We start from the raw sequence: 66,152 nt of genomic DNA, 5'->3' as shown, positions 1-66,152 counted from the left end.
AGTGTTTAAGAAAGAAATATTAGTCGATTAGTCCCTTTTTCAGACATGCGCTTCAGTAGTATTATTGTATATCTCCAGATAGATGTTTACATTCTAGTTCTCATTATTTGTGGATAATTAAAAAAGCAACATAAAAAATATATATTCTACCATGACGAAAGAATACAGAGTATACAATAACTCGCAATTGTTCGAAGAGAGATTTCAAATCACAATAACATACCTGATATAAACAGACTAGTGTGAGGTGGTAATGCTTTAATCTCAACATTGTGCCCTTGTTCGTGAGCCCTTATTCTATTCAGCAAACAGCCCAAACCCGAAACTCCACAAAATATCCGATTACACTGACCCAGCGGGATTCTCCCTACACGTCAGTTCTCCTTGCGATGCTGACGCCCTTGTATGTCTCCCAGACCATAGAGAATAAATTTAAAAGGAATCCAGCTCAAGTCTAGAACGATTTGGCAAGTCTAGATTGCCTCACTTCCCTCACTATCCCAGAAAGTAAGCACTGTTCTGGACTCCCTTACATTATATTTTGTAGATACAGAATTTTAACTACGAAAATTGTACTGACACCGGTACTGTAAGAACGTGGAAATGTCGTCCATTGTTCGGTGTCAATACATCGATGACAAGTGAGGATATCATATAGTAATCGTTGATGCCGTGCTACACTATAATAAAAATTATTATCACGTTGATTAGTATGTACATTAATACAGTAAACATGTACATGATCATGCACTTCGTAATATCAAATACTAATATTTTATTGTGTGATGAATTTAACTGGATCAGTGGTAAAATGTGATATTAATATTCCATCAATTTCTTTCCTGGTTGGTCTGTCCATGTCTACAAAATCAAAAAAATCAAAAATAAAAAGGAGCACAGAGCAAATCTTAATTTCAGGCAAGAGCTATGTAAATCAAGACTTTCCCAATCATTGTAGACTTGTGTTCGTCTCCTTTTTACTTTATTCTCTTGGGTCTCCGTCACAGCTCATACCACACAATAACAAAACTAGTTTGTCCCCCGCCGAGCTCCTGGATTTTGGTTATATCATCTAACATGGCCAACTGTGCTCTTAAATGCTGTACACCATAGAGCCATTAGATTTTATTAGGGACTCGGCAAATACGCCCCTAACGTCGCTATAAATGGGGACATGGGATGGATACCGCCTGTTGTCAGACAGTGGAAAAGTGTAGCAAGACAATGGTGTCGCCTTAAGAATATGTCTAGTAGGTTAAACAAACATGTGTTTAACTGGGCTGATAGATACGCTGTAAATGGTTGTAAAAAATGAAATGGTAGGGTAAGAAAGAAGTTTAATAATATGGATTTAGGACATCTATTAAACGCTACAGGTTTTATTGATAAATTTTCTGTTTGTACACAGGTGGAACAATGGTGTAAAAATGAATATGTTACCCGTTGGAGCGATATGTTAAGAAAGGAAGAGGGGCGAAATGGGCTAAATAAATTGAGAATGTATCGATGTTACAAACAAGTATTTGGGACAGAATACTATGTTTCAAATAAGATGCCCAGAAACTATAGATCGGCACTAGCCAAGTTTAGATGTGGTGTGGCTCCTATTCGAGTGGAAACCGGTCGATACAAAGGTGTACCTGTCAATAATAGAAGATGTTTTCACTGTAATGACAGCGTAGAAGACGAGGTCCATGTTTTGTTTCACTGCGCATTATATGATGATATCAGGGCAACTCTTTTTAATGAATGTATTGCTAAATCTTATAATGTTTTAGATATGCCTGATGTCGACAAACTTTGTTTTATTTTCAGTGACTCCAGTGTGTGTTTTATACTTGCCAAAGTCTGCTTTTTAATTCTTAATCGTAGAAAACATCTTTTATATGGATAACTTTTTACTATATCATCTTTATATCATTTATGTATAAATTCTGTGATAATTCGTCTCTAATAATTCTATTGAATGGTTCTGTAAATTTTATCTGTGTCAAGTTGTATAAAGCTGTTTTATGGATGTACAGGAGTGAGACGTTAATAAACTATTGTCTGTCTGTCTGTCTGTCTGTCTTAAGTAAACAAGAACATAATCAGTGAGGGGTCCTTTATAATCCTTATTTGACTGCTTATAAAAATCTGATACATGTATCTCTCTTCACAGCTGGTTAATATATATTTTCTGCTGAATATTCGAAACAGAGTGAGTTGGTACTACATATGTATATGGTTCTATTTTAAATGACTGCAGCGCTCCATTATGAAAACAAATTGTGTGTGCTGTTTAACGCCGTTCTCAGCAGTATTCCAGTGATATATGACGGCGGTCTATTGTATAAAAAATAAATGCAACTTGAATCTTGAATCTTAAAAGTTGTAACTTTTCCGCAAATAAGTATCACATGCAGCATACAGTGAATCACCTGATATAAACTGTATACAACATAAAGTATACAGTGTGTCGCGAGCCTTGCGCTGGTCAGGAGCACACATTTCCTACCCCTCACCCTTCGGCAAACACCTCATGGGGGCATAACGAGGTCACAGGGCAGGCATGCATGCTTCAGTTCAAGAGTAAGATCTTCCTGACGACCACTGCACTAGAGGCATGTGGATTGTGGATGAGGTACTACGTGTTTGGAACTTGGAGTTAAACCCTAAGCACCTATAAAGAAGAGCTCGAAATAAGACGTTATGGACTCGCGGACTTGTGTTTTCAATTCAACACGGACATGTATCAGGTTGAACTTCTACGACAGATATGACTTAGTTACGGCTTCCTAACTGTAACATCAACTGAACTTTACGCCTTTTATACACATTTGTGATGGGGTGACAATGCAACAACAGGACATATTTTGACTTTGAAAATGTCGCGTTATGGCATCGTCGCCCTTTGGTAAAATGAAAAAAAGATTATTCAAAGAGCGACAATGCGACAACGCGACAATGCGACAAATGGCCAAAAAGTCACGTTGTCGAATTGTCGCGCTTTGGTTAATTTTGACACGGTTTTTTTTGTTTGTCAGGGCATCAATGCGACAATATGACAACGCGACAAAGTCCCATCCAAGATTCCATAGTGATCCGTTCAAATAAGACTGAGTTATTCAATAGATGTCTTACATGCAAATTGACAAATAAAGTGTATAAATCCGCTATTCCAGGCTCTGATTTCATAGCTCTTCAAGAAGGGTTATCAATAATGGGATGGGTGATGAGTTCAACTGCATGCCGAGTCTATACGCTGTGATTAACAATGATGCTGAGTCAATACATTTTGTCAAATGTTTGACATGTATTACCTGTCGGAAAATATTATTGATACTCGCCCATGTTTTTGACGGACAAAATAACTTACATGCTTGGTAATAGCGAGGACGGGCGTCATTGTGTGTTTCCGTGCTTTGTTCAGGTGAACAATTGACGTGTCCTTGCATGTTTTTGTGATGGGTGCCACCTGTGTGGCAGAATACGCTCATCTTTACGCGAACACCCGTTGGATGTCCTGAACCACTTTGGATTTTTATCCCACATCAGTCTGATACGCCGTGATAGACCTGAAATACTGTTCAAAGTGGTGTTTAATGCGCTCACCGTATTGTGTTACTTCAACTGTCCAAATTATGTGTAGTGATGTTATGTAATAAGAAAGCATCTTCATTGATCCAGTTGATTTGATCAGAATATACTTGCGTCAGTGTATTTTATTCACGCCCAAAACCGTATTTGTTAAACATATATGATAACACTTGACTTACCACTAGCTTTAATACGCCATCCCGGAATAAAATAGTTCACCTAAAAGAGAGGTCACGTACGTGTGCTCAAATTGCTTTTCAGGAACATCCGGGTGTTTACAAGAAATGTATTCCAAAAAATATCCTCATTAGATGAGAAGGTCTGTTAAGAACTACCTCAGTAAGTCAATCACAGTGACAGAGAGTCGTAATTCATTTATATCAAGTACAAGACGTCAAAATGCAAGCCTTTGTCATCACTGATCAATTGGCCGATCATCAGGTGATTGTTAAGATGTGTCAAATAGATACTAAGGTAAAATTATAGATTGCTATAGACTGTCACTACGATAGTTTGGATGTGCTTTGCTCCGGGTCTATATGAGTTAGCTTGATTAGCTGGTTTATTAGCCTGTTTCCAGGGAGTAGGAACCTGTCCGTTTAGTTAGATGAGATTGTATAGTTTGAGAAGTGTCTGGAGTAGTTTTAGCGGGAGATTTTTAATTATTTGGTAAGAAGTTAGGTCAAATCCTGGGGCTGTGCCCTTTTTCCTGTTTTGGATTACGTAGAAGAGCTCCTCCATTGTGAAGGGTTGGTTTATTTCTAGATTGTTATGGTTTGGTTCTTTTGTACATTGGCACTTTGTACATTGCTTAACCTGCTTTATATAGGGTTTGACTTCTAAGTTGGTGTGGGCTCCGAAGGATATGTGTTTGGGGGCTTCAGGGAATTTAGCGGTCTTTTTTAAGTTGATTATGACAATGGAGGTTGGGACCATTTTTCCGTTTCTATTTGAGGTTATTCTACGCGTGCTGGTGATTAGGGGTTGAGGGTTTTGGTCTTGGTTTATGTTAGCTTCTAGAGAGTATTATTGTAAGTCCTCAGTTGTTTGCCTTGGGTTAACCCTAATTACGCCTCGTGTATATTTTGCCAATTAGGTGTTTGTTTGATTACCGTGACGTGGAATATTTGAGTTATTTTATTTGCTGCGTTGTAAGATTCTCGGTTAGGGAAGATGATCTGGTATCCTTTGTTGGCTTTTTTAATATTGTTGTAATTTATTTTTTCTCTTTTAAACCAAAGTCCTATTTTATCTGCCGAAAGTTCTAGTGAGAGAGTGGTGCCTGAGTCTGCTGAGAAGAAGTAGAGGGCGAAGGTGGTGAGGAAGGCGGCCGGGGAGGGTGTGGGCGATGGAGGTGGAGTGGATGTGGCGAGTTTGCGTTTTTTGGTGTTTTGAGGTGGCGAGTTAGCTGGTTTGGTGGGGGTGGTGTGTGTCGTGTTTTCGCCATACTCGGTCGGGACGATGTTTTCGAGTGACCTCACGGAAGTGTTGTGCGCTTCCGCAGGCGTGGGTGAGTAAGGAGCTGGAATGTCTGCGAGTGTGGCGTTGCGGGTGTCAGTCATGTTGTTTTGGTGTTGTGTTGGAGAGTTGGAGAGCGTGTGTTGTGGTGAGTGGTGGTGGAGGGGGAGTGGTGTTTTGGGGAGGTGAGTTGGTTTGTTGTTTTTACTGGGTGAGTTGTGTTTAGGAGGCGGAGGAGGTTGCGGTGGTTATTTGTTGTTGGTTTTAGTAGGAGGGTTTGTGAAATGGATTAATTATTAAAGATTTATTTTGTTGCTGGAAGGCTGGGATTAGGTAACAAGTGGAAAGCGGGGATTAGGAGATATTTAGTCGAAGGAGCGGAGGTATGTGAGTGGTGGGCGTGGGTGGTGAGTAGGAAAGAGCGTGCGTTGTGTTAAGGAGAAGGGGGGATTAGGTGTATTTTTGTTTTTAGGAGTTGGGTCAAAGGGTGTGTTTGAGTGGTGGGCGTGGGTAGTGAGTAGCAATGAGTGCGAGCTGTGTTAGGGAGACGGGGGAGGATAAGGTGTTAGTTATTTATAAGAGTTGAGTGTTGTTGTTTTTAAGGATTTGGGGGTTTTGTGATTAATTCGGCGAGAGTGATGTATGTGAATAAGGATGAAAGGATAACGTGATAATTACCGATGATGGAGTTTCCTTGGCTGGCTATCAGGCAATGCTCTGTGCTGGCTTGGGAAGTGTTGCTCGCTTGGAGTACAAACTGCAACTGATTGTCTGGCCAAGACTCGATTATTTACAGACCGCTGTCCCATAGCTGGAATATTGCTAGGTTCGGCGTTAAACAACAAACAAACAAACGATGAGAGTGATTTTAAGAGTATGTGAATAAGGCGGAAAGGATAACGTGATAATTACCGATGATGGATTTCTCCTTGGCTGGCTATCAGGCAATGCTCTGTGCTGGCTTGGGAGGTGTTGCTCGCTTGGAATACAAACTGCAACTGTGGTCATGTTAGTACTTACTTACTTACTTACTTACTTTGGAGATTTAACGTGCGCTTTCCGACTGATGCGTATTTCGCACACGGGCCCGGCCAGGCCATTTAATGTGTTTCCGATTTAATGTGTTTCCGAAAGGGGCGAAAGTGGTCTGTGCGACCCAAGAGGGAGGGTTTAGGGGTTGCTTATATAGAATTTGGGAATTTTGAGATTTGGAATAGATGCCCATGGGATTGGGGGGGGGGGGGGGGGGGGGGAGAACTAAGGGAGCTGGGTATGGTGGATGTTTGTTTGTTTATGTGATTTTGATTTGGTAGGTTATTGTGTTTTTAGATGCGTTTTATTAGTTCCGTTTTTATTAAGAATACGCCTAAGGCCTTGAAGTTTTCTAGTTTATTTTGTGGGTTTAGTATTGCTAGAGTCTTGTTTAGATTGAGGGTGGTTTGTAATGCGGTTCGATGTGTTAGGTAGTGTGTGCAGTGGATGAGTGCGTGTTCTGGGGTTTCTGGTTGTTTGCAGTGTGGGCAGTTACCTGTAGTGTGTTTTTTAATTTTTTTTAGGTGGTTATTTAGGTTGGTGTGTCCTGTTTGGAGTTTAGTGATTACTCTGTCGATTATTTTGGATGGATGGAGAATTTTTGGTTTGGTTAGTGGTTTGCTGAGCACTTTTTTGATTTGGCTATTTGAGTTTAGATATAGGTTATGCCATTTTTTGTGATTTTTTGCTTGTTTACACTTTTAATTTCTGACTTTGAGATGGGTAAGTTTAAGCTTATTTCTGGGATTTTGAGGGATAGTTTAGCTGCTTTATCTGCATTACCGTATATTCCTACGTGGGCGGGTATCCACAAGAAGGTTATTTGTTTGCCAGCCTTAGTTAGGTCGTTGGAGCTTTTAAGGTCATGTTAGTCAGTTTCAAGTATCTATATACTAAACCTAGCCATCTCAACTGTAAATCGTCTCATCTCAGTTTCTCAGTGTAATAATTGTTTCTTCCTATTGTTATTTTTGTAATTTCTAAAAATTGTCTTCTCATCATACAGGCATCTTTCATTACACTTTCATTTATTTTTTTAAAATTTTCCTTTAAGTCCCCTAATCCCCTAAAGCTCTACCCCTTTCATTTCTACTACCTCTACTCCAGACCTTAATCTCTCCTTTAGGTGAGTTCATAATGCCAGACAGGTAAATGCCGCGTGTTGTTTTAACTAATTGTAGGGGAAATGGCTTGTAGGGGAAATGGGATGTAGGGGTTTTGGGAGATAACCAGTACATCAGTTAGTTTGGCTATGGCCGCATTTATGTCGTTATTGAGTAACAACTTGAATTCTTCTAACATTTCAACAGAGGTATCTGTACCAAGAGCATATTAATATAAACTGTGTTGCTGTTCCTCGAGTAATTTTTACGAAATTGTTGCATATAGTGGCATTTCAAACTTGTGAGGGGCATTATACTCAGTGTATATAACTTTTCTCAAGACACTGATCATATGACTCAGGTGGGCACTTTACCTCAAAGACCTGTGAAGATCCGGGGTAGAATAGGTCTTCAGCAACCCATGCTTGCCGTAAAAGGCGACTAGGCTTGTCGTAAGAGGCGACTAACGGGAACGGGTGGTCAGGCTCGCTGACTTGGTTGATGCATGTTATTGTATCCCAATTACGTGGATCGATGCTCATGATGCCAATCAAACTCGACTATTTGCAGACCGCCGTCATATAGCTGGAATATTGCTGAGTGCGGCGTTAAACAACAACCAACAAACCAACCAACCAACTTTACCTCAAAACTGATAATACTGGGAAAGAATTCCGTATCTGCTATAAAGTAATCCACTGTACCGGGTTTGTCAAAAGCAGTTTGAATACTTAAATAAATGTCTTACATAACTTTTGTGTATAGTGTCATTAGATTGTCGTGGACATGAGAATTCATCAATATCGGAATAATGACCAACAGGGATATAATCAGATTCGTCATTGATAATATAGTCAGGTTCACTCGCCGTTATGGCATTAAAGTCACCAAATAATTGGAACTTGCTTGATTCTCGGTAATCGTAAATTATCTGAAGAGTTCCTTTTCAAGAATGTCTACCCTGTTGTCATCTTTTGTGGAGTAGTCACGTGACTTGTCAGGGAAGATGTATGCAAAACCCACATATACTTGTTGAAGGGTACAGCGACTTGTAACTTTAAATAAGATTCAGTTATCCAAATTGCTGTAGAGTCTCTAGAAGCAAGAAGTATCTACCAACATTGTGCCGTCTCTTGGTATTGCATTGAAGTTATCAAAATGAAGGAAGTTAGTGTCCAGGAGGCCCGTTGCGCAATAGGGAGATTGTTTCAATAAAACCGGAAATGCCATGTGATATACGAAATTTAATAAAACATCATCTATCAATTTAGACGTAAGCCCACACACATTCCACCAGTATATATATCCTTAAAAAAGAAAGAAACGCAAAGCCAGATTTGTGTAAGGTAGATAGGAAAAGTCCAAGGTGAAGGTCAGCTACCAGCAATAACGCGTATGCCCCCCGTTGGAATTGATCGCGGCCTGACATCTCCTGCCCATGGAAGAGACAAGTAAGCGAATCACATCCTTGGGAATGGTAGCCCACTCGGCCTGCAACGCAAAAGACAGCTGCTTGAACGTCTGGTGTTGTGGTTGACGTCGGCGTAGCCGTCTATCGAATTTATCGCACAGGTGCTCTATCGGGTTCACATCCGGGGATCTGGAGGGCCAGGGAAGAAAACGTCGACGTTGTTGTTGCCTGGACAGGCTCCTGTGATCCGTGCTATATGCGGTCGAGCGTTGTCCTGCTGGAATACACCGTTGCAATTGGCTGCAATCGGGAGGACGTATGGCAGGTGAATTTTGTTAATGTATCGTTGAGCCGTAAAATTGCCCTGGATATGCACCAAACGTACTGAAATGTGAGAGATAGCCGTCCACATCATAACGCTACCCCCACCAAACCTGTCCACTTCCTGTACACAGTTTCCGGAGTAACGTTCTCTCCGACGTCTGCAGACCCATGCTCTTACATCCCGTCGACGCAGGAGAAATCTTGATTCGTAGCTCAAACCAGACATCTCTCCATCGCAATTGAGGCCATACCCTGTGTTCACGACACCAATGCAGTGGTTGTTGACGATGTTGTCGACTCAATATGACGCATCGATCCGCAGACGTCTTGCTCGTAGACCTGCTGCTCCTGAACGGTTTCGTACGGTCTGGTCGGGGATTCTGCGCAGTCGGGGTATTTGGCATGCGGGTGAGGTGGCTGTGGTCGTCCTTTCCGATGTAGCGATCTTGGTCGGGGTTGGTTACTCTTGGTCGTCCCGACCTTGGACGATCACGTGTTGACCCATAGCCTTGTGATGGTGCTACATTGAAAACCCTGGCTACAGCTGATCGCGATTCCCCTGCCTATGACGTTGTTTCTTTGCACTTCTGTTAATCTTGGCATGTTGTTAAACTGTCACTGTACAATTGACGCAGGTGCCAGGCAATCAAAAACCCTGCACTTTAATACCGTATATAGTACTACTGCACGTGCAGTACGTGCAGCTCCATGGCCTTTTTGTTAATGCACTGGGTGCGGTTTTTTTCCGAATCGTACGTGTCTCCCGAATAATGGTTTGCATGTCCTTGTTGTGATCATTTGGATCCGGGAAATGTGTCCTTGACACTATAACACATTAAACCTTTCATTTGGCACCAGGTCCTCTTGGTCCGCTAATTTTGCTTTATGGCCAAAAATATCCGTATTTTGTTTTAAGAGTATACTTGTGTATCGTTTTGTATTTGATGTGGTTAACTTGATATTTTAGAAATTATAGTTGAAATTGATACATTCGGGCAACTGCCATCTTGTTGATCCGAGCTAGGGCAAGACGTGCCAACATGAGGTGTACTCGTACATTGTACCAACATCTGGCAGCTCACCGCCAGAGGGCCTATTTCCGTTCGACCAGTGGAGACGTCGGCCAACTTGACATATGTCATTAGCCCCCTCATCAATAACATCACCGTTAATTACAACTTTGTTGTAGGCGGTCTCGTTTTTGTCCCCTGCCTGTTTCATAAATGGGAACAACTGCTGACGAATCCACGTCACTCTCTCAGTAGAACCCTCGGATATTCTGTGATCAGTGTCACCCTTTAAGAGACGCTTAGCTATGTCCACAACGGAAAGTTTATCCTCATAGAATGAGAAACGCACAATCACTGGCCAACTACCGGATTTCGAATGCAAACGAAGTGCTCTGTCAATGGGAAAGGTTTTCGCATTTTGTCAAATTCAGTTTCTTAGATAAAAAAACGTTCCGACTTTTCTTCCGCGTTATTATGCGTTACGCGACATAAATATGCATATAAAATATCATGATGAACACACACTGAACAAATGCATAAGTAATTAATAAGCTTATTGATTTCAGTGTGGATCGCGCCAGGCTACGATCACCTGAGTCCACGTTTCCTCAAAGGAGTACATGTCAACCGTTAGATCAAACTTAGATAAACTGCTTGTGGTTGAAAAAAAATTGCCAGCTGACGACGGGTAGAAATAGCTATGCATAATTCAAGGCCGGTGAAACACAAGAAGGTAGCACATTTACCCAGGGCATGTGCACGTTGCCGTGTGCCTGGTGTATAACAAAAGACTATGAACTGAAACATCGCATGCCATTGGGCGTGGAACAACGAGCGTTGTTCAGTGTTGTTACTTCAATCAAGGCAATTCCATACAAGCTTCTCGGTGTTTTATCAAAAATCTAGACAAGACTTTGAAAACGGACAGTGAAAAGTATGGTATTCGAAAGGTCGTTTTTTGTAGTGCTGAGCTGTTTATTGGCCTGCCTTACATTATCGTATGTATTGATAATGAGACCACGAAGTAATGACAACCTAGAAACAACAAGAGAATATGGCGACGGAATGAGGTCAAGATCATATGACGCTGATGGCTTATGTTTACATGGGAGTATTTGTAAACGAAAGTCTGGTAGCTTGTTTTATGAATACCGTAGAGAAAAGACTTTCGAAAGACGATTACGACATGCGCCGAAAGACGTGACACGGGCTGTTCCGAACCTTGTTCATTTTACGTGGTTCAAAGGGGAAAAGGCTTTCTTCCGGTTTCATCAGCTCCTTTCAATAATGGCGGCCATACGAGCCATGAACCCAGCTGTGTATTTCTGGTATGACTATATGCCTTTTGGGCAAAACTGGGACAAACTTACCAAACTTTCGCAAAACATATATTTCATCCACAGAAATTATACCAAAACGAACACTCAACAACCTTTCATTGATCTGGAGTCCAATGCCCGAAATGAAGCTCTGCTAGAGTTTGGTGGCCTAGCTGTTGAATATGATATCTTCATTTTGAAACGTTTGGATCAGTTCTTTGATTTTGAAACAACAATGGGCACTTTCCCATCGAGTGATATCACTAGTGGTATCATTATTGCAAAACCTTGGTCAACCGTTATGAGGAAGTGGTACCTGGTTCAGACCGATTCACACGCAAATCATGGAACCCCTTCGGAAACTTTGACCAAACTGGCACTAACTGAAGGAAATGGGATACACGTTGAGACGAGAATGGTCCTACCTGACCATAACAACATGGCGTATCTGTACACGGAGGGACTATATTTTGACTGGCGGAAGGACACGTTGTGTGTGAAGCTCTGGATTGAGGAGCATGGCAGGGAACACAGCGTAGAGGACATTAAAACATGGAACACGACCGTTGGTGATATATTTCGTTATATCTACTTTGTATAGCGCGTTAATACACCGTCATGAAAATGCGTGCTGTCTTAAAATGGTTTTGCTGGAATTAAATGATACCTCTAAGGGTGATACGTTAGGGGGAGGGGGGGATCAATGGCAATTTAAAGATTGAGTGTATTTTTATTCTGTTCAGCTAAGGCAAAACCAGATTGGTTAAATTAAAACTATGAGGCTAATTATTGTTTCAAGGAAAAGACCTTGTATCAATGTATTTTTTGCGGCAGACTGTTTCTTTTGTTCAACGGTCTCAAGCATTATTAATTCTTTTTCAAATCATTTTCTGGAAAAATGTCTTTTTAAAGAATATCTAATAGTCGGTCCCTAACTGCCTGTAAATCGGCTTTAAATTGTATTGATCAATGGCAATTTAAAGATTGAGTGTATTTTTATTCTGTTCAGCTAAGGCAAAACCAGATTGGTTAAATTAAAACTATGAGGCTAAATATTGTTTCAAGGAAAAGACCTTGTTTTAATGTATTTTTTGCGGCAGACTGTTTCTTTTGTTCAACGGTCTCAAGCATTATTAATTCTTTTTCAAATCATTTTCTGGAAAAATGTCTTTTTAAAGAATATCTAATAGTCGGTCCCTAACTGCCTGTAAATCGGCTTTAAATTGTATTGATCAATGGCAATTTAAAGATTGAGTGTATTTTTATTCTGTTCAGCTAAGGCAAAACCAGATTGGTTAAATTAAAACTATGAGGCTAAATATTGTTTCAAGGAAAAGACCTTGTATCAATGTATTTTTTGCGGCAGACTGTTTCTTTTGTTCAACGGTCTCAAGCATTATTAATTCTTTTTCAAATCATTTTCTGGAAAAATGTCTTTTTAAAGAATATCTAATAGTCGGTCCCTAACTGCCTGTAAATCGGCTTTAAATTGTATTGATCAATGGCAATTTAAAGATTGAGTGTATTTTTATTCTGTTCAGCTAAGGCAAAACCAGATTGGTTAAATTAAAACTATGAGGCTAAATATTGTTTCAAGGAAAAGACCTTGTATCAATGTATTTTTTGCGGCAGACTGTTTCTTTTGTTCAACGGTCTCAAGCATTATTAATTCTTTTTCAAATCATTTTCTGGAAAAATGTCTTTTTAATGTATATCTAATAGTCGGTCCCTAACTGCCTGTAAATCGGCTTTAAATTGTATTGATCAATGGCAATTTAAAGATTGAGTGTATTTTTATTCTGTTCAGCTAAGGCAAAACCAGATTGGTTAAATTAAAACTATGAGGCTAAATATTGTTTCAAGGAAAAGACCTTGTATCAATGGATTTTTTGCGGCAGACTGTTTCTTTTGTTCAACGGTCTCAAGCATTATTAATTCTTTTTCAAATCATTTTCTGGAAAAATGTCTTTTTAAAGAATATCCAATAGTCGGTCCCTAACTGCCTGTAAATCGGCTTTAAATTGTATTGATCAATGGCAATTTAAAGATTGAGTGTATTTTTATTCTGTTCAGCTAAGGCAAAACCAGATTGGTTAAATTAAAACTATGAGGCTAAATATTGTTTCAAGGAAAAGACCTTGTATCAATGTATTTTTTGCGGCAGACTGTTTCTTTTGTTCAACGGTCTCAAGCATTATTAATTCTTTTTCAAATCATTTTCTGGAAAAATGTCTTTTTAAAGAATATCTAATAGTCGGTCCCTAACTGCCTGTAAATCGGCTTTAAATTGTATTGATCAATGGCAATTTAAAGATTGAGTGTATTTTTATTCTGTTCAGCTAAGGCAAAACCAGATTGGTTAAATTAAAACTATGAGGCTAAATATTGTTTCAAGGAAAAGACCTTGTATCAATGTATTTTTTGCGGCAGACTGTTTCTTTTGTTCAACGGTCTCAAGCATTGTTAATTCTTTTTCAAATCATTTTCTGGAAAAATGTCTTTTTAAAGAATATCCAATAGTCGGTCCCTAACTGCCTGTAAATCGGCTTTAAATTGTATTGATCAATGGCAATTTAAAGATTGAGTGTATTTTTATTCTGTTCAGCTAAGGCAAAACCAGATTGGTTAAATTAAAACTATGAGGCTAAATATTGTTTCAAGGAAAAGACCTTGTATCAATGTATTTTTTGCGGCAGACTGTTTCTTTTGTTCAACGGTCTCAAGCATTATTAATTCTTTTTCAAATCATTTTCTGGAAAAAATGTCTTTTTAAAGAATATCTAATAGTCGGTCCCTAACTGCCTGTAAATCGGCTTTAAATTGTATTGATCAATGGCAATTTAAAGATTGAGTGTATTTTTATTCTGTTCAGCTAAGGCAAAACCAGATTGGTTAAATTAAAACTATGAGGCTAAATATTGTTTCAAGGAAAAGACCTTGTATCAATGTATTTTTTGCGGCAGACTGTTTCTTTTGTTCAACGGTCTCAAGCATTATTAATTCTTTTTCAAATCATTTTCTGGAAAAATGTCTTTTTAAAGAATATCTAATAGTCGGTCCCTAACTGCCTGTAAATCGGTGCAAGATTGTACTGATCAATGGCAATTTAAAGATTGAGTGTATTTTTATTCTGTTCATTTAGATATGAATCAACAACCGAAGGACAAACTATGAACCCACGTAGCACAGTTCATCCTTGTAATTATATTACACAACAAAACATTTTTTTCTCAATAATAGTCTAATGACAAGTATAAGATAGTCACGCGATAAATCGCAAAGAACAATGAAGAACGAAGCGTGGTTTATTTCACGATAACACATTGTTCTATCATGAAGTCATTTCAGGAGATTCGAACATGCGCTCGCAACTTGATGACGTCGTATGTTTACGACCTTATATGTGAGAGGGGAGTGTCTAGTGAGTTGTTCCCCATAGATGTAGCAGGGCAACGCAGATAAACGCAATGGCCAAACGATCGTATCCAAAAGTGGGAGAAATATCACATTCGGTATCTGGAGAAAAGACACAGGTAATCGACGTGAGGATTGTGAGAATATGCGGGAAATACCCACCCGTGCCGAGGTCGGATTCTATTGAGGGAGCCATCATTATTTAAATTGGGGTTAATATAATTCTTAAAGCTTGTGTATATATCAGAAGCCAATGGGTTTGAAACTAACATGATTTTGCTCAACGTTCGGTTCTATGACTGACTGCTGAACAATAGTGTCAGTTTTTATTTGTTTATTTATTTATTATGTATTCCTGAGGTCAGTCCAAACTTTAATCACATTTCAACAGTAAAAGACCGCCTCCGTGGTCTTGTGGTAGAGCGTCCGCCCGGAGAGCGGAAGGTCCAGGGTTCGATCCCGGGCCGCGTCATACAAAAAGACGTTAAAAGATTGTACTTGTTGTTACCCTGTCTGGCGCTCGGCATTAAGGGGCTAAAACAAGGACTGGTCGGCTCGGAGTCAGTATACTGTGTCTGAGTGGGGTATTCATGTTAAACTGCGGCATGGTATCTCAGTGAGCTAGCACTATAAATCGGCATCAGTCCGGACTAGTACAAGCAGCCACACACACACATACACGTGCATGCACGTCGCTATATAAGTGCAATAATCTTGGACGCGACGTTAAACCCAATTTCACCTCACCTCACCTCAACAGTAAAGCATACATGATCAACTTTTCAATGGTCATCCCATAAGCTGGCTCCACAAATACCGTGGGAAGTCGGAGTTAGGTGGGGTGAAAATGGGTTCATATAGCAAAGTATCATGTATCTTTTTAAATCGACGTTTCTCGTTATTTCAAAAACTCGAAATTTCGATTTTAGCGAGAAGGAACTCGAAAATTCGAAAAAAATAATTGAAATAACGAGAAATTTCGACCTAGGAAAAATAAATTAATGCGACTAAAGTGGCACCATCTGACTATTTCCATTCTTTTACCTATCAGCACTAATTACCCCCGGCCTCCCCTTTGCCCATTTTCCATTGCCAATTACCAATCAGTGATAATTTAAGTCCTCGCTTCCAGATGTCCATAGCTATCAGCGCTGATAACTGTAAAGTGGTGGATTCCATTGTCTACTGCTAATCACCGATCAGCGCCAATTATCTGTTGACTTCCCTTGTTAAGTTTCCACCTTTGTTATCGTATTACTTTTGTTCTTACATGTACATATATATGCTCTCTGTCTCATAGCATTCATTCACCTGATGAAGGAGTAAGTATATACTCCGAAACGTTGTGTTTCCTCATAATAAAGAAGTTGACATCCATACATTCTCTTCCTTATGTGGATCATTTCTAAATGCCTTTCAAAGACTTAGCGGGCGGTCGGGTAGCCTACAGGTTAAAGCGTTCGCTCGTCACGCCGAAGACCCGGGTTCGATTCCCGACATGGGTACAATGTGTGAAGCCCATTTCTAGTGTCCCCCGCCGTGATGTAGCTGGAATATTGCTTAAAGCGGCGTAAAACCGTAGTACTACTCACTCACTCAAAGACTGAGCAAGTATCCTCTTTTAACGTATGACTCGGTTGGAGATCGAAGCACAGACGAACCGTTCCCCGGACATGCACAGTATCCACTGGAGTGAGTGAGTTTGGTTTTACGCCGCTTTTAGCAATATTCCAGCAATATCACGGCGGGGGACACCAGAAATGGGCTTCACACATTGTACCCATGTCGGGAATCGAACCCGGGTCTTCGGCGTGACGAGCAAACGCTTTAACCACTAGGCTACCCGACCGCCCCCTATCCACTGGAGCGCGGATGCCGTCGAATCCGAGCTAGAACTGTTGTTTGTTTGTTTGTTTGTTGTTTAACGCCGCACTCAGCAATATTCCAGCTATGACGGCGGTCTGTAAATAATCGAGTCTGGACCAGACAATCCAGTGACTGACATCGTAAGCATCGATCTACGCAACTGTGATACAATGACATGCATCAACTAAGTTGGCGAGTCTGACCTCCTGATCCCGTTAGTCGCCCCTTATAAGCATAGTCGCCATTGACGGCAAGCATGGGTCGCTGCAGAGATGTTACAACCCGGATATATAAAGTTTGAACCATATCCGTAACGTATATTTAGTGTTCTTTTCCCGTTAATATCCATCAATTTGGCTTCATAAACAAGGATACGATGGGCAAAAATGTCTCACGTTTCGATCCGTTTGTCACCTTTTACAAGCATGGTATGCTGAAGACAAATTGTAACCCCGATCTTCAGGGGGCCAACAGTCTTTAAACTAGATAAACCTGAATCCTGGATCAGACAAGCCGCGGGTGAGGTGAGGTGAGGTGAGGTGAGGTGAGGTGAGGTGAGGTGAATTTGGATTTAACGTCGCGACTCAGATTATTGCACTTATATAGCGACGTGCATGCACATGTGTGTTTGTGTCGCTGCTTGTACTAATCCGGACTGATGCCTATTTATAGTGCTAGCCCACCGAGATACCATGCCGCAGTTTAACATGAATACTCCACTCAGACACAGTATACCGACTCCCAGCCGACCAGTCCTTGTTTTAGCCCCTTACTGCCGAGCGCCAGACAGGGTAACAACAAGTACCATCTTTTTACGTCTTTTGGTATGACGCGGCCGGGGATCGAACCCTGGACCCTCCGCCCTCTCCGGGCGGACGCTCTACCTCTAGACCATGGAGGCGGTCCAAGCCCGGGGTGAAGCCATGAGCTTCAATCAATATCAAGAGCTGCTTGCACATACTTCGTTCCTCACAGCAAGAAATGATGTGCAAAACATGTGGTTTCTAGAATGAGTGAGTGAGTATGGTTTTAAGCCGCTTTATATCCCTGTAGAACTCACAGGTGTATCACCAATGTGACACTAGAAATATCACCAGTGTGAAGCCAGAAATGTACCCTTTTACAGGACGAAAAATCGAACCCAGGACAAGTGACAGATTTACGAGGTTGACACACATTTTTGGTACTCATGATTCGGGCATCATTTAGAGGGTATTCGAGACTTGGTAGTATGGTACGTGGGATGCAAATAAAATTGCATTTGGTCCTCAGGTTCAACATCAAACAAAATTAATGTGCATGTAAAAGCTTCCTACATAATATTTTTGGGGGGGGTTATATTTTCTGTAATTTTACTTCAATAGCATCTTTCTCAATTCTTTTGAGATTGGTGTTAAGTAGTATTTGGAATTCAGGTGTGAGCGATTAGACTCAGAGTGAATAATTTGATGGTATTCATTCAGGCAGGGTGGGGTTGGCACCTAATTTACCTACAACGTGACCACCACATCTCACACTAACCATAGACTTCAAATCATGTCAGCTCTTAAGGCCATGGTCTCATACTTGGGTGGGGACGAACAATGTCCTGTTCACATCCTTGGAAGTTTGCTTGTTTGTTGCTTAACCCAATCCAAAAAATATTCCATCTTTATGATGGCTGTGGCCTGTAAAGAAATGGGACGAGACCAGACAAACCAGTGATTGATATTGTCAGTAACGATCCACATGGTCGGGTACGATGACATGCAATCAACCAAGTCACCTGACCACCCGATCCATTTGGTTGCCTCTTTCAACCAATTGGGGACCAATTTAACCGGGAATCACCACTGTGTACACCCAATAAAGCTTTCAGCATTTGTGTGATGTCATCAGAATTGTTAAAGGGGAAATTTGGCAGATTATTGAATACCATTTCCTCCTTGTATACTACCCAACAAAAGAAACGCAAATACCACACATGTTGGTTAAAGTATGAAGACTTACTCATATTCAAGAGATGTTAGATTGATTCGATGCACAAATGAACATACTGTTATGTTGTGTGAACCGACGCTCATGAACGCATCACATGTGACGTCATAGAACCATGCCTTGTGACGCACCATTTGTCTCGTGCAGGATTTGCGGTATAGTTTGGACATCATATGCAGCATATCAGGATAAGAACAAAGACACTGTTGTAACATCTGACTGATTAATAGTTTTGTCATTTAGCACATTGGAAACAGCTCTTCTTAACGTACATACTTCTCTATATGTTTGTATGGTTCGCGTTTCTTATGGTGGTGAGTATCTATTTGTTATTCACACTGAAGCCTTCTCATGACATGCTGCTCGACTTTCACCGAGTATAGTTTTAATTAAGACACCATCATACTTCATAATTTCCTCAAATATCCTGAGGTGAGGTGAAATTGGGTTTAACGTCGCGTCCAAGATTATTGCACTTCTATAGCGATGTGTGTGTGTGTGGCTGCTTGTACTAGTCCAGACTGATGCCGATTTATAGTGCTAGCCCACTGAGATACCATGCCGCAGTTTAACATGAATACCCCACTCAGACACAGTATACTGACTCCGAGCCAACCGGGCGGACGCTCTACCACTAGACCACGGAGGCGGTCCTATCAGGATAAGAACAAAGACACTGTTGTAACACCTGACTGATTAATAGTTTTGTCATTTAGCACATTGGAAACAGCTCTTCTTAACGTACATACTTCTCTATATGTTTGTATGGTTCGCGTTTAGTAGTATAGGTAATGGGGGTTCTGGACCACTTCCACTGGAGCCGGATTCATATACCTATACTGCTACTACAGGTGGCATTTTTATGCCAAAATGATTATGAGATTCAACGATAGTCATGAGATTGGCTCTAGCTCACCAATACCTGGGGCCAATCATTGCTTTAGATGAGTCTAAATGGTAATAAAAATATTCTTTATTATTTTTATCGATAAAGCGATATTCAACATTTTTATTAAGTTCTTCGTTCATTTTACTAGGAGACCAGACTATATAACTACACTCTTTTTGTAAATTGATAAGAAACAATTTATAACCGTATTTGGTTGGTTTGACATCACTGATATAATAAAAACCTTGTGGTAATTCTTTCCATTGAATAGCTTTCTCCATTATTATATATTTATGTTAGCATTTGTCTAAATGTAATCACACGATAGTAAACAATCTATTTTTAATCTCCAACCAGTTCTTTGGTTTTGGCACGGAATAATTGACGCGCTTGTTGCCTCCCCTGTTCTATGAACTTTTTTTTCTCGTCTTCGCTAATACCACTGGTCTTACGAGATTTTGATCGAATCTCCTGCTTCATTTCATTGTATTTGGTGAGCTCCGACAGCACTAAACGAAACTCATCCTCGGATATCTTACAATCGGCCATTGCTGTCGAAATATGATCCTCAATGCTGTTCAACTTTGCTTCGGCCAGTATCCGAATACTATCGTGTTTTAATGCTTTCTTTTGTAACCTACGAGAAATGAATTTTATCGCTATTCCTGCCAGTCCCGAGACTCCAGCGGTTATTTCCATGCCGAGCACGATAGGCGCGGCGATTATAGTTGATAGTAAACCGATACCCGCTACACCGAGTCCCAAGACAGATACTAAAAGCACGGTGTCAACTCCGTCCAGAGCATTCACGGCTCTGCGATACTTTTTATACAATCCAAGTCTCAACTCCCTATCCTTCCCTATTCGATGTTTTATGTCGCTTATTTGATGTAATCGAAATCCATCAACAGTTTCCATCTTTTCAAATGCTTCACCGAGCGTCGGATATAAACTCATAGTGTATATAACGATCATATAATAGTCTTTAATTGGTCTTGCTTAAATGTTTTGAGACTATACATCAACCTTATCAAATGTATATTATACGGCAAGAATATCTTAGAAAGAGAAATGCTGTCACTTTTAATAATTTGGACCCCCTCGAGGGTTGCAACGGGCGATGCTCCGATATGAATAATACTGCAACGTTGACGCTCGTGTTTCTTGAGCCATTTAATCGATAGACCTGGTAATATATCGAAGGCATCTTCCGGTGCATCTCCGAACAAGACTTCAATAATAAGCGTAGAAAGATTAGGTATTGCACTCAAGTTAACTTTAATATCTTCGAATTCAGTAACCAAATTTAAAGTAACATTTTTTAAGGTCGGACGACTATATAACATATGACCTGGGTTTTCTGGCAGGGGGGTAACTAACACACTTTTTCGTTTTGACGGGATATAAGCCGCGGGTACGATGCCACTATTTATTATCTTAGTTAAATTATGTCCCTTACCCATCATCACATAAGGTGGGGTAATGATGATATTCAGTAGCCACTCGATGTTTGCTTCGATCATAGTCCATTTATTATCGTCGTTGCGAGTAATATTGTACGAAGTGTTTTTAAGGAGTCTACTAACATCAATATCGCTTAAATCTCCTAGATTACCCGTGAATGTAACTTCTTTCCGATTGTATACATTATCGTGTACGTGTAAAGCGTATAACTTACCATCGGTACCGGGTTTACCAAATCCTTCTGTGTCTCCGAGATCGGAAAGCGCAATTGTATTACATTGTCTTACTGTTCCAGGGCCTGATGCATCAACCATTATTTTTAATATGGAGTGTTACACTTAAGTATCCTATATGTACAGGTTGGTGTTTTACATCTAATATAGAAATTTTAAGGTCTGAAATAATACCACGCTTCAATTTTTTATATTGTAATGACGAGAAAGATTCCGTTCTACCGCTATTATATTTTTCATTTTTCACTGGAATAGATCTGAGCAAAGTTGAAGGACTTTCTAGTTGAATATTATCCGTCGTGCTTATTTGATCAAGATGGATGAACAACTCTTTATAGGGAACTAAATCGGGTAATTTAACATAAGGATGTGCGTCATCTAAGCGACTAAATTCCTTTCTACCTGGTTGGCCAAATACAATTATATTATCTGCATGGTTGTATTTCACTGTCCCAGTCGCCTCATTTTGTGTGAGACTAATTCAATTAGGCTTAAAAATTTCATCATTGAGTGAGCTTACGCTGTAATACCCATCAGGTATAGTAATGGACTTGCTAGTACCATATGAAGTTAATATAATTGTCCTATTATTATTTTTTGCAGCATTTATATTGGTCCACAGTGGGTAATACGTTACATCGCATAGAGCGACTTCGAGTTGTCCATCCGAGTTATCTATAGTACGAAGCAGTTCAATAGACTGACCATTTGTTATTCCCAGGAGTGTAACATACATATCAAATATACAATGATACTATATCATAACTTAAATATGGATTCAATCATTATTTTTAATATGGAGTGTTACACTTAAGTATCCTATATGTACAGGTTGGTGTTTTACATCTAATACAGAAATTTTGAGGTCTGAAATAATACCAGCTGTAATTTTTTATATTGTAATGTTGAGAAAGATTACGTTCTACCGCTATTGTATTTTTCATCTTTCACTGGAACACTTCTGAGTAGAGTTGAAGGACTTTCTTGTTGAATATTATCCGTCGTACTGATCTGATCAAGATGGATGGACAACTCTTTATAGGGAACTAAATCGGGTAATGCATATACAGTCACTGTTTTTTTGGGTGGTAATAATGCTGACCGTCCAAGTCCAAGTGTAATTGCTAAGTACTCGTAAATAATTACACCTTTTTCTCCAGTGTATATTTTCACTGTCCCATTCGACTCATTTTGTGTGATACTCATTCCATTAGACTTAAAAAATTCATCATTGAGTGAGCATACGCTGTAATACCCATCAGGTATAATGAGTTCTCTGTCAATACCATTGTTTTCACCTGGTATACTCATCTTATTATTATTTTTTATAGCACTTATATTGGTCCACAGTGGGTAATACGTTACATCGCATAGAGCTACTTCGAGTTGTCCATCCGAGTTATCGATAGTATGAAGCAGTTCAATAGACTGACCATTTGTTATTCCCGGGAGTGTAACATACATATTAAATATACAATGATACTATATCATAACTTAAATATGAAATCGAGATACATTACTAATCAATCGATTATAGTAACTGCCTCTGGTGCTGAATTTTTCGTTAAATTCCCCGATATCTTTGAAAAGTACAGGGTCACGGCAACTAGCGATAAAATGGTGCACGATTGGTTTCACAATCCGATGCAATTTTGGCAGAATCAGTTAAACTTTGCCGTATGGTGTGCCACAACGGGATGTGGCGTATCTGTTAATGCCCCAGGATTTATGCTAAATAAGTCTGTTTTATTATTTCACGTGTACTATCAGATTAGACGTATACTTAAAGAAATTAGTGCTCCATTACCGCAGGATGGAGCGTGGAATTCCACAAATAATCCGTACAATAGGTCCGCGTATGAGCGTATTTGTCAGGAATTTAATATTTCTACGAGTAAAGATTGGCGTATTAAAGGAGCAAACCATGGTCTAGGTGTTCCTTACACAGGGGAAATAACCGTCAAAGAAGAAAGCGATGATTTATTTAAAGAAGTTAACAAAGGTCCATTTAATGCGTTTAAGTTGTTGCATACCAGCAAACTTTACATAAGAATGTATGATTATTTTCTAAAAACTCATCATTGGTATAAAGACTGGGAACTTTCGAGTAACGATTGGAGAGGGGATATTATGAGTTTTAAGAGTGGTTTAATTTATATTGTTACAAAATTTATACAACTGAACGATACCGCAAACGCTTGGAATGAATTTCTTAATGATAAAACGGAAAATAATTTTACTAACCCAGGATTTGTAAGATTTAATGAATCGATAAGAACTTATGTATGGGCAATTCTCGGTGCACAATCGCAAACACGAACGTCCATTATCGGTTCTGGGACGGCGCTCGATGCGCAAAAACAGTTTGTCGCAAACGTGGAGGACGCCATTAATTCACCAGTTGACATACCATCGTCTATAAAGCGTTTTCAAGATGCATTACAGTACGCTCAATCCAAAGTGGACTTCGTTTATGCGCCGGGACTATACATGTCTCCGAGTAATATGGAACTTAAGATCGGTCAAGTGATAGGCTATAATAATAAAATTGTTATCGCTACCGATCAACAAAAACCAGGTATAAATTCAGATATTAACGTCGAATTAATAACGCAAACGATCACGGGCGAAAAGGGAATAGTCAAGCAACAAACAACACATGTTTCACAACCATCTACTAATGCACAAGTGCCACGCTTATTGAGGCTAAAAATCAACAACATATCGATGAAAAAACAGCGCTTGTAGTGGGTGGAGTCTCGGTTGGTTTACTCATGATTTGGTGGTTAAATAGTTCTTAGCGAATATGTACAACAGCCCTGCAATTGCTACGATCAGCCCCCACAAGTTTTGACTAAGCCAAGTGGTGGTCTTAGCTGATAAATTCAATAGCCAGGAAACAACACTCCCTATTATACCGGGAAGTGCGGCCGCGGCTTTCTCAGCGAGCTTTCCCAGTGCTGAACCTAATGCTTTTAAATGCTTTTTTATCCACTCTTTTATACCATTTTTATCGTTAGGCGGTGATCCACCTCCACCTGTACTGCCACCTGTTAACGAGAGAGTCAAAGTCGATATAATAAAACCCATCGCGGTTAAAATACTGGCAATTGTTATTCCCTGTTCTCTGAACAATGTTTTAATTTTATCGGCCAGTGTAGTGTCATCGTTGAGGACTTGATCGATAGTTTCTCGAATACGACTGATTTGCGAACGAAGTGCCTTTTCATTACTGGAAGCCGCTTCGAGGCGGGCCGATCTTTCGTCTTCTAAGTTACGCAATCTTTCCGCTACGCGGCGTCTACTGAACTCATCGCCCACCTGTTCGAGTTTTGTTTTCTCATAAGCTATATGCTTGTCGATTTCGGATAGCTTGGCTATATTATTGATGAGTTCTCCCCGCATTGTTCGCATTGCCTTGTCAAGACCTCGTAATTCCCTAATACTGAACTCCGAATATGGTACCTGTAACGTGGAATTATCGTAATAGGTATCTAAGATTTCTCCGAGTCCGTCCGAGGCCACCTTCGAGGAAGCCTCCAAATCATCTGTATTAACTAGTTCAGTACGCATGGTTCGAAGAACCTTAGTAGTCTTCGCGGAAAGTCGTCGGTAGTCCACAAACCTAATTTATCACGAACAGTGCTGATGCCGTGTTTAGCAGCTATCGTAGACAAGGCTAGGGGCTTACGAGTACGAGAATGCATAAGATCAATATCCGGAGCGCCACGCAGTCGCAATATTCCTTTACTATCTATCGTAAACTTTGAATAGTTACGACCTATTGGGGTATCATCTTTTAATGCATCGTAATAATCATTGACGGACGATTGTAAAATTTCATCGTTAAGATTCGTGCCACCAAAGTTGGTTTCATCAGTACCCTCTTCGTTTGGGTTATCAAAGTCATCAAAGGTACTTAGATCAAAGTCATTATGTTCAAAATTAGCCATTTTTATATTAAACATAGGGTACATAATTTACGGACGCAAGTTAAACCCACAACGTAGACTTCGAGATCCATTAGGGGTCAAGGCAATTCGTCAGTCTGTAACTATAACAAATAACCCTAGTACCATCGATCAGAATGGTTAACAGGGAGCCCGTTCAGAACATAGGTCGTGCTATCGTTAAGAAAATCGCGATTAAAATTAGCGGTAATGAGGTTTTGAGTATCGACGATAGCGATGTATACTATTGCTACATGGATCTCTGGAGAACGGATAAAGAGCGGGAAAACTTACAGTACCAAGGTATTTGTAATAAGAACACATTGAGACTGCGCGTGGGTGCTGAAAATGGTGTTGATACCAACGAAAAAGATAAGGCCGTTGCCGACGCATTAGGTAACAGATTCTATGTTCCCCTAGACTTTGAATTACTAGATTCCCACATGCCCTTTTATCAAGCATCCCTAGGCGATAGGTTAGAATACGAACTCACTTTTAATGACTACGGTAGAGTAATCAGATCTGCTAATGAAGATGCTAGCTATTCCATTGACAATATCTCGCTGGAGTACGATATGATAACGGATCCCGAATTAGCCAGACAAATTCGTAACCAGTATACGGGAAGTTTAGCCATTTTGTACGATCGCGTGCTGCGACACCGAAAGATCACGAGGGACAAAAAAGATACGATGTGGAATATCAATCTAAACGTCCCCACGAGGTCGCTGAAGGGTATTTTAATGTTGTTCGAGGACCCCTCCGATGCGTTTAAAAGAAATACCGAGAAGTTCTACAATCCCAAGATTACAAAAGTAGAATTGACTATCGAGGGCGTTCCTAATCAACTATATAGCCAAGGAATGCTAGCGTATCACCAGTGGGATGAGATTAAAAAACTTCCTTCTGTTAAACGTTCTCCGGAAGTTAACGCGGTCGTGAAAGATCTGTCTCTAGGGAGTGTATCGATGGGTGAATACCTCACAACGAAGTACGCGCTATGGCTTGACATGCGAACAACGGACGATGACCAACTACACGGCAGTGGGAGGAGAATAGAAAATGCTAGCGAGGGTGCCACCATACAGATAACGAAGCTTCAGGAAGCGGCTGGTAAATTAAACATATATTTGTAGTGATTATGGATGCGCAACTTAATATACAGAATGGGAGATTCGTGCAAGCAATCTATTGATAATCTTTTACCTAAAGATCCACACTGCGCTATCATATGCGGGCAAACGGGCTGTGGAAAAACAGCTTTTATTCTAGATATTTTAGAAAGTCATTATCGGGACGTTTTCGATCATATTATTATTCTGTGCCCGACTTTAAGCGTTAATAAAACATACTTATCGAGAGATTGGGTAATGAATGACGACGGGGTACACAGAGTCGATCCGGGCGATCGTTTACAAGACTGTCTCCGAGTATGTCACGAAAAATACAAAGGAGAATCGACCCTTTTCGTAATAGACGACTGCAGCGCTAGTAAAGAACTCACAAAAAAGAAAGATATGCTTTCGTATTTAGCATTCTCCGGTCGGCATACTCAACATAGCGTTTGGGTACTTACTCAAAAATACAACTCTGTCCTGAAAGATCTCAGAGAGATCCCGGAAGACATAATGAAGTAATTAAGCATTTGAATATTTTATATTATTAAACATTTGAATATTTTATATTCATACACTATGGCAACAATTGCGATGATGGTCGGTGGAGCTGTTGTTAATGCTCTAGCTTTTTCGGGGAGTAATTATTTATTTTCCAGTATGAGGGAATCAAACGCTAAAGAAGTTGAAGAGGAGCGTAAACGACACAATGAAGCTTTAGAACAATACCAAGCAGCCCAGTTACAATATACACAGCAGAGAATGAAGAGATTAGACTTTATTCATGAACAACTGATTAAGGAAGGACATTCAATTCAAACGTTTAAGGATGTCGAATCTGCCATGCACGAATACTTCCTCGTTTATGGAAAAAAACTAGACCCAATACCGAGACCAACAATGAGTCAGTTTTATACACCGTCAGAGGAACAAAAGAACCGAGAGGTCACATTTATTATTATTGGATTGACTTCTCTATTGATTTTCAGCTATACCATGCATAAGTCAGAGTGACAGCTGTGGCTATGACCTATAAATAGCCTAATCAATATCTCACAATGTAGCTGTGATTTGCATTTAGACAAATGATATGATAGATGTATATACCATGAATAACTGCAAGTTTACACTCATGGGGAAGACTACTCTTTGTAACCGACGCTGTGTTGATTTTTTTTACTGCGGTATACACAATTATTACATCAGGCGCGGAAACATTAACTATACGTGTTCTGTATGCGGGATAGGGGTCAAAGGTCGTTATTGTTTATGTAAGGAACACGGTGCTGATAGGGTCAGGAACCAGATTATTTATGCTAGGAAGAGAGATTACATCAATGAGAGGAATAGGTTGGGGAGAATATGTATTTAGATATATGAAAACAACCAATTAGACATTTGTCTCATTTTGCATATACCATTCAACCACAATGGTTTTTGTCAGAGAATTAAAAGCTATGGCAAAGCAAAGTGGACTGCGTGGATATTCTCGTATGAGAAAAGCTGAATTGATGGATTTACTCGGTTTGGAATACAACAGACCCCAGACTGTTAGAGAACTCAAAGTTCGAGCGAGAAACGGTGGGCTGAGAGGTTATTCTCGAATGAGAAGAGCTGAATTGATCGCTTTACTAGATAATAATCAACCTAATGATAATGTTGATAATGATGATAATGTTGATATTCAACATGATAATGATGATGATAATCAACAACAAGAATTAATATTTGTACCCACATCCGCCGGCGTTGGTAAATATCTAAGAGGTTGGAAGATGGATATTAATTCCAACATGGATGTTAACGATATTAAGCCCATCATATCGAGTAAAATTAACGAGGAATTAGATGATTTACATAGTATAAAATACCAGCTGACGATTAAAATGACATTGAGTAAAAGTAACACAGACGATAGCACCGAATATACCGAACCATATTTCCGTAGCAATCAAGAAGTGATAACCGAATCCGATACTATAAACTCATCATTAGATACATCAATTCAGAGGATACAGGAAACTTTAGAACGCTGGACTAATAGAGGTTCTGGTTGGGGTGTGGATAAAATCGATAGTTTATATTTAGATATAGCGAATTATATGCCTTTCAAAGGTGGATCTTATATAGATTTACCCCCGTATTATAAGAAGAAAAAAGCCATAATTAACGTAAAAAATAAATCCGATGACTGTTTAAGAATGATGATAAGATCTGCATTGTTCCCCGTAGACAAGCATCCGGATAGACCTTCTAGCTATCCCCAAAACGATGGACTCAACTTCGATGGTATAGACGAACCTACACCAATATCACAAATTGATAAGGTGGAAAAGCAAAATAATTTAGCTATAAATGTTTTCGGACATTCTAAAGGAATTGTTGTACACAGGATAAGCTCCGCTCCGGAAAATATCCCCAGAATCAATTCATTTCTGATCGAAAAAGATGGTAAATATCATTATACGTGGATAAAGAGTTTAAACAGGCTACTATACGATCAAACAAAACATAAAGAAAAGAAATATTTCTGCGAAAGATGCCTGCATGGGTACAGCAGACAAGATCTATTAGAAGCGCATAAAGAAGACTGTAGAGGTGTTGGACAGAATGCTATCAGGATCGATATGCCTAAAGAGGGAAAAAATATATTAAAATTTGAACATTATTGTAATCAAATGCCAGTACCGTACGTAATTTACGCCGACTTCGAAGCGCTTATCAAACCCATAGAAAATACCAACCATAGCAATACTGATAGTAGTTTTACGTACAAAACTCAAGAACATATTCCTTGTGGGTTTGGATATATAGTTGTAAGGTATGATGGGAAAACAAACCCGACCGTGATTTACAGAGGTCCCGATGCAGCGGGAAAGTTCCTAGAATATCTACAAAATGAAGAGAGAATAATCAGGGAAAAATTATCGTGTAAGAAACCCATGCGTATGACGAGGGATGATTGGAGTGCTCATAAGAAGTCAACGAGTTGTCACGTTTGTAATAAACCCCTGGATGGGGATTCCGTAAGAGATCATTGTCACGTCACGGGTAATTATCGGGGAGCCGCTCATAACGAGTGTAACTTGAAACTAAAAATGAACTCTCAAACAATACCCATCCCCGTTGTATTTCATAACCTTAGGGGATACGATTCACATCTCATTATGCAAGCTATCTCGAAGACCGACGGCGGTTTAACGTGCATTCCTAATAATATGGAAAAATACATATCGTTCTCGTTGACTAAACCTATACATTATAGGGACAAGGATGGGAAATCTAGAACAAAGCAAAGTAATGGGCTTAGATTCATAGACTCCGTACAGTTTCTGTTATCTTCCCTGGACAATTTAGCTAATGCGAACAATCCCGATGACTTCGCAATAACAAATAAATATACCGATAAGATAACTCGTCATTTGTTGCTGAGAAAAGGTGTATATCCTTACGAATATATGGATGATTGGTCTAGATTCGAAGAAACTGAATTACCACCCCTCGAATCATTCTATAGTAACTTAACAGAATCTAGAATAACAGATGCCAATTATGAACACGCTCTGACGGTCTGGGATAAATTAGGTTGTAAGAATTTAGGCGATTATCACGATCTGTACTTAAAAACCGATGTACTGTTACTCGCCGATATATTCGAGATATTTAGAAAGACATGTTTCAAACAATATGGCTTGGACCCGGCATGGTACTATTCCAGTCCCGGACTATCGTGGGATGCATTGTTGAAGAAGACCGGCGTAGAACTAAAATTACTCACCGATTACGATATACACTTGTTTATTGCGAAAGGATTAAGAGGTGGTATATCGATGGCAGCTAAAAGGTATTCTAAGGCTAATAATAAATTAGTGGAAGGATACGATCCGAGTAAACCCGACACGCACATATTATATCTCGACGCTAACAATTTGTACGGATGGGCTATGAGTCAACCTTTACCCACGGGTGGTTTTGAATGGGTCGATGATATCGATAATATCAATGTTATTAATATCAATGTGAATGATGTGAATAAAGGGTACATACTAGAAGTTGACTTGGAATATCCAAGTTCGTTACATAAAGATCATAACAGTTATCCGCTTGCTCCCGAAAGATTAATGGTTAATAAAGATTGGATGTCGGAATATCAACGCTCCTTGATGGGTAATAGCAGGTTAGCTAACGTAGAAACACTCGTACCAAATTTGATGGATAAAACAAAATATATAGTTCACTACAGAAATCTCCAGTTGTATCTATCGTTAGGTATGAAACTTAAGAAAATACACAGAGTTCTAAAGTTTGATCAAAGGCCTTGGATGGAGCCCTATATAAGGTTGAACACAGATTTAAGAAAGATAGCTACCAGCGATTTCGAAAAGAATCTATATAAGCTCATGAATAACTCGGTATTTGGTAAAACTATGGAGAATCTAAGGAAGCGTGTTGATGTTAAATTAGTCAGATCTAATGAGGAAGAAAGACTCAGGAAACTTATAGCCAGTCCGGCTTGTAACAGAAGCAAGATATTCGATAACGACTTAGCCGCGTTGCATATGCAGAAGAGTAATATAAAATTCAACAGACCGGTGTACGTCGGTATGCGTATTCTCGACTTGTCAAAACATTTAATGTATGACTTTTATTACAACGAACTTAAGAAGCAATACGGCGATAGATGCGAGGTATTATATACCGACACAGATTCTTTGTTGATGGAAATACAAACCGAGGATGTGTATAAAGATATGGCAGAAAAAATAGATATGTATGACACGAGCGATTATCCTAAAGATAATCCACTGCACAGCGTAGTAAATAAAAAGGTGTTAGGTAAGATGAAGGATGAATGTGCTGGGACCCCTATAGCGGAGTATGTGGGATTAAGACCTAAGATGTATTCTATAAAGAAGTCCGATAATGGAGAGATAAGAAAAGCTAAGGGCGTTAAGAAGTATGTTGTAAAAAAGCATATCAAACACGAACAGTATAAAGAATCATTATTTAACGGTAGAACGTTCAAACACGAGATGAACTCTTTAAGAAGTTACAATCATAGGATATATGGATTAAGAATGAACAAGACATCATTATCCCCCTTAGATACAAAGAGATGGATTGATAATGATGGTGTAAATACCTATGCTTATGGTTATGGTGGTAATACCGTACCGTCGGGAACTATGAACAACTCTTCTCGTACAAATGCCCTACCCGGTCCATCTTGAAGATAATAAAGAATAGGCTCTCCTTCTTTCGTAACCAATCTACTAATGTTATACGTCTTAAGGGACCATATGGGATCGGTTGCGCGACGTAGGCCTCCTTCGAGTTCACCGGCCTGGTATAAATATCTTACGCTTACTCTATCCGGAAGTTTTCGTTCTTTGCCTCGCCTCGGTGCTGAAGATTCGGAAGTCACTGATTTCATTTTAATAGCATGGGATGGTTTCTTCCCTATTAATCTCGTTACTTCATTATTCAGCGTTGATACAACGGCTGATAATCGTGTCACCCATTCGGTTGATCTCAATCGCTCGGATTTCATTTCGATCCCATACTGATAGCCAAACAAACGTTCCGCTAATGTCCTGTTAAATCTTTCGACGATAGCTTGACTGCGGTGGGCCTCTCTTTCACCACGGACGATTTCGACATCGTTCTTTGTTAACAGTTTAGTTACCGATCCCATAAACTCGCGACCGGGATCTACTTGAAATAGCTTAGGTCATTTTAGCGGTCCGCGTTTATATATGCGACTCAGTGCATTAGCTACCTCTGTTGATTCTTTCGATGTTAATGGCTCAGCCTCTTTGTATCGACTAGCCACATCCACTACGGTTAAAGCGTATTTATACGTTTTGCGTTTTACCTTATCGTGGGGAAGAAACAAGAGGTCAGCCTGATGAACTTCATTCGTTGTAAAAATATCAAACTTCTTCCTCGGTATATAACGTGGTGCCGGTAAATATATCTGCCACATCGCTTGTTTCTTTAACCAATCCTTGGCCACATCTTTAGATACCTTAGCCGCGGTGGCTAATTTTTTTATTGTTCCTACACCTTTCCAATATCCTCGTGGGCTATAGTAAATTTTATTCATTATTAATTAATATTGATATTTCTTTTAAAACGACTTTCGTTGAATCACATCATCATGTTTATACTAATAGAAGCATTGATTGGCCCCAGGTATTGGTGACCTAGAGCCAATCTCATGACTATCGTTGAATCTCATAATCATTTTGGCATAAAAAATGCCACCTGTAGTAGCAGTATAGGTATATGAATCCGGCTCCAGTGGAAGTGGTCCAGAACCCCCATTACCTATACTACTCGTTTCTTATGGTGGTGAGTATCTATTTGTTATTCACACTGAAGCCTTCTCATGACATGCTGCTCGACTTTCACCGAGTATAGTTTTAATTAAGACACCATCATACTTCATAATTTCCTCAAATATCCTGAGGTGAGGTGAAATTGGGTTTAACGTCGCGTCCAAGATTATTGCACTTCTATAGCGATGTGTGTGTGTGTGGCTGCTTATACTAGTCCAGACTGATGCCGATTTATAGTGCTAGCCCACTGAGATACCATGCCGCAGTTTAACATGAATACCCCACTCAGACACAGTATACTGACTCCGAGCCAACCAGTCATTGCTTTAGCCCCTTAATGCCGAGCACCAGACAGGGTAACATCAAGTACCATCTTTTAATGTCTTTTGGTATGACGCGGCTGGGGATCGAACCCCGGATCTTCCGCTCTCTCGGCGGACACTCTACCACTAGACCACGGAGGCGGTCAAATATCCTGAGAATAAGACCTATCAAAAATAGATTTGAAATAGTGTTCCTAGCATTGATGTTTGTGGTTCACCTTTCACTCCGCTACATGACGGCATTCCCACATTCAATGGCAACACACACTGGCATACAACTTGAAAGCTGAAAACAGACTGTGAACACACACCATCACATTCCATAGACCCAAACTTTGGATGCACAACGTATGAAATATACCATCATCAAATAAACATTTCTTGTTTGTTTCACTTTATACTCAGGGATGTGAGCAGGTTTTCCCGAAAAGAGAGGAAAAGTCTAGGGGGGGTCTGTTTCGGAGTGTGTTTTTTTTCAAATCTTTGATTACATTTTACGCAGAAGATGATTTTTTCCGAGAACTACTGTTTTAAAAAAACGCGATTTTCCGCAGAGATTTCACATCCCTGTATGCTGCAAATCAAACTTTTTTTTCGCCCAGCAGTTGACTTCATACAAATGTCACAAGTGTTTAAATGTAATTTATTATCCATTTATGTTTATAAAATAATAGTTTTGGTTCTCAGGCACCACCAGCATCCTCCTAAAGTCTTAATTTCCATTTTAAAAATATATAATACTTCAACACAATGCACACAAAAAATTGAAAATGGAAACAAAAACGAAATGTGCAAAGAACTTTATGATGATGAGGGCAGTGCTTGAGAACAAAGACTATTATTTTTTTAGCCTTAGATCACAGTACATCACATCAAATCTACTTCATGAGTTCCAGTTCTCAAAAACAGTACAGAGCTCTCACGACTTCAACACCCTCAGACAGAGATAATCTAGTGTTGAGTGTCATGAATCAGGTCCACTGACATTGAAAAACACTCGTTGGACATCCGGGTTTTCTTCCATCTTTTCAATGAGCTTCTCCAGGACCTCCTGCTCCTGTGGCTGGGGGGTGACGGTGGTCAGCGGCAGGTAGTCCACCATGAAAGAACGGACGTCTACCTCACCCTCCAGCTTGCCCTTCACAGACATCAAGGTCGTCGGGTCACATATAAACTGAAGCAGAGAGGTTGCTTCTGAGAGTAATCTTTTGAAGATTGGTTTTAAAAGAAATTGATAGTCAAATATTTGTTTGATTGTTGTTTTAAGCCATGGTAGGCAATATTCCAGCTGTATCATGACAGCCTGTAAATAATCAAGTCTGGGTCAGCCAAACCAGTGGTTGATATTATGAGCAACAGCTCATGTCATCAGGGTGGGATGACATGTGACCAAGACACAATGAGTGAGTGAGTGAGTGAGTGAGTGAGTGAGTGAGTTGGGTTTAACACCGCTTTTAACTGTATTCCAGTTATATCAGGGCGTGTCAGCTTAATGTCAGAGGAAAGCCTGAGGTGATGCAGGTCTCAATACGGTGAAACCCACGAGCATGGGTATGGTGCTGACAAACCTAGAAACAAAATAGGGGTGAAACAGGATTCGAACCCACAATCATAGGTTTCTGGCGTGCCCAAGGGACGCAACTCTGCAGTGTATCGCTGCACCTTAGACAACTGGTTACCTCTTATGACAAGCAATAGGAAATCCTACATTCATTGAATTCTTTCTCAATATCCTTCATGTAAATACCAATATATAAAATTACAAACTTTCAAATGATATTTACCTAAGGATTGCTAAACAAATCAATTGTGAGGAAAAAAGACACTACTGCCATGAAGATGTGTCTGTTACCTGATTCTTAATGCTGCTGTTGGCTAAACAGTATTGGCCATCAATTTATTAAACTGAACTCATGTCATTGGAAAATAATCCAATCCTTGTTTGGAAACTGAAACAGACCATCACTGCCAACTCAGCTTACTTTAAGAAAACTTTCATCCATCTCATCCTTCTCTGTGGTGACATCTTCGGCCCCAGCTTCAATAGCAACATCCACGTACTTGTCCATGTCAACGTTCTCCTCCGAAAGAGTTGCCATGATGATACCCTTCTTGTCAAAAGCATGTCTTGCCATGCCTGATTCGCCAATAGAAGCCCTGAAATTGGTTGGTTTGTTGTTTAAAGCCACACTCAGCAGTATTCTAGCTATATGACTGCGGTCTGTAAATAATCGAGTCTGGACCAGACAATCCAATGATTGATATCATGAGCATCGATCCACGCAATTGGGATCGATGACATGCATCAACCAAGTCAGCGAGCCTGACCACCCTATCCCATTAGTCGCCTTTTACGACAAGCAGTCGCCTTTTACGGCAAGCATGGGTTGCTGAAGACCTATTCTACCCCAGAATCTTCACGGGTAGAAGCCCTGAAATACCAAGAAGAACATCTCATGAAGATCTGGGGTAGAATGGAATAAAAAGTGACTATGCTTGTCGTAGGAGATGACTAATGGGATCGGGTGGTCAGGCTCGCTGACTTGGTTGATGCATGTCTTTGTATCCCTATTGAGAGGATCGATGCTCATGATGTCAATCACTGGATTGTCTGGACTGGATTATTTACAGACCACCGTCATATAGATGGAAAATTGCTGAGTGCGGCGTTAAACAACAAACAAACAAACAAACAAACCTGCTGCAAAGCCATCCTTGAGATACACATTTATATAGTTCTGTGTGATTTTAGTCTGGTGCCCAATCCTTGCCTCCATGTTGGGATCCAGGGCACAGTACAATAGCAGAGCTCCAGATAAACTTTTGGTGTTGTGGGTATTTTACCCATGCATTTTAAAATCATTGGGTATCAGTAATTCTATCTGGGTATTCAAATTTCTGTTACGCACTAGTTTTTACACATGTGGGTATTTAAGTTAAATATTTAAATACTATTCATCTAGTCCCTGCAAACTGGTGTCGTGTGGGTTCGAGAGCTTTACAGGACTAAAAAATACCACGATACTTCCACAAGAAATGATCATGATGTAACTGTCATCGTGGAGTTTGGCAAGGTTGATGGAATGCCCGTTTATAATTTCAAAATAAGTTGCTGATTTGTGAATTGAATACGCAGCGTTACTTCACAATATTTTGATGATACACACAAGTTTTATTTTTGTAGTGTATCTGTAATGTTCGTTGCGTATTTGATACGCTTGGATTTTATTTTACTGCGTCTTTCTGTATTTCTGATGCGTATTTCACGCAGATACGCAGCTTATCTGGAGCTCTGGTACAATAGTTCAGAATATATACTTCTGTGACAGGATGTTAGTGGATGAAGTTACAGTTAGCCTATGTGTATTAATACCTATTGTAAAATATATTTTTGTGAAATACAGCGTTAGAAATTGGCACTAGTCCTGTAGTCCTTGCCAAACTGCCTAATAGTTAAGGTATCATAAGGACCAGTAGAATTTGCCATTTTTAATGGTTTTGCTATACGTTATCATTATAAGGACTAGTGGATTATAAATGTTTGTTTCTACCATTGAAATACATACCCAAACCTCTTGATAATATTTTGAAGGTCGTTCTTTGTTTTTGTGGGCTTGGCAGTAAATGCTTCAATGATGAAGAACGTCCCACAAGGACCACGTCCTTCGAAGAACACCACAGAGGAATTGTCTCGGGCCTTTGCCTGCAAGTAGCAGAAGAATAACACTGAGACATCATCAACACAGGCACTATTGAACCAAAACGTCATCAACGTCCACTCTCAGGTGTTGTATATTAACAAAAACATATCGTGCATATTTGTCTGTTATCCAAATGAACACAGGATAGAACCTAATCCTACAGCAATCATTCAAATACAAGGAAATATGTAATACAACCTAAACAAACCTCTGTAACACCCCCTCCGCCCCTACAGTAACACACAGACACACAGACACACACAGTAACACCCTAACCACACACAACCCATCCCCCACACAGTACAACCCCACCTACACACATAGTAACGCACACAGTAACACCCTAACCACACACAACCCATCCCCCACACAGTACAACCCCACCTACACACAAAGCAACACTCCCACACTCACAGTAACACTCAAATTAACACCCTAACCAGGTCCAATCCCACACTCAAAGTAACAGTCACAGTAACACCCTAACCACACACAACCCATCCCCCACACAGTGCAACCCCACCTACACACACAGCAACACTCCCACACTCACAGTAACACTCACAGTAACACTCACAGTAACACCCTAACCAGGTCCCATCCCACACTCAGTACAACCCCACCTACACACACAGTAACACTCCCACACTCACAGTAACACACAACCACACACAACCCATGCCACACACAGTGCAACCCCACCTACACACACAGTAACACTCCCACACTCACAGTAACACTCACAGTAACACCCTAACCAGGTCACATCCCCCACACAGTACAACCCCACCTACACACACAGTAACGCTCCCACACTCACAGTAACACCCTAACCAGGTCCCATCCCACACTCAGTACAACCCCACCTACACACACAGTAACACTCCCACACTCACAGTAACACACAACCACACACAACCCATGCCACACACAGTGCAACCCCACCTACACACACAGTAACACTCCCACACTCACAGTAACACTCACAGTAACACCCTAACCAGGTCACATCCCCCACACAGTACAACCCCACCTACACACACAGTAACGCTCCCACACTCACAGTAACACCCTAACCACACACAACCCATGCCACACACAGTGCAACCCCACCTACACACACAGTAACACTCCCACACTCACAGTAACACTCACAGTAACACCCTAACCAGGTCACATCCCACACTCAGTACAACCCCACCTACACACACAGTAACACTCCCACACTCACAGTAACACCCTAACCAGGTCCCATCCCACACTCAGTACAACCCCACCTACACACACAGTAACACTCCCACACTCACAGTAACACTCACAGTAACACCCTAACCAGGTCACATCCCACACTCAGTACAACCCCACCTACACACACAGTAACACTCCCACACTCACAGTAACACCCTAACCAGGTCCCATCCCACACTCAGTACAACCCCACCTACACACACAGTAACACTCCCACACTCACAGTAACACCCTAACCAGGTCCCATCCCACACTCAGTACAACCCCACCTACACACACAGTAACACTCCCACACTCACAGTAACACACAACCACACACAACCCATGCCACACACAGTGCAACCCCACCTACACACACAGTAACACTCCCACACTCACAGTAACACTCACAGTAACACCCTAACCAGGTCACATCCCCCACACAGTACAACCCCACCTACACACACAGTAACACTCCCACACTCACAGTAACACACAACCACACACAACCCATGCCACACACAGTGCAACCCCACCTACACACACAGTCACACTCCCACACTCACAGTAACACTCACAGTAACACCCTAACCAGGTCACATCCCACACTCAGTACAACCCCACCTACACACACAGTAACACTCCCACACTCACAGTAACACTCACAGTAACACGCTAACCAGGTCCCATCCCCCACACAGTACAACCCCACCTACACACACAGTAACGCACACAGTAACACCCTAACCACACAGTAACACCCTAACCACACACAACCCATCCCCCACACAGTACAACCCCACCTACACACACAGTAACACACACAGTAACACCCTAACCAGGTCCCATCCCCCACACAGTACAACCCCACCTACACACACAGTAACACTCACAGTAACACCCTAACCACACACAACCCATCCCCCACACAGTACAACCCCACCTACACACACAGTAACACTCACAGTAACACCCTTACCACACACAACCCATCCCCCACACAGTACAACCACACCTACACACACAGTAACACACACAGTAACACCCTAACCAGGTCCCATCCCCCACACAGTACAACCCCACCTACACACACAGTAACACACACAGTAACACCCTAACCACACACAACCCATCCCCCACACAGTACAACCCCACCTACACACAACTACTTACAGCTGCTGCCAATGCAGCATCAATGGTAGCAGAAGGAACATTCTTCATCTTGGCATCAGCTATGATCCTGGCTAATGTGGCATTCTGTTTGGGGTTCGACACACCAGTAGCTGGAAAAGTTAAGGATGTCTTTATTAAGGGTATTTGGCTTTTTAAAGCTATTTCTAAAATCTTAAAAATCACAGTCAAAATGAAACAAAACAGAAGTGAGACAGTATTCCAGTTTACCACTACAAGCTACAAGCACGGATATGATGCTGACAAACCTTGAAACATCATCAACATTATCAGGGTTAATGTTGTCCTTAGAAAGAATTGCTAAAACATATCATTATCCTGACCACACCAAGATATAACTGTAATACTGTTAAAAGCGGCGTTAAACCCAACTCACTCACTCACTCATAAGCCTGACAAGTACAGTTTGAAATGGTTCCAGCTCAGTGTGTCTTCCTTGATTCCCACTTTACTAGAGCGAAATGAATGCGTCACGTTCTAACAATGCACATATTTTCAGAAACATCACAGCTTGTCAGCTTTTTATCTGCATATCCTCAAGAGACAAAGTTTGTTTACATTTTCGCCAACCCAAAACACTGAGAAACTGGAAAACAAATAACAACAAAAATCAAATAAAAATATTTTGTCACTCCAACCAAACAAAGAAATAAAATAATAATCTGGAATCCTGCAACGAGGTAACGAAACGACTTTGCCATCAAAACTTATGTTTCTCACAAATCCTTGTATTTTAAAATGCAATTAAAAGTAATATGCATTATGGAGAGAACACAAACTATTTGGTTTACATCAGCAATATTTTGCCATCAGACACTTTGTGTGTAATATGTAGGTGAGGTGAGGTGATTATTGCACTTATAAAGCGACGTGCATGCACGTGTATGTGTGTGTGTGGCTGCTTGTACTAGTCCGGACTGATGCCGATTTATAGTGCTAGCCCACTGAGATACCATGCCGCAGTTTAACATGAATACCCCACTCAGACACAGTATACTGACGCCGAGCCGACCAGTCCTTGTTTTAGACCCTTAATGCCGAGCGCCAGACAGGGTAACAACAAGTACCATCTTTTAACGTCTTTTGGTATGACGCGGCGGGGATCAAACCCTGGACCTTCCGCTCTCCGGGCGGACGCTCTACCACTAGACCACGGAGGTGGTCTGTAAACAAGTGTAAACAAGTGTAAACTAGGTCAGCTGTCAGGGGACAAGCAAGCGACCAAAAGACATTAAAATATGGTACTTGTTGTTACCCTGCCTGGCACTGAACAAAAAGGGGATAAAGCAAGAAATGGTCGGCTCGGAGTCAGTATCCGGTGCCTGAATGTGGTCTCCATGTTAAACTGCGGCATGGTATGTCATAGTGGTGGGTAATACACAGATACATAGGTGGATCATGATTTTTTACTTCCTGATACAAGTATCTATCACAGTCGCACACTAAGTTAAAATCGATTTTAACCTTCAATATTTGCTTTAATAACTGTTGCACAAACACCATAGAGTTGTGAAAGTTTGTATTTTCATCCATGTCATACTCAACACTGCCAACTGTAAATCATCAGTGTGCTAGGTATTTGCCATCCTGTCAATCAAAAAGATCGCTTACGAACCTGTAGCGTTTTAGTATCATATAACCAGTCACTCGCTTTATCCATACGATGTCTCTATATAAATGAGTGCGCACGTGTAACAGCGCCGGAAGTGTGTGTTGTGCGCTAGCAGACCACATGGCTGCCGACTACACTTGACTGAGTGTATTGACATGTAATGAGAGAATACAACCTTTCCCCGGAAAGCCAAGTGTTTGTTGTAGCTGCCAAAGTCATCACAGAACCACAGATGAGAGCACATGCAAGTACATGTATTGTGATATGTATCGGATCATGAGCAAGCTATCCTGATATATATCAGATTGCACAATTCGTGTATCATGCCAGCCCCCATATCTCAGTGGGCAAGCACCATAAAATCGGCATCAGTCCGGACTAGTACAAGCTACATAAGTGCAATAATCTTGAACTAGACGTCAAACCCCATTTCACATGCTGTACTAGACAGTAACCGCCTCATGTGTCTCACCATGACCTTCAAACTCCAAACTCCAAGCTCCTCACAGTGATAACCCGTTGGCAGAGCTCTCTATACCATCGCTGTCACAAGTCAAAACTCCCCACTGTGACAGGTGACCACAACAATGCTTGGAGTTGAACCCGCAGCCAACAGACTGTTATGTTTACAAACAAGCGATGACTGCCGTGATGACAAATACTCTTATGCTAACTAAATTGTTTTCTGTGTTTGTCAATTTGAATTTCTATTTCAGTCGTAAACCTTTTAAAAAAATAACAGTATTGGCATTCCAATAGGCATAAACAAAAGTATAAACATTACTACATTTGGAGTTAGAAGGCAAATTTTAAAATTCTTGTAATGGCCGCGCCCATACTGGTGGAAGCAATGTCACCGATAGTGTAACGAAGGTGTCACGCACTGGGAAGGAGCTTGCTTCATACTCAACATAAGGGAGGCAACCCATGGTGAATTATGAAACTTTAAGAGTTTTAAGAGATTTACACTAAACTGGGATTGGAGAGTTTTTGCCCAAATTTGCCTTAATAAGTGGCCCAGATGCTTAGAAAATTGACAGGGATGGGCCGGTGTTAAATCATACACACAAGTTATATTTGAAATTGACTGACAGACATGATAGAATACAGACATAGTTCAATGTTGATGAAACTAAAATGTTTTTTGATAATAATACCTGACAATAACTATTAAAATACCATGTTACTCAATTTTCTGTACAAATCTCTGTGATACACACAAGAGCAAACGCCTGTCGTCAATTCATTTACATTTTGGGTATCAGTAGTGGGAATTTGCAAAGATCTATAACTTACAGATTAGTCTAGAAGTTGTTGTTTTCTTGATTTACTATTGAAGAAACAAAATCTTACAATCCAACAGTGTGGATTTGGTTTATTAAATTCTTGACTTCATTAACCATGAAAGTCAGGCACGTTGACTCTTCTTAGAGCTCCAGGTAAGCTTTTGGTGTTGTGGGTATTTTACCCATGAATTTATAAAATCTTTGGGTATCAGTAATTCTATCTGGGTATTCAAATTTCTGTTACGCACTAGTTTTTACACATGTGGGTATTTAAGTTAAATATTTAAAAACACTATTCATCTAGGCCCTGCAAACTTTAGAGCTTTATAGGACTCAAAATACCACGATACTTCCACAAGAAAGTGTGATGGCAAATGATCATGATGTAACTGTCATCGTGGACTTTGGCAAGGTTGACGGAATGCCCGTTTATAATTTCAAAATAAGTTGCTGATTTGCTAATCGAATACGCAGGGTTACTTCACAATAATTTGATGATACGCACAAGTTTTATTTTGTAGCGTATCTGTAATGTTCGTTGCGTATTTGATACACTTTGATTTTATTTTACTGCGTAGTTCTGCATTTCTGATGCGTATGTTACGCAGATACGCAGCTTAACTGGAGCTCTGCTCTTCTATACAATATGTCCTGAAGATATTTCTCAATTTTTGTACAGGTATAGCAGAATATCACCTCAAAATTTGCAAAATCACTGCCAAGTCACCACACTTGATCCGCCAATCCCTTGAGTGGCCTCTGACAACAAACACAGGTTGCTTGGGATCAATTCAAACTAATTTGTTTGTTTGTTTGTTGTTTAATGCCTCACTTTGCAATATTCCAGCTATATGACAAAATAATCGAGTCCGGACCAGACAATCCAGTGATTGACATCATAAACATCGATCCACGCAAGAGGAATTCGGTGACATGCATCAACCAAGTCAGTGAGCCTGACCACTGATCCCTTTAGTTGCCTCTTACGACAAGCATAGCTGCCTTTTACGGTAAGCATGGGTTGCTGAAGACGTATTCTAACCCCGGATATAAGATTGGTAACAGATCGCAATGAGAAAAAACACACTTTAAACAAACCTTGTACAACTGCCCTTATCTGATTGGCAAATTGTGAAAACACTTTGTTTCGTTCCGAGTCTTTGGCGGTTTTCGTTCGTTTTATGTTCTGCCATTTGCTGTGTCCCGCCATACATCTCTTTGGCACCGAGATGAGAATGGCCTGACTTGTGGCGTCGCCCACATTCCTGCATAATGGGTGGATGTTAAAGGGGCGTCTACACGAGCTGTTCGGACAGCTGGAATAATCCTGTCTTTGCAATCTTGAACAGATTAATGCTGGCAACAGCCTACTACTTGATTTGACGTCTGTGAAATTGAGAAGGAATTTTCTTGTGAAGTTTGAATAGGCTGCTGCCATGATGATTAAGTAAACAGTGAATGTACTTTCTTAAAGGGCTGCTTCTGTGGCCATTATAGACTTGTTCCTGGCTGCTGTACCTGAAAATAGGAAAATTAACATTCAAAATCTCCCATAGGTTAATGTCTGCAGGGTTTTACCTTGACTTACAAAAGTTGGGGTTCAGGGAACCCTAATAATTAATTTTAAGGGTCCTTGCAGGCAATATGAGGGTCCTGTTAAGTCATGAAATTGTGTAGTGTACCAGTTTAGATAATTACTTTAGTCTGGAATGAATCAATGATGAGAGATAATTATTTCAAGGATATAAAGTATTTGTAGCAATATTTTAAATTCTGTGTGATCTGTACTATATTTAATATACTTAATATTATTGTTAAATTATTTTGGTTGTCATGTCACCATGTTGTATTATATTAGACTGCAACCCCATCTATGCGCTCTGTAAGAAAACTGCTTTACATTCTTTTAAACTGTATCATGGCCAGGTGGTTCCTTTAAGCTAATAAACATTAACAACAATGTTCATGACTGATGGATGAAATATCAGAAAGCCATAACTGTTCTTGTTACGTTGTAGGTACAATGAACACTATTGTGTGTCCCTTGGGATGCGGTATATTCTTTTTCTGAGTCCATTCTCTACATTTGTCCGTCACGTAAAACCCTGTGTCTGTTGTAGTTAACAATAGTTTTATCACAGCAGACTGCGTACAGTCTGCGTATGAGAAGTGGACAAAGACTCGGTCAGACAAGTCAGTGGTTCAGTGAGTCACGTTGTTAACTAACAGATTATCAATTAAATCACACAATGTGATTGCATGGATTGAGCTAGACCTGCTCAGAGGCCGATATCTGGCCCGAAGTCTGCAGCAAATGTCAGCCAAAATTCCCAACTTGGAAGTTAGATTTTTCCTCATTCATGTTAATCATGTTGATAAAACTTATAACTATTCTGGTTTTGTAGAGGTGCCTTGTATTTCGCTGATAACAGGACCAATAAAAAGGAACAGCCATTATCTATTAGATACAATGTTGTAATACATATGAAATTATGAAAATACTGGCTTTAAAAATTCCATAAATGTTATACAAAATAACAGGGATGGGTATTCGAGGTTTAGTGTATCAATATTTTGCGATGCACAAGGCCATATTGCAAAATGTATCACAATATATTGTATGATTCTAAATTCTGAATTCATTTGGCAAGAACATTCAATGATACATAATAAACACATGATAAAAATCACTATTTGAAATCACCCGATATATCGAGCATGATAAAATGATATTGTGATACATATCATGGCAAGAATGAACCTCAATTTAACGATAGAGCGATAATACCGCACACTCTTACAATTTATTTTTTTCCAAATTGGTCTGCCAAGGGCACTTAGATTGAAATGTTTCATATATATCCCCGTGTTTGGGAAAATGGCACACAAACATACAAGTTACCAACATTTGTAACATTAGACCACTTTCAAAAATGGCATTGTGTTTACAACAGTTTAATTTATTTATGCGTTTATTATTTATAACCACAGGAGCATGTAAATAATAATAATAATAACAAACTCGCAGATTTGTGTTTGTCATTATTAGTTACATGGTCCTGTGTTTATAACATACGGACTAGATGTCAAGTGAATAATGGACGTCAGTTGAAAACATCATTTTTGGTTGAATTTGTAACGGTTGTTCACAAAACTTTGGCTACGTGCGAGCAATGGTGAATTCAAACGCTAGTTTTATCACCCGAACATTGACAACCAGAATATTTCGACGTGTAAAGATGTGTCGTCGTAAAGATGGTGTTTTAGATCAATAAAAATGAATATTCACAATGCATTATGAATTGTTACAAAATATAATATTATGCTTGGACGCACCAGATATAATAACAATACAATCGTTGTTTTGAAAGTGCACATTGACCGGCCCATGTACGTTCGGAAGTCAAACCGTGTTTCAATTTCTTGCCTTCAGATCGGAGACTTCCATTGCGATATCAGGGTTATTTCCCTTGCATGAAATTACTAAAACTGAAAAAAGCTGTAATAAAATACTTCTCTCGCGATGGGTTTTCCTGACACAATGTCACGTGCTCATCCGAGTCTTGAATGAAGGACTTTACCAGAGAACAAACCATCCAGCTACGAGGAATTATTATTATATGTCTGTCCCGAGTGAAGTTAAGGCATGCTAGGTGTTAATCCCGAGCTTTTGGCGAGGGACTTACAGCATTCTCCGGAGGGACAGATAATCTTTCATTCCAAGTTTCTAGCAGGTTATTCTATATATTACTCAATTAGGAGATAAACCTACCGTGTTTTGAAATTTGATGCAGTCAAACTGTAGAGTAGATACCTCTTTATTTTATCATTGAACATGCGTTTTTGCGCATGACATTTTAAGAACGAAAATGAAGAAAAACTTATGAAATCTCAACCCTACAGATAAACCCCACTGACCGCAGTCTTTTGTTAAGGTGACGTCATGTAATCAATTTGTGAAGTCAAGAACAATGGATGACGTCATATCGTATTTTTCACAACGAAGCACTGTGACGTCATGTGGCATCAATTGACCAATCGGCTTTGATAATAGCTAAAATACGCTAGTGACACTTGCCTAATATTCCCCAAGAACAATGCTATAGTCAATAATCATACCAAGTTATCAGGCATTATGCATATTGCACAAATACATGACATTTTTAAAGCTAACTTTGCCTTCACAGCTTGAAGGTTCTTCGGGAGTTATATCATGGACAAGTAATCAATAAATGTTTATTATTTTCCACAATATGTTTCAAATACGATGAGTAACAGTCGTTATATGTCAGTGTTTTTTTATTATTAAACAATGATTGTAACTGTGTTACATTGTTTCTGTTTAGATTCGGTAGACGCTCATTGCATGGTATTTTGACAGTAATTAGTTGTCAGGAATGCAGTACTGTTTAATGTAAGCAGTTTTGCGGAAGTTACTATATTTAGATGTTAGAGTTATGTGTAAATGTCCGGAATACCGTGGACTGAATGTACTGTAATGTTCTAGTGCCGCTAGACTAGTGATGGCATTGTGCCAAAAAATCCAGAAGCTGTTTAGACTGTATATAAGAGGACAAGAGCGGGCCTCTCGTATCTCCCACACATTTCATAACATCAAGACCAGCTTTCGTGTGAAGATCACCCATCACCCCGAGGTCCCTGCCAAGGGCCATCTCGAAAGCTTGACCACCGTCACCGCTTGGGGTGTGGGTGTGGGGTGTGGGGGGGTGGGGGGGGGGGGGGGGTGGGGGAGGGGGGGGGGTGTGGGGGTGTGGGGGGTGGGGGGTGTGTGGGGGGGGGTGGGGGTGGGGGAGAATGACTTTTGCTTTCACCACTGTGTTTTTTGTGTGTTTGACACTGACCACTGCCATCATGTTATATATTGCCATTGACTAGTGTTCTACCACTCTATTGTGTACTGCCATTGTAATTGCTGTGCACTTATTTGTATTGATTTGTAAGCCTAGTTAAGTTTGTAATACATTTGTTGACTGTATACCACATGTTGGTTGTTTGTTGGTTTCACACTAAATTCTTACAGGTACATATTTCTTGGTTAACATATTGTTTCAGTTTGGGAATCGACACGTAATAACATAATTCTTTTCTGGATTGCATACGTTGTCTCCTACCGGTTACTTTTTCAAGATAATATTTCCATATTTAAAATCTAATAAGATTTTTTTTTTAAATACCGTGTTTACCCTGAAATTTAACAACTATAATTCTGGTTCCAAAACATATTCTATATTCCAGTACGTTTGTAACTTGACATTTCCATACTTAAACCTCATAACGGTGCTGAATAAACGACAATCAAAATGCTTTTGTACATCTTTCATTGTAAAACTAGATTGTCAATTATCGTATTCCAAGGTTTCATATTAAGTTCTCCACCTACTTATTAAGTTTACCTCGTCGTAAACATCAAATATACTAATAACTTATCAAATATGATAAACCATGAATAAGATCATAATTAGATTACATATAATCATCCAAATTTTATTAAAATCATCATGTTACATAATGGACAATCCTATGTAAATTTTACTGCCCAATTAGAACGGTTGTCACCCTATATGATCAGGCACAGTGATCTTTATAGTGGAGTCGCAGGTGATGTTTCAATATTTTCACACACTGTTTCTAGTTGTATGCTTGTATGTTCACACGGTTCACGTTCAAGGACATTGACTATTTTTTTTCAACATATCCTAAATAATCCTTTCTTTGTTGTTTGTAATTTAATGCCGCACTCAGCAATATTCCAGCTATATGACGGCGGTCTGTAAATAATCGAGTCTGGACCAGACAATCCAGTGATTGACATCATGAGCATCGATCCACGCAATTGGGATACGATGACATGCATCAACCAAGTCAGCGAGCCTGACCACCCGATCCCGTAAGTCGCCTCTTACGACAAGCATAGTCGCCTTTTACGGCAAGCATGGGTTGCTGAAGACCTATTCTACCCCGGATCTTCACGGGTGAAATATTCCTTTCAAATTTGGTAATGATAATGAGGAATGTCCTGTCAAACCAGCTTGTTGTTCAAGAATGCTACAGAACCAGCTTGTTGTTCAAGAATGCTACAGAACCAGCTTGTTGTTCAAGAATGCTACAGAACCAGCTTGTTGTTCAAGAATGCTACAGAACCAGCTTGTTGTTCAAGAATGCTACAGAACCAGCTTGTTCAAGAACGCTACAGAACCACCTTGTTGTTCAAGAATGCTACTGGCATTCGTCGAGGACGATAGAATATAGAAACCAGTTTCTGAAAATACACACAGTAATGCATTTTGTATATTTTACCTTAGCGGACATTTCACCAAGAGGTGAGGTGAAAATTGGGTTTAACGCCGCGTCAATATAAGTGCAATAATCTTTGGACGCGACTTAAACCCCATTTCACTTCACATCACTAGTCATGTGTACGTGTTACACATGTTAACCCTTTGTCTGTATCATTCGATGCTACTCGTGTGTGATTTTCAAAAGGGGGTGGGTTGAACATCAGCAACATCGGGACCAAAGCTTTGAATATATGCATGGAGAATCTGCTGTTTCATTTCAACAATATGAAATTCAAATAAACATGAAAAACATTTTAACAAATATAGACACCTACGTATCATATATAATATAAATATATTGTGAACTGGAAAGAGCGCCTCAGTTTGGAATTAAACCAAAAACAACAACCAATAACTAAAATCTAGTACTCTGAAGACAAAATATATCATACCTAGAGCAGTGAATATCTTTGGCGCGATACAGTGGTAAAACCACAATTTCCCATGACTCAGATTGAATATAATGATATTTTACTAATATAGATGACTATTATTATTATTCACACCTCAAAAACACTCAATGGCCTGTTGAGCTCAAACCCAACCTTAATTACAGGTAACTTCAGCGTAGGAACACGGGCTGTATCCAAATACCACGGAGCGGTGAATTTAGGATATGAATGTAAATTCTCGCGGACGCCAAGTCTGTGAAATGAATTAATAAAACAGTGAATATTCCCAGCTGTCTCACTCTCTCTCAAAACCACGTTAATTATCGTGCGACTTAACATAAAATGCATATTGTTGTTATATTCTTACGCTTACGAGGTATCGAAGTGATACGTGCAAAAAATTGTCACTTCAGAGCAACACAGCATACAAACACCATGTCACGTGACATGGAAAGAGCGAAGAGCGTCTATGTCCAGCATTGTGATCAATGCCACAGTAAGTACCATGTCATTTAGCAATATTTAGCTAAATGGTGTTATTGCCCCGCCTGATAAATGTACCTTATAATTATCTTAATGTAATTCCAGGCATATCCAAGTAGTCTATGTACATCATGTATTCCCTTTCGCCCAAATGGAAACATAGGCGCACACCCATCCATTCATACACACGCAAATTCAAGTTTACATAATCACACTAAGTTACAATCATAATATAATTATATATTCTGTGACTCCGTAATAATTAACACCATTCACTTTATGATACGCAACAACCACAACGATAACACGTACGTGGCCTTGTTGCCAAACAATTTCTTCTCCTTGTTATCGTCTTTGTTTGTTATATATGACGTCATTTCAAAAACACTCACTTCGCCATCTTGTAACCGCGTCAGTACACGAGTACACTTACATAAAAATAACCACCCTCCCTTCCCTCGCTCTTGTCGCACCTTCATGTACATTGCAGCAAAATGTAAAAAAATTATGAATATTGTTATTGGTATCGCTGATTTGCGTTTTATATAAATAAATACCGTTAGGTGAGGCAAGATTTGGACGGGCGCTGGACCGATAAGGTTTCGCTCGTATGCTCGGTTGCCTGCTTGTACAGTGGGAGCCCATTCCAGCCCTCATGTTTCCGTGGGTGGACACAAATGCATATAGCTCGTCTGCTGTACAGTAGAGAGCAGATGGTTTTCGCTGCTGCTGGGAGTAATCTCCCTTGCTCGGTCTAGCGCCCGTCTAGCTCCGCCTTCATCACCTTTTTATATCCAAACATTCTTTTCTGTTATTATTCTCTTCCAAAGTCCATAACAGGTCGGCCGATAACAGTTTTATTACAGATATTGCGGGGGGTGTCATTTCAGGCAAACCGATTGTTACATATATTGCGTGGCGTGTCAGTAGTCCATGTACGTAAAACACTGAAATTAAGATAAAATATACTTAAAAATATCCATTAAGGACGCGTTAGTCGATTATTGATTCTAATGACATGATGCGTGGTCCAGTCTCTGATTCCACAGTGTACTGATCAACTGTGATTATATTTCAGACGGATCTGCTATACAGGATATGATGAAGAACAACAAATTCCAAGCAACTTAATTGCCCCCAGCAACTTCCGGGAGCCTCGTTTTCCCCATCTGGGCTTGCCTTCCAGTCGACTGGTTAAAGGGAGATAACTAAAGCTCAATGACCGCTTCATTGATTGATGCATGCCATATAGCGTCTTTCCTTGTGAAATAAGAGTGAGTGAGTTAGTGAGTGAGTTGGGTTTAACGCCGCTTTTAACAGTATTCCAGTTATATCACGGCGTGTCAGCTTCATGTGGGAGGAAAGCTTGAAGTGATGCAGGTCTCAGACGTTTACCACTTCGGTGAAACCCACGAGCACGGGTATGGTGCTGGCAAACCTAGAAACATAATTGGGTCGAACGGGGATTCGAACCCACAATCATAGGTTTCTGGAGTGCCCAAGGGACGCAACTCTGCACAGCGAATAGCGGCGCCTTAGACGATTGGGCCACCCGTGCCCCCTCGTGAAATAAGATAAAATAATACGAAATATACAATGCGTTTTGGGAAGTTTGTTACTAACGAATAATGTTTCTTTGGAATCAGCTAACCCAATGGTAACTGCGCCCGAGATAATTTGTGACTAGACGCACACACGTACACACACACTTTGCTACAGTTCAGCGTGAACTTTGGTGTTCTGCTGGCCTGCTGGTACGGGGTATTTGTGAGAGGGAAGTGTTAAGTAAGTTGTTCTCCAAAGATGTAGCTGGACTACGCAGATAAACGCAGTGGTCGAACGATCGCATCCAAAAGTGGGAGAGATATGACAATTGGTATTTGGGCAAAAGGTACAGAAAATCCACGTGAGCATTGTGAGAATATACGGGAAATACCAAACTTTACCCAACTGTTAATAAAATGGACTTGTCCGACATTTCCGACGTCGGATTCTAATCAAGGAGTCATCATTATTCAAAAATTGGATAATAAATATTAAAGTTTGTACATTTCATCAACATCCTTAAAGAGGCTGTACATAATGTTGATATCTCACATAAGAAATAAACGACTCGTGGTCGTTGTTGATCGTACTCCTGGCTTCTCCCCTTATGATTTATTCTCCCTGTAGAGTTTTATTGTACAAGCAGCTCCCACTCGTTTATTTCTTTAATAAACGCAAAACTTTGCTGAAGTCAATTTTTAACTACATTTTTATCATAGTCCTATTTTACAATGACACTGAAGAATGCTTAATTCTGATTGATCGAAGTATGATTAAAATCAGGTATCGAATGAATCCAATTTGATACCTCAAAATTGACATGCCTTTCCACACCAAAAGCTTGCATCTATCGATAGCTTACGCATCGATGCACATACACTGGCTGCCGATAACCCGTTAGAATTGTAAACGATCGATATCATAACAACATCTTATCAAACATGATGAAATCAATTACAGAACACAATTACCTCATTTCAGAACACAATTACCTCATTTTCAGAACACAATTATCTCATTTCAGAACACAATTACCTCATTTCAGAACACAATTACCTCATTAAAGAACAATTACCTCATTTCAGAACACAATTACCTCATTTCAGAACACAATTACCTCATTTCAGAACACAATTACCTCATTACAGAACAATTACCTCATTTCAGAACACAATTACCTCATTTCAGAACACAATTACCTCATTACAGAACACAATTACCTCATAACAGAACACAATTACCTTATTTCAGAACACAATTACCTCATTACAGAACACAATTACCTCATTTCAGAACACAATTACCTCATTTCAGAACACAACTAAGTAAAACACACACTAACCACTGTGTCGGTGTTTTCTACAGTCCCACTGTGCCCAAAGTAAAATAATGAAATGATGCTAACAAAGTGATGCACGAGTGAACGTGACTGTTACCTGTTTCACCTGTGATAGGAGATAATTTGTCCACACTGAGAATTGATGTAGGCACAATGGGAAACACTTGTGAAATGAAATAAAAACATAACACATTATGAAAGTCATGGATATATTACATATTTTTAACCAGAAAAAATATAACAATAGCTTTGACAATACTTTTACATTCAATCAATTAACCACAGGCAAATTCATCTACAGTTATTGTCCTAATTTGCTAAGGTGACCAGCGGCGTCTTGGAACTGCATGGGTGTCTTTCGCCCGGAGTCGAGATGGTCTTTATCCGTTGTCCAGTTCCCGGTACACATGTCTTCGGATTGTGGGAAGGGCGCCGAAATGGAGATTGGGACCAAGGATGGGCCTTACAGATCCTGTTCTTCAGCTGATGATGCCAGCCCTTGAGCTGTTCTGATGGGATTAATATTAAGAAAGTGCTATATACTCCTCAAGAAAAGAAACGCAAAGCCAGATTAGTGTAAGGTAGGAAAATACATTTATACGAGGAACTGATATCTCCTGCCCATGGAAGAGACGAGTTAGTCTGTCTTACAGACCCTGATACATTTATATCAACTACAGCCCATGCAAGTCTATAATGTTTGGCAAGTCTAGATTACTGCAGTACCAGAAAATGAAGAGAATCACTGGGCTCCCTTTTTATTAGATTTTTATTAAGATAACTGAACAACTGTTTTTTCTGTATGATATGTTCATTTCAGAGACTATATGTTAGTCTACCCCACCACATGCTGATGAGTTTCATCAACGTCATAAACGTCTCTCGTACTGGTCTTTTCTCCATCATCCAGCCGACACGCCGCGATATTACTGAAATACTGTTCAAAGGGGCGTTCAACGTAAGATGTGAATATGCGTAAGTACTCCTAAGCCAAATGTAGAGATACCATCAAAATCAGGTAATTTGATACCCCGGCCTTATCACCCACATCACATTGCTGGACACTATAGAACGCCAGTGCATGTCACTCTTCATTAGACCACGTGGTCAACGCAGAAGGATGGTGGTTGTAGGATATATTCATAAAACGGAATAACGCATGTGAAAATTGAAAATGTTACGAGCATTGCAATCAAATTATTCAAATGTTCCTTCCTACATTAACAGGTGTATCATTTTTGTAGACATGTCTGTTTTTTCTTCTGCGCACTGTTGCAGATATGGGTTAATTTTTATGTCATCTTTATCTTTTCTGTAAATTCTGAGTTTATTACCTCCTTTTCTCGCAGATTGTATTACAATAATTCAGTCAACGCGACAGTGTCCCATTTACGTAGAAGCAGCATCACATTGCCATTCATTAATAATCAGTTCAATTTGTTTTATTCAATGGGTATAGGCAACATGCCTTTATGTACATAATATAGTAATACACACAGGCTGTTAAACATTGGATAATACGTTTCTTTCAACATGAGCATTATTAATGTATTTTGCTGAATTGACTACAGTGTTAGGATCTTGCGATGATAAAAGGCGGTTGAAGTTGATATTGTTTGGATGGAGGTAAAACTTGGTTAACTTTTAATATAAATAGGAAGTGGTATTCCGTTTCAGCAGTTTAATTTGCATACGTACATTTACTTATATTTCGTGAAATATATGCATGTCGCCCACATTCAGTTTCTAGATCATGACAACTTAATCGAAATAGGGAAAGAGATGTTTTACTTTGACTGACGGCATGAGTTTCAAATACCATGAACCACACGTTATAAGAGGTGGTTCACTTAATATCAGGTCCATTACTCCGATACGGTGCATCTTTGCGTGTAACTCTGATATCCCCTCAACTCGGAACAAGTGAGCGAAGCATATTGACATATCTGATATCTGTTGAGCGGAGTTGCACGGCCAGTTCCGAATGTAAATGAAAAGTACAATGCTATTATATGATTGTGGTTGTCTTTGCACACTGTCGTTTCTGAGCACTGTGTCATCCATATCTAAAATGAAGTTCATTGGAAGGAATGTCTGTAATATTTGTGGAATTTCCTTTGTTAAAGAAAATATTAAGGCGAGCCGTTTAATAAAGCTGAGACTGATTGGCTGATATGGATGGTTTGTCAAATCTTCACGATCGTATCGGAGTTAAAGATTTTAAGTGAGTGAGTAAGCGAGTATGTTTTACGCCGTTTTTAGAAATATTCCAGCAATATCACGGCGGGGACACCAGAAATGGGCTTCACACATTGTTCCCATGTCGGTAATCGAACCCGGGTCTTCGGTGTGATGAGTGAACGCCTTAGCCACTAGGGTACCCGACCGCCCTAAAGATTTTAAGGAGATTGACACCTGTTTCCGCCTTCGTAGTGGAAGGTCCATCTTTTTTATCAAATGCTAAACAGGTAAGAACAGCAAAGGAGACAAAGGAATTGTGTTTATTCATACTTCATCGAATACAAATACAGTTTCAGTTGATAATATCAATAAATTTTGTCAAGGTTATCTCCCTTGAGGGAAATGAAGTTTCGGAGAGAAGAGGGGACTCGACTGGAATCTGTTTGGGGCATGTCTGTCCTACTTTTGTCTTCTCCGTGGTGACCGAGGCGTAACTCACTGAAATTCAAAACCAGAACGAGTTAATCAGGTTTAACATGGACATAACATGCTATTGTAGCAGGGCGTGGAGTCATCCTACAGATGACATCCTTACCTTATCAGCTTGCTGACGGGGTTAACCTCTTTGGTCATGTGGACAAGTCGTCCGACCTCGGATCAGGATGTTCGTGGTTCGAATACAATCACGGGACTCGAAAATTTTATGGCCGCTACACTATAATATAAATGTATTGGGCCCATTTATTCTTCCCCCTGTAGGTGCTCCCACCCTAATACTTGAATTTAAGTTTCAAGAACTTCTCCTCAAATTCCGTGTTTAACCCCGAATTTTAACCCCGAAGTTTTGCACACGCCATGGTGTTCATCGTGTTTTGGATTCGCTGGTCTCGTTCTTCGCGTTCAGTCACATAGGTCCCTCGGCCAGTACTGGGACGAATCCGTGCTGGAACTGGAGTCACTAGTTTCACTATTTCACGTGACATTTCACAACAGAAATGGCGGGCAAATCTCTTGTCCCCAAACTCGTGTTATTCCGGGACAAGCCGAATGGTTACGGAAATAGGCGTTGTGGGCTATTTCTGATTGTTAGCACAACTTGTTACACAATTTGACATCGGGCAACATTTATGAAAGGGTCACGACTATCAAAGGCTTGTGTCAAAATATGGATTCTTCTCAACGCTGGTCAAGGTAACCCGTAGGACTGAGGAGAGTCTAAAGTGCTATAACCATTTACTTACCCAGAAGTAATGTATTTTATTGAACCCCAAACTGGCTCCCACAGAAGATATCGCTTGGGTAAAAATAAGCGATATCCCCTAGAAGATATCACCACAATGAAATTGCACAACAATGCTTTCCAAAACCATAGGGGCCTCACAGGTCTGCATGACGTCAAATGGCATCACATATTTCTCTGCCACTAAAGCTGGTTTGCTGTACTTTTTCCTTCAAGACTTTGGTTATTAATGTTATGATGGTTTGACACTCGTATTCAAACCGTCACGATATCTAGAATTTGCCTTGGGGAATTAGCTCGGGATCGGGCACCACCTTCAAAGAAACCAACCAAAGTATCTATGGCCAGCTCCTTTATTGAGGATTCCTACCCCTGGGGCAAGCCAGTATACTTTCTCTTGACACCTTGAATGGTCACGGATTTACTGCATGTTCAATTATCTGCTTGATAAGAAAATTTGAGTTCGTGCGCCGAGAATAGGGATTAAGGCTTTGCTTTCTTAAGACGTTTGACCAAGTAGTTTGACTTAAGTTGAAAAATAATTGATGAGTAGTCCGACAATATTGATATGAGTTGGACGTATCAGCACACGTGTGCCAAGCCATCCTTGCGATAGAGGTTGAGACACGTACAGATAGATAAGACTGACGATGCTTCAAGGAAGATATACAATTTTCTAGATAGCTGTGACCTTTACATGTGAGACTGACTGAATATAGCACTTTACGTTTAACTTAATATAACACAATAAAGACTATTATCACAGATAAATTTTATATTAATATTGAGGAAAAAAATGACCAATTTTACCACAATGACAATATGTACAAACTGTTTTTTGTTTGTTGTTTAACGCCACACTCTATATGACGACGGTCTGTAAATAATCGAATCTGGACCAGACAATCCAGTGATTGACATCATGAGCATCGACCCACGCAATTGGGATACGATGACATGCATCATCAACCAAGTCAACGAGCCTGACCACCCGATCCCGTTAGTCGCATCTTACGACAAGCAGAGTCGCCTTTTATGGTAAGCATAGGTTGCTGAAGACCTGTTCAACGCGGATCTTCACGGATTGTGACTGCTGGAAGACTTACCGTGGCATGCCTCACAACTTTTGACATAGATGGCTTTCGCCTTCTCCATCTCGCGTGGCATGATGCTGTCTGTATATGAAGCCTGTGAATGAAACAGGAGGACATTTTGGACACCGTATATGTTTGTTTGTCTGTTGTGTGACGCCGCACTCAGCAGTATTCCAGCTATACGACGGCGGTCTGTACAAAATCGAGTCTGGACCAGACAATCCAGTGATTGATATCATGAACATCTATTCACGCAATTGGGATACAATGACATGCATCAACCAAGTCAACGAGCCTGACCGGCCGATCCCATTAGTCGCCTCTTACCACAAGCATAGTCGCCTTTTACGGCAAGCATGGGTTGCTGAAGACCGATTCTACTGCAGATCTTCACGGGTCCGACACCATATATATATGTATATATACCTTTCAATTTATTCATGATAATAGAAAGGCCATGATTTAATATTTAAAGGTGTGAAAGAAAACATATTCCTCATAAAAAATCCCAGTTTCACACTTGTACTGTGCTGTGTTCTAACGCAGGTAATAAACCTCCACTGACGTCATCCTTTTGTCATTGGAGTTAAAGGGGAAGTGTACACGCAAAATTCACTTTCTTTCTTTTTCTAAACAAAACGCAATTTTAGAATTAGTTAGTATCTGTGTTTGAAAATATACATTCATTTTTTTCACAGTGAAAGTAGGAAGCTCACAATAGTGTTAAAATGATATGCCGTTATGAGGCCTTCGTTTTACGAGCGAAATAGGCCTGAGTTATCCCCCTTAGATTATGACGTAATTGGTGCCAATTCAACTGGGTCCCTGTCTATTCTCAACGCAAAAGATATCAAGGACCAGTTTTCGGTAAAACAACATGGTCTACGACACACTCCGGCGCAGTGGTGACTCAGCATAACACAATTCTGGCTGGCATCTGAGACGCTGTACCTACACCACGTGAAGCGGCTCTAACAAAGCATGATGACGTCATAATGTTTATCAATTGGCACCAATGACGTCATATTGCAAGGGGCATAAGCCATGGTGTTTTTGTTATGGAAATAGAACACTTGGTTAATGTGAAAAATATAAATCGTTTTAATGCAAAAAAATATGTTAATTAAATTTGATGTTTTTTATATTTTTGTCTATGACACTTCTGTGTTAACACTTTTAATGTGGAAAAAGTACAAGAAAAATTGGTTCATTTCCGTGTGAACTTGCCCTTTAACTACGAAAAATGACGTCTTATGACGTCTAGCTATTGTTTTAACGGGTCCGTGTTTTCGTAGAATAACCTCTTAGTAGAAAGTCCTTCTGTCTCAGATTTGTATTTTGCATTCGAACACAATGTATATAACACACAAAACAATTCTAATGTAAAACCTACCTGAAACCTTCGTATACATGTATAGCCTCGTGCGAGAACCATTAGGGAACAGTGAGTGAGTGAGTGAGTTAGGTTTAACGCCGCTTTTAACAGTATTCCAGTTATATCGCGGCGTGTCAGCTTAATGTGGGAGGAAAGCCCGAAGTGATGCAGGTCTCAGACGTTTACCACTTCGGTGAAACCCACGAGCATGGGTATGGTGCTGACAAACCTAGAAACATAATCGGGCCGAACCGGGGTCGAACCCACAATCATAGGTTTCTGGCGTGCCCAAGGGACGCAACTCTGCACAGCGAATCGCGGCGCCTTAGACGACTGGGCCACCCGTGCCCTCTAGGGAACAGCTAGGGACGCAACTCTGCACAGCGAATCGCGGCGCCTCGGACGACTGGGCTACCCGTGCCCCCGAGGGAACAGTGGCCCTGGTAGACCACAATACTTTTAAGAATCTCTTTTCGAGTATAGCGTGAGATATATATTTAAATTTCCTAAGGTTCACGGAAAGTATATTTTTTATTAAACTTGAAATTGTTGATAAATGTTGTTTCAGATTTTTATTTCGGTGTGTGAGGCAGATAAAACACTTTCAAACGGATCTGGTTAAAAATCTAAACACTCGAGGTTGGTGATGAAAGGCGTGACTGACTTTCACTTCTTAGTCAGTTGCACGCTTTCTTCGAATTCGTTTTATACCGCGACTGCTCTATTGTTTCACTATAAGGTATCCCGATTTTTTCCGGGTATTTTTTGCATTTCAGCGGTTTCTATGATGGATCAAACATTTCTCCTCGATTTTGGTAGAAAATGTAAACACTCGGGGGGTCGGGAATCCTTGGGAGATTGGCCGGCGGATAGTTCTACCTCCCTTGTGTTTACATTTTCAACCAATATCAACGGGTCTAACATTCTTTCAGTCCAACTAACGTAAAGTATTATCAGAGATATCTTACCTGGGTGTCGAAAAGCAGAAGCTGTTCAATACCTGTAGATGTGTAGGTACTTCAGTCGGGAAATGATGAATGCACACACCGGTCCTACTGCCCTGGTTTATAGGGGTGGGATGACATGCTTGACCTGTCGACCTTCCATTACCCTCCCGTGAATCTTTAGGACGGCTTTCACCCGATGTCTCAAGGCCTGTGTGGAAAATATAGGGGCCTGCGTAGATGGCTTACGTTAAGGATGTCGGAAGACTGGTCAGTTGTAGGGAGGAATTAGTAATGGCCAGTGGTCAGCGACGCTCGGGTTGTGAGAACTGAGAGCGATTGTTCTTTGGAAAGCAGTTTCATCAATTCGTCTCGCCGGTTGACAACGCCTGCAGCGTTTCGTAACTGGGAACACAAAGTCGTATACGACTATTCTCAACTCTTACGAGGCCGGGTGACGGGTGCTAGTGCAGTGGTGTGTAGCAAAGACCGTCGGCAATAATATTTAGTATAATATACAGTAATATATGTTATTATATTCGAAAAAAGTAAGCAATCAGATGTCCGAGCCGGTTTGTGTGTCAAGTTCGGCCAGGTCTGGTAAATATTCAACTGCCCAATCTGGTCCTATAGAGATTTGTTTGTTTGTTTGTTTTTTGTTTAACCCCGCACTCGGCACTATTCCAGCCGCATAACGGCAGTCTGTAAATGATCGAGTTAGCACCAGACAACCCAGTGATTGACATCATATGATCATCGATCATACGATGAAATTGTGCATCTGGGAAATGAGTTGCCTTGATTTTGAGGGGTATTCATGTCGTCGCTATGTAAGTGCAATAATCTTAAATGCGACGCTGAACCCCATTTCACATCACCTAACATTTCATAGATTCATTAGCGCCATGTTTATTGACTGTAGCCTGTGTGTTTTCTTAGCAGGTTGTGCTTGGCAGGCTTTTGAATGTGATGGTGGCGGTGTGTAAATAATCGACGATCCAGTGATTGCCCCCCCCCCCCCCCCCCCCCCCCCCCCCCCCGGCTGTCTACGGCACTGGTGTGTGTGTGTGTGTGTGTGTGTGTCTGTCTGCTTGAACTAGCCCGGACCACTGCACGTTTTATAGCGCAGCTCACAGATATGCAATGCCGTAGTTTAACAGCTTAATAGTTTAACTGGCCGACCAGTCCTTGTTTTATCCCTTTTTTGCAGAGCACCAAACAGAGAGTCAGGCAGGTTAGCAGCAAGTACCATCTTTCGGTTTAACGTAGAGACACTTAGCCTCTGGAAACATTAAAAAAAAAGTTGTTGAATTATATTAATTTAATATAGTAAAAAGGAGCCCAGAGACTCGTTTTCATCCCGAAAGTGCAGTAATCTACACTTTCCCACTATTATAGACTTACATGAGCTGTATTGGATATATTCGTTTCAGGGTCTGTATGGCAGAGTAAGCATAACCTGCTGGTCCCCTGGCAGAGACCGCCTCCATGGCGTAGTGGATCGAGCGTCTGTCCGGGGGGTTCCATCCTCGTTCGCGTCAAACCAGAAGACGTTCAAATATGGTACTTATTGTTACCCTGCCTGGCGCTCGGCATTAAGGGGATGAAATAAAGACTTGTCGGTTCGGAGTGAATATACTGTGTCTTAGTGGGGTATTCATGTTCAACTGCGTTGTATCTCAATGGTCTCACTATACAATCATGGACGCAACGTTAAACCCGATTGCACACCACATCTCTAGGCAGACCTACCACCTACTCTTTTGTTCTTTTCAATACTGAAATACAATAACTTGGCTTCAGGTTGCACACAAGAAATTCTGCACTGAAGCATACGTTGTGGATCCATTCATATTTATTTGATTCCTCGTCTCAGAGAAATGAATGTCCTGTTCAGGTACTAGTGCCGAAAAACATTAATTCTCTGTGTCATGACATTAAATCAACCCAAAACTTACAGCTGAATGAGTGGTGGTTTAGCAAAGTGGTTAGAGCGTTCGCTCGTCGGATACCCGGGTTCGATTCCCCGCATGGGTAAAATGTGTGAGGCCCATTTCTGGTGTCCCCCCGCCGTGATATTACTGGAATATTGCTAAAAGCGGCGTAAAACCATACTCATTCACTCACTCACTTACAGCTGAATGCTAGATCCCACACTGATCACACAGCGCATCTTTTCATGCTCTCTTTAGATGTTCAGTATCAAGAGAAATCAAAATATTTTTTATGAATAAACAATGAAAGTGCAAAATTGAAGGCTATGGAAAAGGCAACCCAAAACTCTCGCGTGGACACAACCAGTGGTTTAACACACGGCCGTATGTGATCTCTCTTATAATCAGCGTGATACATGTATACCTCAATAATGAATATCAGACAATTGTTTTTTAACCAGATTGCTCGAAAATGCTCGAACAGCGAGGCTAAAAAAGCCAAGGACGCTGATGAAAAATGATGCACAAGAAACAAACGACCCAAAACACACATTGTATATTTCGTATTATTTTATCTTATTTCACAAGGAAAGACCCTACATGGCGTGCATCTGTCACTGAAGCGGTCATTGAGCTTTAGTTATCTCCCTTGAACCAGTCGACTGGAAGGCAAGCCCCGATGGGAAAAACGAGGCTCCGGGAAGTTGCTGGGGGCAAGTTGCTTGTAATTTGTTGTTCTTCATCATGTCCTGTATAGCAGATCCGTCTGAAATATGATCACAGTGGAATCAGAGACTGGACCACGCATCATGTCATTAGAATCAATAATAAACTAACGTCCTTAATGGATCTTATTAAAGTATATTTTATCTTAATTTCAGTGTTTTACGTAAATTGACAGACAAGACATGTCTTTACGCAGAGCGTTCAGTTTGGAAGATGCCATTTACTGCCGTGATGACATGACAGATTAATTACAGTCATATGAATAAATCGGATTTTCCTTAACGTCTTTTGGGGTAGTATACAATAAACAGAAAAAAACCTTGTTAAACCCGACTGCTCCCTTAATTCTCCCGGTGATTAACATATGATGACAAGGTTAGGGCGACAAGGCTGCTTGTGTGTATATATATGTGACCCGAGATGAATTTCACAAATATGTTAGGATAAGATACAACACTGTTTGACTTAAATGACACTCCACACAATATATGTAACAATATGTTTGACTTAAATGACACTCCACACAATATGTTACAATCTGTTTGACTTAAATCACACCCCACTCAATATATGTAACAATCTGTTTGACTTAAATCACGTCCCACGCAATATATGTAACAATCTCTTTGACTTAAATCACACCCCACTCAATATATGTAACAATCTGTTTGACTTAAATCACGCCCCACGCAATATATGTAACAATCTGTTTGACTTAAATCACACCCCACGCAATATATGTAACAATCTGTTTGACTTAAATCACGCCCAACGCACTATATGTAACAATCTGTTTGACTTAAATGACACTCCACGCAATATATGTTACAATATGTTTGACTTAAATGACACTCCACGCAATATATGTTACAATATGTTTGACTTAAATCACACTCCACGCAATATATGCAACAATCTATTTGAATGAAATGACACACCACACAATATATGTAACAATCTGTTCAAATGAAATGACACACAACGACATACATGTATATGTAACAATTTGTTTAAATGAAATGACACCCCATGCAATATATGTAACAAACTGTTTAAATGAAATGACACCCCACGTAATATATGTAACAATCTGTTTCAATGAAATGACGCCCCACGCAATATATGTAACAAATTGTTTTACTTAAGTGACACCCCAAGCCATATATGTAGCAATATGTTTGACTTAAATGACACACTACGCAATATATTTAACAATCTGTTTGACTTAAATGACACACCACGCAATATATTTAACAATTTGTTTGACTGAAATGACACCCCACGCAATATATGTAACAATATGTTTGACTTAAATGACACACCACGCAATATATGTAACAATCTGTTTGAATTAATGAACAATATGTTTGACATAAATAACACTCCACGCAATATATGTAACAATATGTTTGACTTAAATGACACCCCACGCAATATATGTTACAATCGGTTTGCCTGAAATGACACCCCACGCAGTATTCGTGAAAACCTGTTGTACTTACTGTGGCATGAAGTACAACTCTGGACATAGACGCTCTTCGCTTTTTCCATGTCACGTGGCATGATGTTTGTCTGCTGTGTTGCTCTGAAGGGGAAATATTTACAATTATATTAAAGATCTGGAAAGAAAGAGAGTGAGAGAGAGAGAGAGAGACTGAGAAAGAGAGACTGAGAGAGAGAGAGAGAGAGAGAGAGAGAGAGAGAGAGAGAGAGAGAGAGAGAGAGAGACTGAGAGAGAGCGAGAGTCTGGACGTACCTGTGCTGTTCAGATGAGGGTTTTTCAAATCTCTCTCACATGTATCGTCCTATATAAGGCTGTACAGCAATTGTCATCATCTTGTATTAAAGCATTAACCCGCCAACAAACAACAAATGAAAGATACTCAGCTTTATTGGTAGTTGATTGTTGGTATTACACAGCTGGGAAATGAGTTCCATTGATTTTTAATATTAACTGTTTAATTAGATTCATTTCACAGACATGGAGTACACGCGATCTTGCGTTCTTTTAAAAAAATCATCGACGCCATATGGTACTAGTATTTGACTAAAGCCCGCGTTTCTACACAGAGGATACCTGTAATTAAGGTGGGGATGGAGCCTGAATGTGATTGAGGTGTGAACGTTTTTCACCACATGCATTCCATCGGGTCAAAGAATGTGGCTGCATTAGATATTAGATTACAGATTATATATTCTGCCTTCAGATATCACGTGTAAAAGAATAGTTTTTAGTTATAGTTTCATATTTTATATTTCAATTCCAGATCATGTTGTTTTTTTCTGTGACCAGGGTGGATCCAGGGTTCTAGGGTGACAGAGGGCCAGAAGAATGTCCGTGATATGTGTGTGTGTGTGTGTGTGTGTGTGTGTGTGTGTGTGTGTGTGTGTGTGTGTTTGTGTGTGTGTTTCATAAGACCAAATCGTCTAATTTAGGTAGATTCTAAATAAGTATGGGCTGCCATTTTGCAGCAATAGTTTAGATATCAATTTATCACAAACGTTCAAGAAGACTTATTCTCTCTGCTATTTATAAAGGTAACCAGTTGTGACTGGTGTGCGGACGGGGAGAAACATGTTTTAATATGGTGTTCAAGAAATTTAAGAGTCCAATCCAGTTCATATAATCACTAAATGATTTGTTTGTTTCTTTGTTGTTTAAAGCCGCACTCAGCAATATTCCAACTCTATGAGGGCGGTCTGTAAATAATCAAGTCTGGACAAGACAATCAAGTGATTGATCTCTTGAGCATCGAACCAAGCAATTGGGATACGACGAAATGCATCAACCAAGTCAGCGAGCCTGACCCCCCTCTTGCGACAAGCATAGTCGCCTTTTGCGTCAAGCATGGGTTGCTATTCTACCCCGGATCTTCACGGGTCTATGGAGGATAGTATTGACTTAGTTGTGTTCAGGCTCTTTAGAATAAATATATCTGTATTTTAAAAGTAAAACAATGATTTAACAACATTTTCATCACTTTTCACATGTTTGCTTCATCGAGGTGAGGGTCGGATAGCTCCTATACAAAGCCTCCAAGGAAGGCACAACGTCTTTGGTTTGCAGTGGAAATGCCTTGGCAGTGTCCGTAAGGCATATGTTATCGGTGTCCTCTTTGTGGGTGTGAAAGAGGGTGATATAAAGACGTTGCTGGGTCATGGTACTTCTAAGGTATGTGTGTTCAGTCTTCTAAGACACATATTCAGCATCTCTCCCGAGGCAAGCGCGTTCACTAGCATATATCAAAGCCTCGTTTCTACCCTTGCCACATCAAAGGCTCGATCGTGGGCCCACCTCGGGTAGATCAAGAGTTGGGCCCCTTTTAATGAAAACGTGATGTCCAATCAGATCGCTCTTCTTATCTCGTATTGCTTAACAAAGATGGCGACTACCAAAGACGACGACCAGGTCGATCCGATATCGAAAACATTCGCGATTTCATCCCTGACAGGCATACAAAGACAGTCGTTGAGGGGTTTAAAAGATAGAAAAAACATTTACATGTCCAAAAAGATAGGCAGCAGCAGCACTTTTATACGAATATGTACCGGTCGTGTTTGAAAGACTGACAGTTCTCATCATTGCACTGCTTACAAGCACGGCACAGAAAAATACGTTTATAACGAACACGCTTATAACGAACTGACTGATATAACGAACTTATCTTTTAGACCCGGCCATTTTGTGTATATATGCTGTATATATGCTTATAACGAACTACGGTTAATACGAACCAAAATTTCGTGGTCCCTTTAAGTTCGTTATAATCGAAGTTTACTGTACTTAGTTTACTGGGCGAGTTGATTTATAATTTTAAATGCTTGTCTTCGCTTTATTGTTGATAGAACTTTAGCGCAAATTCGGTAAGTTTGTATTCGGAACCCGGATGTTGATTTTGTGAAACGTTCCCTGATTGAACTATCGATGTGCTATACTCCAATCGTATTTAGCACAGGAAAGTGGGCTTCGTGTGGCAAGGGTGGGAACAAGACTTTGATAAATAGGCTAGTGGCCGCTCTTGCCTCGCACGATGTTATTGTAGTAGTGACTGGTATTGTCAGGTAAATCTTGTGTGTCGTGACAACTTCAGTGCACATGCCCATCAAGACCCACGAAGATCCGGGTAGGCATAGGTCTTCAGCAACCCATGTTTGCAGTATGAGGCGATGGTGCTGATGATGAGGATCGCTGACTTGGTTGATGCAACATAATTCTCGTTCTTAATAGTTGCTTCAATAAACATGTTTAAATGTTCAAAAAGTGTCACATCAATATCATTGAAATAAGATCTTAGTGCTCGATACACAATGATCTGAGGACATCCCATTACAGGTCACGTCAGCAAGAAGAGGAACACAATTTGTTCCTATGGGGGTGCCTACCTCTTGCCTAAATGACATTCTGGAATATTGAATTATTATAATATTTTTTGATGGACCATTCCTCAATACCATTACCAAATTTGACAAAATTATGATGGACAGTTTGAATAAAAATCGGTCAATGGCCTTGAACGTAAATCGTGCGTGCATACAAGAAAACAACTAGAAACACGGTATGACCATAATGAGATTTCATACTGTCACCTGGTACACTCTGTATAGACACCACGGTATCTAATTATCACGAGTAATAACCGTTTTAATGTGGCAGTAAACTATAATTGTTCATGTGTACATCAGCTAACATGGTATTTGTAATAAGAGTTGGATGA

General features: G+C 40.2%; 1 protein-coding gene and 2 long non-coding RNA genes across 3 annotated transcripts; all 3 read right to left on the bottom strand.

The window, feature by feature from the left end:
• Positions 1 to 33,435: 33,435 nt before the first annotated feature.
• Positions 33,436 to 45,264, bottom strand: LOC124142660 (probable transcriptional regulatory protein YrbC). The gene is made up of 6 exons (XM_046511244.2): positions 45,162 to 45,264; positions 42,924 to 43,343; positions 38,910 to 39,019; positions 36,375 to 36,511; positions 34,791 to 34,965; positions 33,436 to 33,982 (listed from the first exon to the last, which is right to left on the bottom strand). Exons 2-6 carry the CDS (start codon positions 43,261 to 43,263, stop codon positions 33,773 to 33,775), a joined length of 972 nt encoding a protein of 323 aa, XP_046367200.2. The 5' UTR covers positions 43,264 to 43,343; positions 45,162 to 45,264; the 3' UTR covers positions 33,436 to 33,772.
• A 9,172-nt stretch (positions 45,265 to 54,436) lies between these two features.
• Positions 54,437 to 59,169, bottom strand: LOC125377813. Its single transcript, XR_007219835.1, has 3 exons — positions 58,802 to 59,169; positions 56,471 to 56,552; positions 54,437 to 54,622 (listed from the first exon to the last, which is right to left on the bottom strand). It is a non-coding gene; the product is annotated as an uncharacterized LOC125377813 (long non-coding RNA).
• A 2,097-nt stretch (positions 59,170 to 61,266) lies between these two features.
• Positions 61,267 to 63,265, bottom strand: LOC124142673. The gene is made up of 3 exons (XR_006862193.2): positions 63,194 to 63,265; positions 62,940 to 63,022; positions 61,267 to 61,477 (listed from the first exon to the last, which is right to left on the bottom strand). It is a non-coding gene; the product is annotated as an uncharacterized LOC124142673 (long non-coding RNA).
• Between the last annotated feature and the right edge of the window lie 2,887 nt (positions 63,266 to 66,152).

This window comes from Haliotis rufescens, unplaced genomic scaffold (genome assembly GCF_023055435.1).
Source record: "Haliotis rufescens isolate VD_foot unplaced genomic scaffold, xgHalRufe1.0.p SCAF_10, whole genome shotgun sequence".
Lineage (NCBI taxonomy): Eukaryota > Metazoa > Mollusca > Gastropoda > Lepetellida > Haliotidae > Haliotis > Haliotis rufescens.
The sequence above is the reverse complement of the archived record's forward strand: the minus strand, read 5'-3'. Positions and strand labels throughout refer to the sequence as shown.

What these genes read in the sequence shown, in the direction of transcription:
- LOC124142660 (XM_046511244.2), bottom strand. Translation starts at nt 43,263, where the DNA reads ATGGCAGCAGCCTATTCAAACTTCACAAGAAAATTCCTTCTCAATTTC. An exon ending in ATGCTGCATTGGCAGCAGCT is followed by an intron (nt 36,512 to 38,909) that starts GTAAGTAGTTGT and finishes TGCTACTTGCAG; the next exon opens with GCAAAGGCCCGAGACAATTC. An exon ending in TGGATGAAAGTTTTCTTAAA is followed by an intron (nt 33,983 to 34,790) that starts GTAAGCTGAGTT and finishes TCTCTGCTTCAG; the next exon opens with TTTATATGTGACCCGACGAC.